Genomic DNA, 72,089 nt, shown 5'->3' with positions numbered 1-72,089 from the left:
TGCACATACTCGGTTGGATTTCCCTTTGATTGACCGTACTTCAACCTTTATGTTACATTTGGTTTCCTTGCGTGACTTTTGAGGTTAAAATGAGGGTCCCGATTGATTCACCTCTATGTAATTTAACCATCACGTGACCTTTTGTGACCATTGTGATCTTCACAGGTGTGATCTAGGGTTTTAAATAAAAATAACAACCCAAAGGTTTTATTGGGTTTCTAGCAATAAATTCAACATTCGACTCAAATGGCTTATGCTATTATTGATGAACACCTCAGTCATTGTGGATGATAACTGATGAACAGTACCATGCCTCAATTCAGGAAACAGGTACATACTCAGAGAAAGAAGGAAAGCTGGGGCCCACCAAAGTGTTCCAAAGCTTTTTCATTGACTAATATTTAAATTATTTTGAGCATTCTTGACAAGTCCGATCTAAATATATGTAATTGCACTTGATTTTCAGTATTTTTCCGGCCATTTTATTAGGGGGATTCGTTTGATATTTAGGGGGTAAAACAAGAATTACGTGGGGGCAAAAATCAATGGGGGTTCATTTCTGCAATTTAGGGGGCAAAAACCTAAACATTAGGGGGGTCGTTAATTACATCCCATATATTAATTGATCTTGACCAACCTTCTTCCTACCTACGGATATTCGGAAAATTTAATTTGGAACCTAACTTTAAATGTTACCTATAAAATAATGTCAAATAGAGGTAATGTTGGGTAGATTTGAGTTGGCGTTTTAACCTTGTAAAATATTTGTATCTAGGAACCCGTGTTCATTAGAATATTTACAATCCGAGCACCTGGTCATAAACAATGTTTTGCAACTATTTCCACGGGGAAGGCTTGTTGATTGAATAACATGAAGTTCTGTGTCACATGATTTTGCGAAATAGAACTTCATGTTATCTAAATTCGTATGAATATGAGGCACGCTATCATGTACCGCCGTTGACAGTTTGACTACGTGTTTTTCCCGTAGTTAGATGTTTGCTTAGATTAAAAATTATTTGGCAAGCTGGTCTCGAAGTTATGATTTTCAACTTACGTCGTCTGTTAGCTTTGTATGGATTCAAACGATTCATTTACAATTTGAAAAAAAACACTACGCATCTGGTTGGACTAGTAAGCGCAGATTCAAATTGATGCTATCGGGCACAGTAGCTTGTATGTAGAAGGAATGCTAAATCTCGCATTTTCGACTGGTCTCAGTTCGACGAGAAAGACTTTTATCGTTACATTTGTACTCGATTGGTCGTCAGGATATTTATTGCATTCCAAATGTTGAACTGTGCTCAGACCACGATAGGTTTGATGAACATGATGAGACACTTTGAGCTTGGGTATTTTGCAGAGCTGATAAGTTACGACATTTTTGAAACAAGAAATTTGAAATAAAACTTCGGTAGAAAAGTTGTTTGACAAGGTGGACATCAAATCCAATTAGATTAATAAATACGACAAGTATTCACAATTGATCATGTGAATAAGAATGCAGAAAGGTAATCAATGATGTGCATAAATATATGTAGCCATCAGTAATATTAGTATAATATTCGTATTAAATTCTCATTTATTGAAGGTAATGAATTCAATTGACATTTATCCAGGATCTTGCCCCAAACTCATTGCACGTTGGCAATTCCGAGTACGAGCTTGTAGCTGGGTAGCAACTGTCGTATCCGTCGTCGCACCGGTCACAGAATTCGCAATTGTTTTGTACGAAGCAAAAATTCCTACATTCCTTGGATCAATTCAGGTCACTTCGGGGTCCAGTTGGACACACTTTATTGTCTATGCTATCTCCTTGGTGTCACAGGCCTTCATACAAACGGTGGTTCCGGTTGCGTTCGCCATGATGGTTGGACCGATATGTTGCGGAACACTAGTAGCAGTGGCGGGATATATGTGCTGCTTGAAAGGGGATGGCTTACATAGTATGGACTTTTGTACATCATAATTGGACCTTATCAATTTAATTTTGTTGCTAAATATTTCATTCGAATATATGTGTTGTATACGTTCCTAGATCCAGGATCTTCAAGGAGTTCAAGTACTCGGATAATTTGACTATCACCATTAATCTGTACAATCAACTCTCGGTTCTGGTTGCCCAGATCAACCTGTTTCCGCCAGATCGTTCTTCCCGCCATACAAATATACTGCATATCGGTAAATATCTTGGGAACATATCTCTCCGTGAAGCTGAATGAAGAACTATTCACAAATGTGGGTAACTTACTCTACCCAGTACTCGCGGTTGAGTCATTCTTGGTCGTCATGGGTCTTGGAACAACAGCGGGGCCTCATCAACAAGACATCTATGCTGATATCGACCAAAATGATCGATATTGGTGGCAATGTTCGACGTGGTAATGCAAAACGGGGCACTCAGACAAGATACGAAATACGTGAGACGACGGATTAATGCGTGCGGGCCAGTGAAGATACGGTTCGGGAGCAACTTTGTCGACATTTTGACCCCACTTGTGATGAAGTGCTTTTGCTTGAGGTTTTTGGTGCGGTTGCTTCTAGTGTTTTAGGAAAAGTGTAATTTGTGCACGTATTTAACTGTTAAATTGTCTACAAATTTCCTCACATAATCGCTTGATTATTAAATATATAAATAAAGAAGTAACATCCACAAAATCAATATATTCAACCCTAAATGTAGAAACCCTACCTAGTCGTGAACTTAAGTTCGTAAAAATATAAATTGTGAAAGATTTTAGTTCAGAATAATAAACTAAGGTTGCAGAAAAAACTTGTAACCATTGGAAAAACCCAATTAAATAAGCACGCATTTACATTGGTACTATTAAAATTCGGTATTACATCCTGTCAAATTTCACGACAGCGACAATTTTCTTATTGTTTGATGAAAGATGTCTAGCTAAACGCAAGAATAAATTACAGAGAATTAATCACTTAATTGATCCCATTTTCTTCGGACGTACCACTTGTACAGGTTTAGTCAGTTTTTCCCAAACCAATACTAACATCTTTATGATGAGTGAATAATTGAATTTCACATATTCGAGCACGACTAAAAATACGCACCCCGCCAGACAGAGGGCGCCCAGAATGAAAATAGTTTGAATACTGTCCCCAATCCGGACCGCCTTGACTGTCCCCTCATATCGGAATTTCTCACTTTTCCCATTTTCCCTTCTAGCCTCTCTTTCTCTCAATAACGTCGCATTACGAGCAACCTGATTATACACACGATTCCAAATTCCTGAATCTATAAAAAACTTAAAATATTTGACCATCCTTGATTCCCGCCAAACTCGAACCGTAAATCCGACCGGACTCTCAAAAATACTTTTCTCTCCACGATACCATCTCTTTGCGGGATAATGTCTCTTCAAATACTCGTAGTAGGCATCCACCTCGCTCGACGGTCCGATATAAGCGGATCTCTCACACTGCAAAATTTCCTTTTCGATAAGTCGATTCACTCCGGCGATGGTAACGTCCTCCAAAAATTTTAATTTCTCCGGGTACCACCGAATCCTCGGATTCATCAAGGAATACAGCAAATGTTTCAAATGCTGCGGAAAATCCTCAGCATAAAATACAATCTCTGTGTAAAAGTAATCCGAAGACTTATAATCGGCAAGATTAAACCTTCGCGCAATATATTGGATAAATTGAGACAAAACTGTGTAACAGAATCCCCCCTTGTCCTTCACGAAAGGGGGAATTGTAAAGTTCGTTATCTGTTCGTCGTCTATAATAACCCTTTCGTAATGTCGATCCTTGATCATACTATAATTCACAACAATTTGGGGTTTCTCTTGACAATAAACTTCCGCATACGTATCGACTCTTTCCCCGGGTAGGGGTGAGTTTAAATTAGTAATAAAGATACTCAGGTAACAATTACTTATCAATAAGCCGACCAACAGCCACGGAATACTTAAGAACTGGAAGGGACGAAAAAGTCTAAGTTTTTCCGGGACGGTGTTAACCTCATCGATCAAACAGCCGATAAAGTAAAGCAACATTTTTATCGGGTAGAATTCCGCGTGCCAAAGATAAACTCCTCCCGATAAGAGGGATACGGATAAGATAAGCAGGATAACTGTAACGATCCACACGGCGGGTTGATAGGGTGCGAAATACAGAGAAAACGTCACCCCCCTCGAAACCAGGTAGCATGAGAAGAACGACATCGCAGAGAAATGTGTGATCACAATTTGTTTCCGATTTACGTTGTAATTGATAAGCCCTTCAAAACTGAAGGATGGGTAGAAACAGGGTTCCGTAGGATAGAAATTGCACGCAAGAATACTTCTGGACGGGTATCGGGTCGCGTTAAGTCTAATTAGGGCGACAATAATTAAAATTTCGGATAATCCGTGTGGATCGTATGACACCTGGACCCAGTTCGATTCCAGGGATGACAGGTAGTTTAATGGAGTGAATAGTTCTCCAGTTAAATTGGTAATTTGGCATGCAAAATTTTGCAGAGTTGGAGCACTCCCTAACCTTCTTTGACATAGTTGCACCTTACTTTTCCTGAGAAATAGCAGAACTGAAAATTTGACGGGTAGTTGTAACAAAAATGTGTAAGACTGTGTGGCAAATGGGGAAATAATGTCCGATAGAAATTGTACACTCGGAATTAAAAGATAGTATAAGTTGTCCGGATAAATTTTCAAATTTACTTTTTCATGTAGTTTTGCATAGTAGCTGCGTTGCGAGATAGTCCAACGGCCTACAGCTATTGCCTCAGATTTTGTAAAATTTTGCGAATTTCTGGACACAAACAGAATTGCTATTTCGCATAGCCATCCTTTGTTACGGAGTGGGTCAAGTTTTGATAAGGACGGGTGGTTGGGTTCATCGTATTCGTCCGTACTAAAATCGTCGGGTAAATCATGTTTAGTTATCGTAAGAGGAATATGACGGGTAGTTGATAGGCTCAAGGTGGAAATTTTAGTGAAAACGAGGTGATATCGACAAGAGGTCTGCGGTGTTAGTAGAGATGCTAAATTTATTGTGAACTATGCTACCGTTGGATCGAGGAGAATTAAAATTACGTAACGTGAGAGTTGCAAAATTGCAAAAATTTGACGGAATTTCGTCATTATCGATGGGTATAAGTTTTTTAAGTATATTGTGCATGTATCTTTTTAAATTAGTACAAAAAGATGCAAATGTACATGGAATATCTTTAAGAAAGAAGAGTTGGTACTGCGCATTTATTTTTTGTCATGACCTACATACAGTATGTCACTTTATTGTAGATGCAAGGCATGCATGAATTATATAAATCACAAATACTTCACAACGGGATAATATTTCAAATTCGTTTTTAGACCAATTATTAGCAATATTTCATACTACATTTGTGCAAAATTTCAAATGAATTGGGCTAAAACTGATGAAGTTATAGATATTTAAATGTCAAAAAGTTGCAAATTGCACGCCACAAAATTGTAGATGCAGCTTAGTTTAATTACGATAACGACCCAGTCTTTCAGTCAATATACAAATTTTGTTCGGGAATGTTTATTTTGGGTAAGAACATTCGTTTATATTGCCAATAGAAAATATTTCGTACAAATTATATTCTAAAATGGTACATAGCAACGAGATCAATCTCGAATTTCGGGCGGAAAATGTCGCGAGTTATAAAAAAGGGTTAAGCTGTGGGAAATTTTTCGGAAAACATGAAATGTCACAAAATATTGTCCAAAAAATGAAAATGGATCGAAACTCTTGTGAACCTTCAGGACCGGGGTCAAAAACGCAGTATATCACCATGTAATGGCACCGAGATTATAAGAACGGTGAGCATGGTCCTCCTCTGTTCACGCCAAAAATTGCGAGACGTGTTCAAAGTGACCTTTGCACTGATGTCCACCTATAATCGATTATAACCAGGCTGATGTTCGCTGAATTATCGGGAGATTTGGTAAAATAAACACCATAGATTTGAATCAGAAGCCCCAAGTAACCCTTAGGTTTGGTAAGGCAGAACTCAGGATGTCCTCTTGTGACAGGAAAAAAATTTTCTTCCTGGATGAGACCGAAATCAGCTCTCTGGTTCAGATGAAGTGACCAGAGTGTGGTGGAAGCAAATCGAAAGTGTGAACAATTAATTTCTGGGGATAATTGTTAAAAATAGGGGTGTCAAAGAATTCTTGGCTGTGGGCACACCTAGTATGTGGTGTGAAACTTTAGAATTCTTGCCAGAATGCAATGGTTTGAGGAAGTTTCCGTTAAATCGCGATAGTAGCATTGAAATGTGTCGTTGACATCATGGCAAACGAGGCTAATCTTGATTTGGTAAAAGTAAATCTTTGTCGTTTTCAAACAAAAGCGGAAGTTGGTCAGCGATTTTTCTTCCAACATGGTGAGTAGTATATAAATATTTAAAAAATCTTTTCAAAATGCTTCGAGGGTAATGGAATAAAGGTGTTGGGTTGGGTTTTTCAATCCCCTGACCTCAATCCGATCTAACATTTATGGGGGACCCTGAAGCTTCCTGCGGCAGAACGGAAACCGACAAATGCAGCTTCCCCGAAAACCATAGTCACGAAAGAGTGGTGTAAGATCGACCAAAGGGTCACTGACTGATAGGTAGATTCGAGGTTAAGACGAATTCAAGCCGGTGTTGCCGCTGAAAGTAGGCCAGCAACATATTGAATGGGCTATTCATCTGCATCTACAATTTTGTGGCGCGCAATTTGCAACTTTTTGACATTTAAATATCTATAACTTCATCAGTTTTAGCCCAATTCATTTGAAATTTTGCACAAATGTAGTATGAAATATTGCTAATAATTGGTCCAAAAACGAATTTGAAATATTAACCCGTTGTGGAGTATTTGTGATTCATGTAATGCATGCATGCCTTGCATGTACAATAAAGTGACATACTGTACATACATATTTCTACATAAATATGTATGCCTATTAAAACGTAAAAGTAATAAGCCCGCTAGAATTATTTTTTTCTATCGCGTTAATAACTTGGATAGTAAACAACAACTCACAATGGAGGTATCCAAGTTTATGCTCTCCAATTCTGACCAAATTGGTGCCAATCGATTGCGAATTTAACTAACAAAATGTGTTAAGAAGGATCAAATCTCCATGCTCAGACTTGGCGTATGCAGATATTTACATCCAAAGAGGAAAAAGTGTGCCTCAAAGCTATTAAATTTTTAATTTTCCGGTTTTATTGAGCTTTTTCTCCGCTTCGGATGTAAATATTTACGTCTACGACCTTTAAGGGATCTTGTCTTTTGCAAATTTCGCGATCGATTGAAATTAATCTGACTTTGCTCATAATCTGAGTCCACAGGCTGAGAGACCTCCAAAAGTCTCTTTTGTTGTTTGAAACGTGCTGCTAAATAAACAGCTAATTTCGATTTTAATGGAGACATATTTTATACGTACTTTCCAACGAAATTGTAATTTTGTCCTTACTTGATAAATTTATTCTAATGAGAAACAAATCTCATTTCCTGTGTGCATAATCGCTTGTTCAGTAATCTACATACATAAATATGCTGAAAATATACATAATTCAGATGGTATATTTTACCATATCAATATTTGTATGTCGTCCATCCTTCACCAATCAAAACAGGGGTAAGTTTTTAGCACGTAAACAAGAACACAATTTTTGTAAAATTCAAGTATGTATGCATGTACATAAATTGACAAAAGCAGTGAAATAATGTAACTCATTCAACTTGTATAAATATAATCGATATTTTTATTTTATTCAAATTGGCTAATTATTTATCTATTAAATTATGATCAGTTAAACATTCCCCTTTAATCGTACATATCAACTTCCCGGAAATTTTATATATGTACACACGATCATTAATTCCAATCATTTCCCCCTATTTCAGTTTTTATGTACGCCGTGACTTCACTTTGGCTTTAATATAGAATGCTATTAAGGAGGAGAGTACGCCAACCTGATAATGACAGATCTTGATGTCCTTTGGATATATGGTAGTACCCCCTCTGAAAGTAAAAAGTGTGAAGCGGTTTGATGCCATGGCCCAATTTACGCCCGTCACACCCCTTTGAAGGCGCGCCCGATGCCAAACTGGCTGCACTAAAAAATTCGCCAAAAATCCAATTTTCTTCGGATTTTCATAATAGTTACATATTTATGATCCCAAATAGTTGCTTTGTCATATCAGATATCAATCTGAACTATTTTGGAATTTTGAATTTTTTCAAGCCATGCCTTTTTCAGGAAATATTCGAAAATATTGAAAATTTCTGAAAAGTTAATTTTGCAACTCAATATGATAAAGGGACTATCTGGGATCACAAATATATAATTATTATGAAAATCCGAACAAAATTGGATTTTTGGCGAATTTTTTAGTGCAGCTAGTTTGGCATCGTGCGCGCCTTCAAAGGGGTGTGACGGACGTAAATTTGGCCATGGCATCAAACCGCTTCACACTTTTTACTTTCAGAGGGGGTACTACCATATATCCAAAGGACATCAAGATCTGTCATTATCAGGTTGGCGTACTCTCCTCCTAAGTACGATATTCAGAGCATTTTAGACATCGTCATGTGCATTTCGAGGTAGTAAATCCAAAAATTAAACCAAAGTATATATGTATCTATGTAAATTTTCGCTTACTCTATTTTAAATGATTTTTTAATATGTGCCTAACGGAAAAAATAAAATACTACTCTACATAAAATTGTTACTTTACATATGTAAACTCTATATAAAATCTACTCTAAATGAAATAAAATACTACTATGTACCTACATATAATAAGTTAAAAATGCATAACAAAGATTTTACTCGTCCACGCGCATATTAAATTAACTTTATTGCTTAATACGGCAAAAGGAAATGCGTTCCATAAATATTCATTTTAATCAGCACCTAAAGTTGCAGTTTCGATTAAATAAATTAAACTGTACTTATAGCTTTTAAAAAAATGATTAAATTCAAGAGTTACGTAAAGGATCCTATGTTTTCTGTTTCTCGTGTCGTCCTTAAAAATATGTAGGGTCCCCTTTTTGCAAAGTATTTACACTCTTAAAAAAATCAATAACCGTTGGTATTGATACGTGACTCTACCGCGTGGTATTGATCTGGTATTAAATTAATACTACGTGGTAAAAAATTTAATACCACTTAGTATTGAAATTATTACTATGAGGTATAATTTCAATACCGGTTCTACACCAATATGGTATAACCGTTTAATACCAAGGCGATAGAGTCACGTATCAATACTGTTAGTTTTTTTTCAATACCAAGTTTCTAAGAGTGTACAGATAAATACACACTAAAATCTAAATTAAGTACAGTAATGGGAAGTCGATCAGTTTGGCGAAAAAATTTCGCTATAAAAATCTCATTTGGCGAAAATGGGCAACGTTGACTTGCTTAAGTGTATACCTTACTCAGGATTTAGGGCATGTAGTTTACTTAATATGAAATTGAGACTGTATTCACTTTACAAAAGGGCGACATTATTTTTAAAAGTGTAATATATATATAGCTAGGATTCGGTTACTTAAATATGTACACTTGTAGCACACGACCAACAAATTTATGCCAAAATTTGTGCGTTCTCAGTTATGTAACAGAGGATAAGGTATGAATAAATTTATTTCCGACACGCTTTGTCATTCGGGTTAATTTATTCGCTAGGTTAACGATAGTCACAAGGAAATTTATACAGTCAGTCTGGTTCAAGTGCCGGGGGCTTGGAACTTAGGACAGGGGAAACGTCACCCAAAAGTTCCGATCCCCTGGACATTTTAGTTATGCAAGTTACAGGGAAACGGAACCCACTTGTCGCAAGATTTAGCGGGCTTCGATTCCCCGGTACCCTCTTACGCGAAAGTTACGATTCCCCGGAACCCAAGATTTTTCTTCGATTTTTCATAAATTGGATATATTTCAGGAAAAAAATTTGATTGTCTCAAATTAACCTCCAATAAATAAGGAACATTGGATAAAAAAATTAGATTTTTTATAGTCGCGCAGGTTCCTAAAATCACAAATATCTGACAAATTTGAGGAGCGGCAAGCTCAAACAGGTACGGGGAATCGTCACCCACCAATTTTTTTAAGGGAAAAATACAATTATTTTACAGTTATTGTTATAATTATTACGTTATTATTATGTTACAATTATTTTTCCCTAAAGATAATTATATTTTTCGCAGAAAATAATTGTTGGGTGACGATTCCCCGTACTTATTTGGGCTTGCCGCTCCTCAAATTTGGCAGAAATTTGTGATTTTAGAAACCTGCGCGACTATAAAAAATTCTAATTTTTTTATTTAATGTTCCTCATTCATTGGGGGTTTATTTGAGACAATAAATTTTTTTCCAGAAATATATCCAATTTATAAAAAATTGAGGAAATATCTTGGGTTCCGGGGAATCGTAACTTTCGCGTAAGAGGGTACCGGGGAATCGAAGCCCGCTAAATCCTGCGACAAGTGGGTTCCGTTTCCCTGTAACTTGCATAACTAAAAAATCCAGGGGATCGGAACTTTTGGGTGACGTTTCCCCAGTCCTATGTTCCAAGCCCCCGGCACTTGAACCAGACTGACAGTAGTATTTGCAGGATGTATGTAATTCCGATGATTTACGTATACACGTGTGTATAATAAAGGAAATGCATGCAGTATTTATACCTCGACGAAGTCGGGTAAGGCATCATACACATCACCAGAAACCAAATATTTTCCCAGTACAGCTAAGGAAAAAAGGTAAATACATTGATGAATAAAAATTATTTGTGGATTTATTTGCCAGTCTATATGTGCATTTGTATAATATGTACATTTTGACGAATATTCATAGATTTTTGATTTTCATTTATGTCGAAATCTACACTCTTAGAGATGGGGTAACGATTATAACCAAAAAGTAAGCGTATGTATGTTACTCTACCGCCGCTACAAAATCCAGAGTAAACTTTGCCCTTTATCAAGGAAAAGATACTGTGGATTTAGTATACTTTACCTAATACATATAGAATTTAGAGTGGATATCTAATGAATTATTTGCTAAGCAGACTTTTTAGAGTTTATTTGTACCTGTACGAGTAGGAAGGAAAAGTTGCCTTAGCGTGACATTTAAGTTCTTAAATGAGTTTTCAATTTCACGACTTTTACTAATTTAGTAAGGTGCTCTATGTAGCTTACTCTGATCGTTTCAAGTACCAAGTCCATGAATAGCGAAATAAACCTTTTTTTCAGTTTTTAGCGAAAAAGAGTTTCGTTTCGAGCAATAGAAGCATATTTTAAGGTTTATTTAAATCCGCACTGTTTTGCGAACACTAAATCCTTTTCCTGCGAATACTTACGAAGTTGCCATGAATTTATCAGCATTAATGTGAAATTCGGACAACACGGAATATTAGATAAAGATAGACCATCCAAGCGTGCCGTGGTTTTAGTTCGATTAATTACGAGTTAATTGTCACGCGCATAAATTATGCATATTCACGATTTACGTATTGGGATAGCCGACCTTCCTGCGCGAGTAAGCTACATATGCAGATACAAATTGTAGATTTGATTGCTTCATTTAAATACCGACTTCCTCTGCTTCCATGAAACAAATAATTTGCACATACTTCCCGAAATGATGGAGACTTTTAAACATTACTTTAAGCACATTATCTGCATTTCTTAGAGATCTTATGATCGTCCATTTGTAAAGCATTCACCGATAAACTTCCACGCTTTAATTGGAAAATAGAAATTTAGCATCGTTCAAAATTCAAACCCGAACCCGTATTTAATTAGAAATCGACATATTTGCATAAATAAAATAAACACAATTATTAATTACATTTTCAATTTTGTGTGTACTAACAATTAGGGTTGCCGCGGGTAGCGAAAATGCTACCCGTTACCCGACCCGTTACCCGCTGCCCAACTACCCGTACCCGTTACCCGCTACCCGTTATAAGAATTAAGTTAAAAACTAACCAACCTTCAGAATATCTCTGATTTAATCAATTATTTCCTCATTTGGGTTGTTCAGTAGTTTGAGATAATGCTGTGCAAGTAATGAATGCGATAATTTGCTAGATGTCATTAGATGTTTCTAAAACCAAACTTTTTGGCTTACAATGGAACCTTTTTCAAGCTACACCTGAATTTCTTATATCAAAATTATATCAAAAAATCAAGCCAAAAATTAGAAATTATCACTTATCTTCCCGTTGAATATCCCGTTTAAAGAAAACTATTGGGTGGCAGAGTTCAAAGTTAGCCTTAGTTTTCGTTAAGTGGAGGAAAAAGAAGCAGAACATTTACTTAAAAATTGAATTTTGCAGACAATATTTTTCTTCAAAGTGGGCACTCAACGGAAAGTATCACGCGATTCCTAATTTTTTGCTGGACTTTCTGATATAAATACTCGCTAGAGAATCTTGGTGTACCTTGAAAAAAGGTCAATGTTTAGTTTGATTTTTTGAAATTTTGACTTCAATGAAGTTTTCATTAAAAAAATTGCTACCAATAAAATTTTTGCTTTCAATCTGATTCAGAATTTTCATCTTCAAAGCATAAATTAAAATCTCGTTGGTCTTACAAAATACATACACACAAACACAAGTCAAATTATTATGACAACTGATATTTTACAGCAGGTAAATTACATATACCTGAGAATTACTGAGAAACAATAATTTATCCGCATTTTCGGAACGTGAAAAGCATTTGAGGCTGCCGTAGGCTTCTGTGGTTTCGAAAAAGACACGCTCGCTATAAACCCTAGTTTATGGCAAATTTTGAAGTGATAAATATTAAATTGAAGCTTTTGTTGGTAAATGCACTAACTTGCTGCTAACTTTCTTTGTGAACTGATTTATGTCGGAAATTAAATAAAAACTGAACTACCCGATACCCGTGCGGATAGTTCTCGCTACCCGCAGATAACGGGTACCCGCAAGAATCGTGCGGGTATGCGGGTAACGGGTACCCGACCCGTTACCCGCGGCAACCCTACTAACAATCTTACCGAATTGCTTCGATTGTCATGCATTCTTATCGTGCTGTAAATATTTGCACATTTGTTTTAGAAAAATTGCGTTAAAATGAATCTGTCATTAATATGCTATCCAAAACTTTCAATTTTTAGCCACACTGCATATGTAATTAGTATGTACATATATACCCTGTTCAAATAGCATAAAGATGAATATTGACTATGCAAAAATTTTAAAATTTCCTGATTCCAATCTTTACTTGCGAAGTACATATTTATTTCTAATAATTGTGAGGTAGTTAAAATTGCATAAAATTCTTGGATTTTCCACAGGTACCACGTCACCTTGGATTATGCATGAATGAACAAGTATTAATTTGTGTATTGTAGTATTACTACCCATCGCTTCTTCGCCACACAGTGTGAAATATTGCATTCTGCGAAATAAATACATACGAGTCAAGCTCAAGATCAGCAAATGTCAACAGTTTCATTACTCAGTTACTGCCCCGTTGTGAGGAAGTATTAGCATTAATTTGCACAAGGTTAGGGGCCTTGCATGAATTTCGTTGGGCAGTAGAGTTAGCAGGGTTACAGTTGTAAGCATATCTGTTCAAAAAATAATATTTATGCATAGAATTAAAAAATATTTGTTCATTATTCATTCAAAAGGTTAAAAATATTTGCCCATTATTAAATAATTTGATATTCATTTTACATCAAATTTTCTCTCCAACATGAAAAACGAATTGAATTATTCATTCATTCATCAAGAATATGAAATGAGTACGTATTCATTAATTCGAAAAAATAGACTCATTACGTATTCATCAATGTGTTAAATAATAAATGAATAATTTATTCACTCTGTATTAAATAAACGAGAACTTTAGGGCGGCCTGCCGTGTTTCGAGCCACTGGAATTTTCCGTACCGAAATTTATGAATGGTCCCTCCCCCGTACTTTATTTCTCGTAGTGGACTCAACTCGTCATAAGAAAGTGTTTCATGTATGTATTTATTTATGTACCTGACTCACTTTCTAAGAGTTGTTAAATTTTATTTGGTCGCACATTTGCATGATAATTTGTTTCCAGGTAAGAAATTTGTGGTCTTCTTGTCTGGACAAAATTTGGGATAAATATGGACGCAGTGGTTGAATTATTGTTCAGTTGAAGATTGCAATCGTGTCAGAAGGATAGTAAAAGCTTGATTTTTTTAAATCGCAAATTGAAACACAAATATTTTCTCAAAAATGTCGACCATGGTTAAATCTTATCTTTGCATCTTGCTTTGCCTCGTGCTCGGATTGAGTTGTATAAATGGAGGTGAGTTCAGCGTATTAATCTAATTGAAATTAAATCTAGTTTCGAGTATTTAAGTTACATGAGGTGTTTAATATAAAATCTGATTAATTGTTATTACGTAGCTCCGCAATGGGGAGGATCGTCGTCCGCCAGTGCGTCTGCGAGTGCTAGTTCGGGCGGATATTACCCAAGTGCGTGTCACTTATCATTTGATTATTCGTTAATCGTTACTTAATTTTACAATTTGAGACTTGTCTTAAATTGTGTTAAATTGTGAACGTAATCCCAGACAATTCTCGCAACATTGTTAAATCCTTAAATTGTGTAACTTACCAACTTTTGCAAAATTTTAAGCAAATTTCTGAAGAAAATGTTCTGCAGAATTGGCTTGCAAATTTTTGCAGACTTACTCAGATCAAGAGCGTCTGTTGATTTTGTAAAAGTTTGTAAACTTATTTTAAAAAACGCACGGATTTTAACACTTATGTGCGTGAATTGACTCATTGCATTGTCATGATTCCATCACTTATCTAAATTGATATGTAATGGTATCTTGATATACCTTTGTTTCAGTTCGTAAAATTTCATTTTTTAATATGCCCTCATCACAAATTAATAAGTTACTAAAGTTACATTTTGATTGCAGGTTACGGAAATTATGGCGGTTATCGGCCAGGAGGATATTATGGAGGAGGGTATCCCGGTTACAGTGGCGGATATGGAGGTAATTTAGTAGATTATTTAATAATTAGTTGGACTTTTTAAATTACTTAATTCATTTACATTTTAACAGGATACGGTGGATATTATGGACGATAAGGAACTCATGTAATACCAAACTGCATATTTACATATGTACATACATCAATCAAACCTACTGCGTACGAAATTTATAACGAAACACTTATGACACCTGAATAAATGAAATAACCAATTTTAAACACGATGGACCTTCAAAATTCCACACAATTTCAATTAAGCATTACTTGTACTAGTACTATTACCTATGTACATATTTACATACATGCCACATGCACTGGGTGCCAGTCTTTCAAGCATATTCACATTTGCTACTCATTTTTAACCTATCACAAATTATTAATTGCGCATATTTAGTCTTATCGGGTGGAATTCAATATACGTTAGGCAATGCTTAGGCAAGAGAAATTTGCCTAAGCAAATTTTATTTGTATTCAATATTTGTTGCTTAGGCAAAATTCTAAGCAAGTGCTGAGCAAAAAATTTATGAATTTCTGTATTCAATATGCACAAATTCCTAAATTTTTTGCCTAAAGTTATTCCAGCTCGGAGGTGGAATAACGACTTGCGTAACTTTAATTTAGTTCAAAAAAATATTTATTTCTTTAAAAATGGCCATTCCATTATTTGTCCTGAACAATGAGCGCAATCGGGTTTATAAACAACGTCGACTCCTTGAAAGTCTCTCCGAATTTGAAATAAGGAAACATACTGGTTTGCCTTGGTGGGGAGCTCGAGAGCTTATTGAGTGGATTGAACCGGAAGTTGAACCACTGGCACGGAGAAACTACGCGACACCGGCGGAGACGAAAATTCTTACAACATTGGGTTTTTTTCGATCTGGGTCATTCCAATGGATGCTAGGAACTGTTTCCGGAACTTCCCAGCCTTCGTGCAGCCGAATAATTGCGGAGGTACGCTTAAAAAATGGTCTTTAATATGTTGCAGTTTGAACTTTATTTCTTGAACTCTATTTATTTCGAACACGGTCAGGTGTCATCTACTCTGCAGGGTCATGCAAATGAAATGATCAGATTCCCAGCAAGTGTGGATGAACGAAATATCGTGTCAAACGCATTTTATCAGGTCGCAGGTCTACCGAACGTGATTGGCATTGTTGACGGAAGCCACGTTCTTATAAAGGCTCCAACTGACCACGGCGGAGTTTACATTAACAGAAAACAGCGTCATTCCATTAACGTACAGATAATATGCAATCACCAGGATAAAATAACTGATATCGTAGCGAAATATCCTGGTAGCAGCCATGATAGCTTCATTATGAGGAACAGTGCGATTTGTCATCGGTTTCAGCGAGGAGAATTCGGTAACAACGTTTTGATAGGTAAATTATATAACAAATACATTTAAAACAATTAATTAATTAAAAATTAAAGGTTGAAAATTAATTAAAAATTAAAATTAAAGGCGACAGTGGTTATTTTCGTGCACCATACTTGGCCATTCCGTTTTCGAGGAGAGCGGCATTATCAGTCGAGCAGCAATTATTTAATACCGCATTGACAAAAACTAGAAGCAAAGTTGAACGATGCATCGGATTGTGGAAATGCAGATTCAGATCAATGCATAAGTTTGTAATTCTTTCATTCATACGTGATCGTATTTTGATTTAATTTTCCGTTAACTAATAGATCGGGAGGCGACTTATGCTACGAGCCAGCAAAAGTTTGCAAATTGATCACTGCCAGCGTCGTTTTGCATAATTACTGTGTAAATTTCGGAATTCCCTTGTTGGATGAAGATGAGCATCAGTTAGAACTTATTATTCACGGTCTGGCTGAAGATGAGTTGGATTAGCCTAATTAGTTTAGTGGTGGTTTTAAGTAAGTTTTATACTAGTGTACACATGTGAAAATTTACGTATTTGTTATTCGTGTATTTAATCTTGGACCAAATTTTAAGTACATACAAAGTAAAACCTGAAAAACAATTTCTCATATTAACGCAAACAAAACTATTGATAAGTCTTCTGCATTTCGAGTTATTTATGTGATGACTCAAATGAGAATGTGAGCGGTGGTGGTTTTGAATTGCAAGTCGGCCAAATCCCTGAAATAACGTCGAACAACAACAGGGTCGTCCAAGAGGAAGTAGTTATCGCCGTGTTGGATAAGATTTTACAGAATATGTCTCGATAAGTTCAATTAATAGTTAAACTAATTAAATTAACAGCTCTTTACTATCCTGACCGGGTGCTGACTTTCCCAATTTACTATTTTATGAATCTATGTGTCGCGCTATTACCGCACTGCAATCCTGCCACCGACTTAAAGGACCCGATCACATCCATCGAATCTCATTGTTCTGGTAGGAATGCAATCACCGGCTCATGGATGGTAGCAGTGAATATTTGCAGAATTTAACCATGTTCAGGATGATGGTTTTGAAATAGAATTCTGTAAAGGAAAGTGTAATTTTGCAATGAATTGTAATTACATACAACGTAAAACTTGAAATACAATTGCTCATATTAACAAAAATAACTGAACACGAAATTAATTGAATAGAAATTTGATGATTAATTCAAATGCAGCTGTTCACATCTGAAGAACGAACACATTGACCATCTGTTAATTGGACCACATAGTTCGGGAATTGGGACGATTCAAATTTCTTGCGCTTGAGTTTCAATTTTTCTTCCTCAATATTGTTTCGTTGCTGCATGAGATCACCAATACGCTTCAGTTCCTTAACTTGAGTTTCCAGTAAGGTAACTTGACGTGTTTGCAGCTGGTACAACGTGGTCTCGGGAAGCTTGCGTTTTGTGGGGCGAGGAGACTCATTTATTGACGGGTCTTGTTCACTTCGAGAAGATGGAGTGCATCGTGGGACGTGATTTCGGGCGGTAGTTGTCTTCATCGTAGGTTTGTCTGTAAAACGAGTCACAAACTTTAGTATACAACTAATCATGTCAGTCAGTTTTAAGCCTCACCACTGGAATCGAATCCTCCAAAAATTCCTTCGACTGATACCGTAGGGAGAGTCGACAAAATTTTTTCCTGTAGGTCGTCGAGTTGGGACAACGCACTTTCACCGCCACCGGTCTCATTCAGCTCTCGTTTATTTGCGGCCCCTTTAGCCTTGACCTCGCTCTTAAGCTGTTGGTACTTCTTCTTAATTTCAGATAGCTTTCTTCCGCCAGGAACCACACCCAATGCGTTGACCTTGAGAAGGACTCGCCCCCATGCTTCTGATTGAATTTCAGGAGTCATTTTCGTGGTGAATTGGCCAAAAAGTAACGAAAGATTTGCAACAATTTCATCAACTAGCACCTCCTTTTCCAGAGAAGTGAAATTTGGACTCCTTTTGGCACCTTCGGTCTCTAAAAAAATTATCAATCACATTAATTAAGACAATTAATGTGACTTTAAATTTATAATTTAGCTAAGTTTATGGAAAAGTGGTCACTTACTTGTGATATTACCCGTTAAAGTGGTAAACGCCATTTCGAAATGCAATGGAATGATCGAAAATGACCATAAAAACTTCAATAATTAGCCAGTCAAAATTATTGTAGGGAATGTGGTGTTGATGGTTTAACCGAGATGAAATAAGATGCAAGCAGCCGACCGTCATAATTTTTCATGATTTTTTTCAGTCCACACGAGGTCACAGATTTTCGTTGCTTAGCCGTTGCTTAGAATTTGCGTAAGTTTAAGCATTCTTAAACTTACGCATGCCTAAGTCGACTGTATATTGAATACCAAATTTTGCTCAGCAAAAACCTTGCTGAGCATGTGCTTATCTACGCAAATGCTTATGATAGCGTATATTGAATTCCACCCATCATAATTTTAAAAAATATTTTCCAACATTTCTAGTAGTTAATCACGCTGTATGTGCGTGCAACACACATTGCATAATGTGTATTCATACATATGTTTCATCGAAAATGTCACTGCATCATTATATAAGTTTATTCAACCACAAACAAAATTTGGTAACATCTAATTTAATACTTTCAGCCAAATGGTTCGCCATTGTAGAAAAAGGTTTTGTTCAATGTTTCTTTGTCCAGCAAGACAAAAATGCATGTATTTGCAACCCCACAATTTTCAGAGCTTTGTATAAATTATATTTATAACCTATTCTTTTCTAGTGACGAAATTATGTATTCAACAAATAAATAATGCCATTTATACAAAAATGTATATACAATTTACGCTAACAAGTCGACTATAAAATTCACATTTTCTAATTTTAACATTCACCAAGGACTCCTAGATTTACTGATAATTTTACCATGACAGGATCAAATTTGCCACTCATTTCTCACATAATTTTAATCCTAGTTTGCAAAAGTGTCCAAGATTTCCCCACCTTTAAACACGATCCGAATTGTCTCCTACAAACGGCTGTAAGTCGTCATGAGGGAACAAATTCCTCAAAAAACAGCTCTACCTCTAAATTCCAAGATCTGCAGGACCACCACTTGGCTTCCGCCCATTCGAGCGGAATAGTTGTTAAGCATTTACTACGGATGCCATACCTGCGAAGAAAAGACGAATTTCCTTCGTGGAGATTAACCTGCGTGGAAATTGTGGTGTTTGATAATTCCGGTGATTTAATTACCGTTTACCGCGAGGAAGTCGTAAATTGGGGGATTCGCAAGAATGTGACTATCTTCCTTGCCCTTTCCCCTACAAGTGTACGAGTTTTGGTCCGTTCGATTTTTTTTCGCCAACTTTACACCTTGCGAATCGCAATCTTTCTAATAAAAATTGGCGAGTTCTTCGTACAAGGCACATTGCTGGCTCCAATTCCTGGATTTCACTTTTCACAAGAGTATCCACCACGGGGGAAAAGCGTGTTCCCGTCTGCACATGAATTAACAAATTTGAGGAGTTTGTTTAATTATAACCAGAAAATGTATAGATTGCCGCTAAATATAGGTTGGATAAGAAATCTTTACCGAGGTGATTGCGAAATTCAGCGAAATTTTATTAGTGTTAATTCTCCCTGTTTTGCCGCCTACGGTCCATTACTCGTGGTCTCGCGAAAGCTCAATTTTACATTTAGCCCGCAAAGGTAACACTAATTGTTCTCTGTAATCTCAAATTTTACCTAACAATATTTTAAGTGTGAATACGCTATTACGTGGAAATCTGGTATAGTCATGAAGATAATAAGTTATCGGTATTAAAGTGTCTACTGGTTGGTTTTAAAATTATTCCGGTCCGTAAAAATTTCCCACCGACATGGTAAAACTTTAATACTGACCAATCATAAGACTGTATTTCTTATTTGTCAATATCACTATGGTACAAATACCACGTGGTCAGATATCAATACCGCGTTGTATTATTGCGTGATTCCTAAGAATGTATTGCTGTCAGTAAGAAATAAAAGAAAATAATCTATTCCCTCCTTGCATACAGGTCCAATCCCTACATTCTGTTCAGGCTGGGATTGCAAGCAAATCAAGTACAGCTTCTTAGGGGGAAAGAATTTTATATCGAAAAAACACTTGATAATTATGTCCTCTACTGTCAGAAAAATCCAACCGTTTCTTCCGTAGTGATCTGGAATTTTTTCACCATCATGGACGTGTACGTTTGGACTACTTGTCTGATACTTTCTGCTATTTTGAGAGTTTTAAAGTTTGGTCAAATTTTCGACTTGGGGATAGCCTTCTGTAGACAGCCTATAACTCGAAGGTACATACATATGAAACAAATTTGGTAGTCACGACTTACCACTATGGAACACAATTACTATCATTTAAAAAAAGTAGTGGTAATCTATGTAATTTTTGGAGATTGCGAATTATGGTTTTCGTTCTCAATTTTTAAGCAAAAAGCTAAATTTGTGAACGATAAACTTACCGCTTAGATATGTACGAATTTAGTTTAACAACCCCTAATTCGCACTCTGCGAAATTCGAGAATTGCAAATTTTACAATGAAGAAATTTTAATTTTGATATAAAATTTAATAATTTAATACGCTGCATAGGAAACTATCCTTCGTTGGGGCGCTCGCGATTTTAGGAATGACCGTCCTCAGCTCGTGGTATGATGCCTGTGTCACGTGCCACATCACAAAACCCCTCGAAAAATATGTGATCCGCACCATTAACGAAGTTTTTGCCGATTTCGGTTTTAAATTCTATCCAAGATATGACTACCGGGATTCGGATATGTTTAGAATGTCCCTCCGACGGATTGATGGCGATAGACATCTCGTCAAAGAAAGTATGTAAGAAATATAAAGGATTGAAATTAAACCAAAATAAACTAACAATAGTGAGATGGCGCCATGGAGTATTTTTCGCGACTATGATTGTAATCTTGACTGTAGTTGCATCACAATAATATATTTACACTAAAAATTTCAGTAGAAAAAATTACTCTCGCGCAATTTCTCTAATATCCTTCTTTTGAACGCGGGACTAATCTTTTGTGACAGTAATTGTACTATTGATTGTACATACATATACCATACATATGTAGGTGGTCCCTCTACAATCCAAATTACAATCACAATCACACAAACATATGCTCAATCTCTCTAATAACTTTCCACTCACATATATTCAGGGCTTCCACAATCCCTCACAAGATTCAACCAACTCTCTGGGGCCGCAATTTTCGCTGATGAAATCGCATTCGAACCGAATTCAGATCATAAACAGGATGTCCTCCACTTTCTCAAGTCAACCTACCCCAACGTCACGTGCAACCTGGTAAAAGAAATCTACCACAAGCAAAACGTCGTCTGGGAGTTCCGCTACTTTGGAGCGGGTCAACTCTCCACAATTTTGCAAAGGCTGAGTTCCAACGGAATATTCATATTTTATGATAAGCTCTGGAAATACGTGGATCAACGGTATGCCCGACTCCACCCGGTAGTCGAGCATTTGAAGATTGGCACGTTTCAGAATCTGATCGTAGCATTTCAACTTTATGTAGTATGCATGCTAGGGACGGGTTTAAGTTTCGTGGTAGAACTTGTCGTACTGGGGCAGAGTAAGATTAGATTTTGTAACCATAATTATGTTATGCCGATTTCAGATAATCTAAATTTTTTAATTGTAATTTAAAGTAGCCTTGGGAAGTTGGGAAGCGCTCTTTTTTTTTACTTATTTATAACAAGCGCCTTACAAAAGTTTTGATCTTATGTAATTAGTGTGCAATTAAATATTTACATATAACTCTGTAATAATATTGAACAAATAAAATCTAAGTAGAATATTAGTAGAAAACAAGAAACTTTTTATTTCGTCCATATTTCGAATGCTATCTAGCATTAAGTATTAAGACATGAGTATACATAAAAGACGAAAAAGATATTCAAAATTATGAAAAATTTCAAGCGACTACATTCAACTAAAGCAGGCCCCGTTTAAGGCATATGCTAGCTAGGCAACACCCTAGGGCGCCAGATATTTGGTTGGCCCCCTTCAATTTTGCGAAATTTTATAGATAATTTGTCGTGGAAAAGACATAAGAAACTAACGTTTACTGAAATCTGTGGTACGAAAATTTATTTGTAAGTACTGTTGCCAAACTTTAACATGAAAATCCTTTCAGATAAACTAGCAATTTTTTCGTAGCACCTATTTACAATGCAGAAATGTGAGGTGGTTGTCTCGAAATTTGGCTGGACCATTGGCTAATTCGTAACGCGCACAAATAAGCTTATATGTATATCTACGTAACACTACCAGATTTTTATCTACCTACAAGAATGCATAGTTATCTTACCTAAATAAATAACCCCTTTCACACATCCAGCCCTGACAGACAAGACACTTTATTCTAAAACTCTCATCACATTCCCCCACCCAATCTCAAAAATCCACAAAACCCCCGCACAAACCCAAAGCGACAAGCAAACCATGAAAACAGCAATCAGTACATCAATCTCAATTGGTTTTGCCTCGTTAAACGTAGAAGCAAATTTTCCCCGGCCGGCCAACGTTTGCGCAAAAACCTTGACTCGCATTGATTTACCAATCAGCCCTGCCGCCAGCAAGGATGCCTTAAACTGTTCCGATTTCTTCCACTTGGTAAAAATTCCAGACCCCACTAATTGCCTCATTCCTACCTTTAAATACCCAGAGAAAACATTTTTCCTCACTTCATTAACCTCCATCAAGGTAAATGGCGTGTCATGCGTTCTCTTTGGTACGAATAGTTGCCCCTTCATTTCAACCGCGTCAGTTATCATGCTCAACCAACCTGGTGTATCAATTACGGCAAATGTTTGATTAACCCCGCGTCCCCCCGAATTCAAGGGATCCCTGCCGGTCAACAATTTCCTGCTGGAAGAACCTAACTTTGTGTAAGACAGGGTCCCATTTATTTTAGCAATTAGAACCGCCAATTTTGAATTTTTACGCAAATTTAACATCATCCCGGGTATTAGGGAGGATTTTAAAATAGACCTTTGTACACGTGTACTTCTCTTATTTTTCGTTAACGTTGAGTAAGACGACGAGGTTAGGATGCTCATTCCAGATTCCGCCAAGTCAGCCAGGTTCGTGGGCAGGGTGGGAAGCTGAGTTACAGTCAGGTACGAAAAAATCTCTCCCCCGTATAAATTACTCATTAAAATGTAGCACGCAAAAAACCACGTGGTCATTAATGGAAACATTTTGATGGAAAAATTTCCCTCAACTTGGTTCAGAAGGAGAGCGCCTACTTTAAAGAGATCTCTGAAAAAAGGTCTCAGATTTACCCTTTGCAGGTATATTGGAACGGTTACTGCAATGGAGGAAAGTAGAATTAAGAACCACGTGATCTCATCAATAGGAGAGACAAACGCGGCATAATTCGTCATTGGTGAGGGCAGCGTGGTAAAAACAGCAAATTTATATGGGGCCATTGCCACGTCGTAAATTTCACTCCGGAATTTCGCCAAGTGATAAATTTCCGAGGTTAGCAACATGTTTGGTGCAAAAGTTAAGATTACTCTTTTCCTCGTCAAACCCTTGAGGAGATGGCTGAGATCTTCATTAATCCCGGTAAAGTTGTGTTTTATTCCTAACGTTTGCAAAATGCAGGATAGAATGCCACCTTTTGTTGGCAGCAGGACTGAGTGACAGCTCTGGATTATGCCGCGATTCTTGAAATCACCGAGAGAATTATGTTCGACAATGTTGTTTTGCATGTTCTTATTATTTGCGTGCCAAATGGAGAGGGATGTAGCGGTTGAAAGGGGGATTTTCTTGGGGGGTGCGTCCACCTGGCAGGGAATGCAGGGCACGTAGATTGACTGAGGTTCATTTTCGTTCCAAAAAAATAATAGGGAGGTTCCCCCAGCTTCATGGTAACGTTTGTGGTGTGCCGGGTCTTGGAGATTTGACACGTGGGCGAATATATATGCTGGATTTAACTGATGTAACAGAATATTAAGGACGGTGTCACTCATAGTGTGACCTTTGGCCATTTTTTGAAGATTAAGGTTTACAAAGAGGGTCACAGGGCGTGATAGGGGGACGAATTTGGGCACTGCGAAGAGATCGGTGACGGTCAAAATTTGAGGGAGGGGACCGATATGTAAAGCCTTGTATGTAATGCTGCTCACTATTCGGGGGGTGTGACTGTTCTGGAGCATAATATCGGTGTAAAGAGAAGAGATAAGGAAGGATTTTTGAATTCCGGTCTGATGTGTGGTAATGAAATGAAAATCACTGTGGTTAAATAATTCGGGAATGTTCCACATTTCCGTGGGGGAAGCAGTAGAAGGAGGGATAAAATACGAAGCTGTGGATACAATTAAGACAAAAATTGTTTTTGTTCCTGTTAGGAAGTGTGGTTGGGAAGATTTTTCTATCCAAACTACAGATTTCATCATTTTTGAAATTGTTTTTGGTAAATCTAAATATATAATTTAACAATTTTTTCCTAGGTTGGCTAAGCGCAACGGTAGAGTAAGGAATGATATGTTGGCAGAAATATAAAATGATGAAGATAAATAGGAATATAGGATATTTCCGCTGGAGTTTGTATTACTAAAAAAGGTAATCAATATCGAGTGAAATTAGTTGCACGTGTGATTACTTATGTATACTCTTACGATGATGAGTTTGGCGAAAGTAAAATTAGCAAAAGCAAATTTCGGCCAATGCATGTGATATACATAAAAATCTCATGAATTTACAAAATGACGAAATTAATGTTACATTATTTTCGCCAAATGTGCCCTTATCTACGCCAATATGTAGGCACGTTTAATGTAAATGTTGAATAAATTTGGAGTATTTGTTTCGCAAAATGGAATTACATATAACAGCAGTAGTTTTCCGCAATAATTGTTTTCGCCAAAGTAACCGACTTCCCTTACGATATATGCGTTCTACCAGAATTCTAATTATTTTCAGGAAATGATCCACAGCTTAAATTATATACAGGGTGGTTTAAATAAATATGTAAAATGTTGTCACTGTAAAAGCTCATATATAAATCTCCTATTGTCATAATTCGAGGATTTAGAATTGGAAATGATTTTATTGATTGCCAATATCAAACCTGATAAAGCATAATGAGTAAATTCTTAAAATGGTGAATTTCCGAAGTAAAACCTCAATATCTAAAGGAAATTTACGGATTGTACGCATTGCAAAATTTTCCTTTGAAGCGAAACTTTTATACCACCCTGTATATCTTCCCAATTTTTATTACTATTTGCAATATTGGTTATTGCAGAAAAACAAGAAAATTTTCAACCGTGGACATATTCTAAATTATTTATTTATATGGCACGGGTCTTGTTATTGGAAAGGAAATCTGTAATTTGTTATTTCCGAAATATTATGCCAAATTTATTTTATTAATTGGATATGAAAATGTTGCGTGTTTGGGAAAGGGCTGGATCTGGAACAAATCCTATTAATCTTTATTTCCGTGAAAGAAATCATTACAAATTTTACCACGATTATCAATTTATTGAAAATTTGAACTAAACAAACTTGTGCCATTTAAAAGTACAACATACATATTTCGCAATAACAAATTGCTATTTACTTGAAATGTTTGCACATTTATGTAGCACATAAGTTTAGCCTATTTGATGTTCCAGATTGAAAGTAAGACTACTGAGAAGGAGGTTTCCTAGTGTATACTCTCCAGTTTCTCCCAAATTAGTGTTATGAAATTAACTTAATTAGATTTTAACTACCTTAACTTAATTTAAATTAATTATGTTATGAAATTACCTAGTAGGGCCAATTGAAATGACCAACGCCTTCCGTGCCCCAATAAGATTAGTAGGAGTTAAGTTAGGCAGTTGTGCTATTTTTCATTGAAATGCCCATGCAATTGTCGGTCAGAATCCATGTTCCGAATTTTTTAGTGACCAAAGGTGCCAAAATGACAGATGGGCCAAACCGGCGTGTTGCAATTTTTCAGCAACATTTTGGTAAAAAAAAATCCGGCATTTTTCAATTGGTCCATAAAAATCGGAACTGATCGCAACACGGTCGACCGTACCAAAAACTGCTCCACTGACACTGGCAGTGTCGACTACCACAAAAGCAGTGGAAGGAGATGGTCAAAAAGGTGACCAAAATTCACCAAGGCGCGAAAAAATGGATTCGACCAAATTCATGCCGAGCGCTAAGAAAATTTCCCTCACAACTGAACGGGTGAAGTAAATGTAAGTCCAAAGCCCTTAAATTGAACCTTGGACTTATGTCTTCAAGATATAAGGAGAAACACTTCCTAACTGCACGCCAAGTAAAAGCAGACCCATCAGAACCCGGGCGCTGATCATGCGGTACGCGCTTGAAAAATGGAAACGAAGATTTTTAATATGTACATGAGCCCACCTTTATGGGTGAGCCCAAATAAAATGGGAAAAGTACCGTTTCTGCATCCCACCGGTCTAGATTATTCGTAAAAATTTCAAAATTGGTCATCGTACCCACCATATTGGTTTTACGATTTTTTGATTGGGCATAAGTTGGATTGGGTCGAAAAAGTGACTTTTCTTCCTTTGGGGGTGAAATTTCGTGTCAAAAAATATTGTTTGAAGTTATCGAGCGATTGGTAGAACCCCTGGACCACACCCAATTAAAAAATATCTACTAGATGTTCGAGCAGGGCTCAGGTCCTCCTCATAAGTCCAAAATAGTAAAAATGGGGTAGAACTCCCAAATTTCTGACTACATTTCGGATAAAGAACAAAATTCACTGTCATCGAACCTCAACCTTCTGGAATATGACATGTGATCCAAACTGAAGCTAGATGCATTTGCTAAACCACATACAAGTTTGGAATCCAAGAAAAAATCTATCGCTTAGAAATGAGCTTAATAATCCTTGGAACGAGTGCGTACCGCGAGTGAGATGTGGATAGCAAGACTTGTGGCTCTTGTGGCTTCGAAAAGAGAAAATTTTTAAAACTGCTTTGTATATTCCGTAGTAAATTTAATGGGCTTTCTCGTGATATAGTCATTTTTTCAAAATTCAATAAACTGAGTCCGCTACATTAATTTGCGTATTGGTCATAACAATTGGCCCTACCAGCTAGTGTCATTATTATTTTCATAATCGATGAAATATGCAAATACTTACATAAATACATATATTGTGAATCCTTTACGCTCGAATAAATAAACACAGATTCTTATTATGTTTATATTTATATTATCAATTTATTTATATTAGAAATCAATTTCTTAAAAATTAAGAAATTCAGGTATCGGGTTGATGAATTAAATTAATGTAGCGGATGAGAAACACCGCTTGTCGAATAAAGTCGTTGGAAGGTTGCAGCTAATTTATGAAGTGAAGAGACGTCTTTTTTTAGGTAATTTCTTACCCGACCATTATTCCACAAAAATCACTATTTGATTATGATTAAGTGTGGCAGATATATATGTCTAACAATATTGTCCAAAGCCGCATCCCCCGGTCACATTGAATAGTCCGCCGATGGATTGGACAATTTGAGCGACGAACGGATCCAAAAAGGAGTTCACACCGCCGAGCACATCTGAGGAGGAGAGCGTCACCACCTGCCCTTCACAGATCTCGATGCCCTTTGGATATGTGGTAGGGTCCTATGAGTGTACTAAAACCCTGAAGTGGTTTGACTCCATGGCCACATTTGCGCCCGCCACACCCACTCAAAGGGATGAAAACCACAAAAGTTACCAACTTCAAAAATCCACCAAAAATCCAATTTTGCACGGATTTTGATAAAATTTGCATTTTTGTGATCCCAGATACTTGCCTGATAATATTCAATAGCAATCTCAACTTTTTTGAAATTTTCGAAATTTTCGAGCTGATGAACTATTCGAAAAAATTCAAAATTTCAAAAAAGTTGGGATATCTACTGGATATGATCACACAAGTATCTGGGATCACAAAAATGCAAATTTTATCAAAATCCGTGCAAAATTGGATTTTTGGTGACATTTAAAGTACATGAAAACAGGGCTTTTTTCGTGTTTTTGGCGCCTTTGAGTGGGTGTGGCGGGCGCAAATGTGGCCATGGAGTCAAACCACTTCAGGGTTTTAGTACACTCATGGGACCCTGCCACATATCCAAAGGGCATCGAGATCTGTGAAGGGCAGGTGGTGAAGCTCCCCTCCTGAGTCGGAAAATAATTTCACAATTTATTGCCATTTTATTGATACGATTTGTTTTTAACATTATAACCAAGGCAATAAGGGGACTTTTAATTTTTGTTAAATTTTAAACGAAATCATTTCAATGTAATTTTGAAATATAATAATAATAATATAATAGTATTTATTCAATGAATAATTCTTACAAGGCTCATGGCCCATAAGTGAACTCAGCGTAATTTTGAAATATTTGAAAGCGTAAATTTTTAAAAATTTTCGTAGAGAGGGTTTAATATTTGCATTATATGTATGTAAAGGGTTTCCTTACCATTAGGATTAAAAAATCCTGGACGAGAAGGTGCGTATTGTGGAAATCGGCTAGTATATGGATAACGTGGAGGAGGTGAGCTACATCCATATGTACACAAAGAACGTTACGCACAATTTAGAAAGGTCCTTTAAGCCGGTGTTAAATGTTAAAGCAGGATATTATGTATATTTTAAAAATTAACTCATCAACATACAATGCGATGACGCCAGCGGTCTCGCTCCGATTTTGACGAAACCATGAAAATTACACAGCCTTTGATAAATAATTAAGCAAATCTTTCCAGATTTTTCATAATGCTAAGTTTCAACAAAATTATAGTGGTATCCGGGACCCAGAATATACATTTTGACTGATAAAATTTTCTCGCGAGGTAGAAAAATTAAAATTCTCGCTTACAGCATTATGAAAAATCCTGCCGCACCTGCTTAATTATTTATGCAAGGCTATGTACATAATTATCTTGGTTTCGTTCAAATCTGAGCGTGAGCACTGGCGTCACGGCATCGTTCGTACCATCCGCCATAAATTATGAAGGGAGATCTCGACTGGCGTGACGTTCTGTTGGTTGCCAAGCTAATTTCAGGCTATCACAGATAATCAAGATGACCCCAATGTATTAAATTTAAACGACTCAAAAACATATTAAATTTCTATAAAAACTAATCACATGCTCGGTTCTTTGTTTGAATTAATGGGAATGATAAAAATAATGAATGTTTGTGTTGTTACCTGCTCGATGTGAGTATAGTTTAAGGCTGTATTTTTAATTGGAGATGTCCAGCTCAATGATAAAAGAGAGATGAGCAGGATCTAAAATTATTTATAATATGTAAGAGATTATTGATCAAATTGTGAAAGATGAAGTAATTTTGATACAAAAAACGAGTAAAATTTATAACAAGGATTTGTCTCAAGGTTGGGTAAAAAAGAGAATGACACAATCAAAAGGTAAAAATTTACCAAAGTTGCGCAAATTTTGTATAAAAATTTGAACACATTTTGCACAACGTTGGACAAATTTTACATTTTGGTTGTGTCATCCTCATTTTTATTTAGAGTGTAGCACACCAAACTCAAACATGCTCTCAATATGTCGACCTCCAGGCTTAATATTTTGGCCATAATGCTTCCGATTTTGAGTCTTTCGGAGGAAGGAAATTTATGTGTCACAGTAAGATCTGAGGAAACGACTGGTTAGAAAGTTAGTGGTGGTTCCTTCTTTTATATCGTGTATTTATTGGTAAGAACTGGTTTCCACATGTGATTAGATTATTTAAATATGTATGTCAGTGAGGTGACTGATCCTGGTTTTTTGGATCTCAATTCAGCTACATTTGCATAAGAACTTGTAGTTCCTGCATGGGCTCCAGGTTTTTAATTATAAATCAATAAATCTAGGGTTTTTATTAATTGTGTATGTATGTATGTATGTATCTTGGTCGGTATAAACTTATATCCATTGAGGAAGATGAGAGGAAATCTCATTGTATTTTTGGAAAGCCAATTGAACCAAGAATGAGAAAAAAGTTGCGAGCTGGCCGGAACCGAACCGGAACCTTTCGTTCTGATCACTAATCAGTTACCACTTTCCCCACAAAGCCCTGTAAATGGCTGATGCTTATTTCTCACACTTTTCATTTTTAACATACATAAAAAATTCGTAGAAAGTAAAAATGTGGCAGCATCATTAAAGCTGAGCATCTTGTACGATTTGGTAAAAATTACAGTTTAAGATTCGTGCAGAGCTCACTAGTTCGATTTTATTATGAGCACTCAACAATGCGTTTGATTTCGCGAAATTATTGGCCTTATTAAGTATTTCAAATGTAGCAATTTATTATAGTTTTTTTTCAAAATTTATGATATTCACCTACATACATAGATCCGTATATTGTGAAATTTATATACACAGGTTATAAATGATGAAGTTACGTTAAAAATCAATTTCTTCAAAACCATCGGACGGGAAACTGCTTGTCGAATAAGGTCTTCAGAATGTTTTTGGAATGTCGTAGCTAATGCCGTGTTTTTTTCTGTTTGTTACTTTCCAGAGAGTTTCTGACGCGATCACGATTCCACAAAAGTCGCTATTTGATGAAGATTAGTTTCGGTAAATATATATGTTTAGCAATAAATATTGTACAAAGCCGTTTACGTTATTGCCGAATAGTCCGCCGATGGAATGTGCAATTTCAACGCCGAACTATAAGATCAACAAGGATGTCCACACCGTCCAGCAAAGCTGTATCGTAATATACCTAATTTCATGCTCAAAACCATCTTAGGGGTTCATTTTTTGCTTAACTTTGCGCATAACCAAAGCAATTTGGGGAATTTAATTTTTATAAAATTTGAAATGAAGTTATTTTAAAGTAATGTTGAAATAATGGATAACGTAAATTTTGATAAAATTCGAAAAATGGGTTCAATTTTTGCTTATTATGTATGTATTTATACTGTGATCTTACTAGCAGGATTAAAAATGCCTATGGGATGAGACGGTGCATTTTGTGATAAACCAAATCGGCCAGGATATTGGTAAGGTGGAGGAGGTGAGCTACATACATATAGAAAGCACGTGTCGGATAATTAAAAAAAATTAATTACAAATTAAAAGTGGATTTTGAATTTTGATAATCAATTAATTTAATTGATCAACTTACCACCCGCCATAAATTATGAAGGGGTATTTCTGCTGGCGTGACGTTCTGTTCGTTACCGAGCTGATTTCAGGCTGTTAAAAAATTTAAAAAATTCCAATTTATTAAAGAGTTCTTTTTTCCTATTTTTAAATCGAAAGGATTCACAATACAGAAATATTATTTGGAAATTCCACACACAAGGTTATTAAATTTCTATGGATTTATTTAAAAATCAGTCGAACGCTTTTTTCTTTGTTTAAATTATGCGATGTAATAACAACAATTTAGGCCCCCATGTGTTGTTACCTGTCCCATTCTGGTATGAATTAAGGCTGCATTTTTTACTGGGGATGTCCAACCATATGATAAAAAAAAGATGATCAGCACCTAAAAATTACTGATAAGGTGACATTATCGATAAAATTGTGAAAGATGAAGTATCTAATTTTGATTACTAACCAAAGTCAAAGTTGAGCTCGGTATGAATTTCATGTTGAATATTTTGGCCAGGATGTTTCAAATTCGAAATCTTTAGGAAGATTATCTTGAGGATAACTTGAAGAAGGAAATATATTTGTTACCGTAAGGTCTGAGGATGAGTACCGACTGGTTGTAAAAATTAATGACACTTGCTTCTTTTAGCTTTAGTATAAAGTAGTATTAAATATGTAACTGGTTTCCACATGTCGGGTAATTAGATTATGTAAAGATTGCAGTGAGGTGACTGGTCGTGCCTTTTTAGGTCTCATTTAAGCCGGATTCACATAATGACTTGATGTACCCCCTTGGCCTCCAGGATTTTTATTAATTCTGTATGCATCTTGGTCAGGATAAAATCACATGAACAGGTTTAAACCTGTATTATTATGTGAAGATGTTTATCAGAAATTCGTATAAAGTAAAAATGTGAGTGCATCATTGAAGACGACCATATCATCCGATTCGGTAAAAATTGCAGTTTAACACTAGTGTAAAGCTCACTAGTTGTTTTTTAGTCCAAAAAAATACATACATATAATTGACTTGATATTGGCGTAAGAAAACCTGGTGCGCGTCTGTGTTTTACATATTTCAAAATTGCGACGAATTCTCTCAAATCTCCGTACTGGAATTGCACAATCTTTCCATGTGTATATATGCTATTGTATCTACCTACATACACTCTTAATAATCCGGTAAAGGCACGCAGGTAATAATTTCTCGGTAACAAATTTGGTAACAATATTTTACCAGGTAGTAGAAATTCGTTACCATTATGGTAAAACTTTATTACCACAGGGTAAAACTTATCATTACCACTTTGGCAGAGTCATATGCTTGTGCTTTTCGGTAATGTTTATTACCAGATTATTTACTGTGTACGTATGTTTACACAAATATTCATCTCATAAGTACATACTCTTTAACGATATGAATTGATGCACTAAATGGCTACATATGTGTATTGCAACAAAATTTTAGGCTTGAATCTTATCTAAATTGCATATATATCATAAGTATAAATGTTCACATTTTATGAGGTCTTTAACCTCACGAATAAATAAACACATCTTAGGATTGATCAGTTTTTATCATAAATCATTTATTCTAAATTTATCTGATGGAAAAGCCATTGGCCACCAATTTGTGGAGTCACATCGTTCTCTCTTTGCTATTTTGGCTTCCCAGAGGTTTGTCACCCGACACCTGTTGCACAAAAATTGTCATGGCTATTTGCAAATGTTTAGCTGACAATGCGATGGTGTGCAGTGTAATCCTCGGATATGGTTGAAATTTTCAAATTATGTGGTCCATGGCAATACAACCAACGTTTCTTCAAGCAGTTTGGTCGATGGTCAGAATTTGTCAAAATGTTCCAAGTCCAAGTTACAAAATTTTGCGATTTTTACCAGGCGGAAGAAGCAAACTCAACTTCCATTTTCTTCCCGTGCTAAAAATTGCACATTTTTCGACTTTAATCTCAAATATTTTGCAAATTCTGACTATCGCACAAATTGCCTGAAGAAACGTTGGTTGTATTGACATGGACCACATAATTTCAAAATTTCAACCAAATCCGAGGGTTACACTTCACACCATCGCATTGTTAGTTGGACGTACATTATGGATAACCATGCTGTCCTAAGCCGCATCCGGAGCTTATGTACATGTTAGTGGCCACCAGACCCGCCAAACTCGACCTGGTTACCATCAGCTATAATCTCGGGCAGAAGTTCCTCCAGAGTATCTTCTACATCTGCATCATGAGAACATAATTTGAATACTCATTATGAATGATTTGCATACAAAACCTTCAAATATAAATGAAAAACTTCCGTAAAAATCCCTAAAATATGATCATAAACATGACCTATTTTGTTATTTTTGGCTTGTGTGAGACTCTATTTTTATCAATGAAATAAGATCTTCTAGCGTTATAGTAATGATTGTAATTCATATCCCAAATTCTAATACCATTTATGTAAGTTAAACCCAATTTTTGCTCAAAACTAAATATGTATTTCCATGAAAATATAAAAATTCATTTAAACCTGTATTATACCTATATTACATGAAAATTTTCATTCGAAATTTGTGTGTATGAACTACAAATGTAAACTAAAACGTAAAAAAAACAAGTATCATTAAAGATTGGTGTTTATTTTATGTGCGATTCGATAAAAATTAGGTTTAAACCGCGCCTAAAAACTTCATTAAAAGGTTACCAGTTAATTTTTCGACAAAATTACACTCTTACAAAGCTGGCGTTAAATCATTACTGGGTGGGGTACATCTGTGTATTCCAACAAAATTTGATTGCTTGCACCTTCCGCAAATTACGCATATGTAATCAAACAAAACGCCAAATTTTAAACCACCCAAAAAAATATCGAAAAAATCCTCCGACGATAAAGGCTGATTTAACACATGCGATTTAACATTTCAGCTAGGGACCACTATGGTCGTTTCCAGTTTCTTCGACAATAACATTTATAGCTCCAATTAACGGATTGTCCAAAGCGAACCCATGATCCTCCACATATGCATCGGAATTAGTATAATTTAGTAATTAATTAATATTTAAGTAGGACAATTTTTTTTATCCTTGTATCAAAAGGATGAAGGGATCTCTAATTTTTTGCCAAATTTAACTTGGAAATTATTTTAAAGTGATTTTGACCTTAAATTTTTAAAACCAGTTGGGGAACTTCAAATTGTTTTCCGTACCATGATCCTCTTGCTCGCCTACTGTATTTGTGCTCGTGCTACCACCAGGACGTCCAATGTTCGCCAGTAAACCCACCAAACCTGTAGAAAAATTTAATTTGGTCACTTATTTAAAATCATAGCTCGTAATGGACCATGGTCCACGGGACGAAAATGGTCTATGATGGACCGTGAAACACAAAAAATTGGACATGGCCCATTAAAGGGGAAAAAAATTGCGTTATGGTTCCTAATTTTTGTTTGTTCCTTGTTTTTCTATATATCTCGCTATTTTTAACTTTATAATCAAAGTAAGTATTGTGAGATGTTTAATTTTGTCAAATTTAATGCACAATCATTTTAAATTATTTTGACAACTTAATAACATCGAACTTTCAAACAAGTTGGAACAATGGGTTCGTTTCTTACATAGATATCTACGTTATTTTATTCACTTACTAGTAAGCAATCCCCGATTTGAGGGTGGTGGCAGGGCGAACCCTGTGTTTTGTGGAAACCCAAATTGGCCAAGATATGGATAACGTGGAGAAGGTGAGCTAAATATATAAAGCACGTGTCGCAAAATTATGAAAATTCATTATATACGAAGGCTGGAGTTTTTATTTTGATAAGTAATTAGGTAATTAAATTGATTAATTTAGTGCATACCACCCGCCATAAATCATGAAGGGATATCTCTGCTGGCGTGACACCCTGTTAGTTCCCGGCATGATTTCAGGCTATTTCAGATAAATAATCAAAACGAAAACTATAAATTTATTAAAAACAAATCATGACATGTAGTCGATTTATTTATATATGATGGATACGCAAGTGTTCAAATTTTTAAATAATTCTTTTGAGTAATTAATCAATTCCTTGTTATTTGTTCAAACTTATGGCAATCGCAAAAATGTAAATCCGCTCTTCGTCTTACCTGCTTCAAGTCGAGATTTGTAACTGGAAGTGTCCAACCAAGTGACAAAATGGAGCTCATCACGACCTAAATTTTGACATGATCACGAAATTATGAAAGATACGCATTGAGATTACCGAAATAATTTCGATTACCCACCAAACATAAGGTTGATCTGAAAATGTTGATCTCCACGTTAGATAGTCTTGTCATGGCGTTTCAAATTTTTGAATCTTTTGGATGGAAACTAATCACGGCAAGGTCAGAGTAACGACTGATTGTCAAGTTAGTAGAGCTTCATAATTTAGATACGTACATATGCAAATAAGTATATTGTGATTATATTGAAGAACTAGTTTTCACGTCGGTGATAGAAATTACCTATATCGAACATTATAAAAATTTGCTAGTGAGGTGACTGGTCGTGCCTTTTTAGATCTCATCTAAGCCGGATTCGCATAATAACTTGATGTATGTATGCATGTAATTGGCCTCCAGGCCTTTTTATTAAATGTGTATGCATCTTACAAGGGAAACCTCCAAGGTGCCGGTTGAATCCAGGGTTCCCACCTATACCAAAATGCCCCCAATATGCGATTTATGACCAGAGTCCGGTTAAATATGTTCTTAAAAACCCCCAAATATTTATGTAAAATGTTCAATCAAATCGCCAAAATATGTATATAAAACATATTTTTTATTCGCTTTAAGTTGCCCCAAATTTAGCTTATTTGACTGCAGAAATGCTAAAAAATGCTTTTACATTTCAAAGTGACAAACTAAAAACCTTTCAACATGCTCTGGTATTATTTCTACGATGATCGGAATTTTATATGAATGGTGAATTTCTTAGGTGTCTCTAAAAGAATATATTTTTTTCGAAAAAATCGCTAAAATATGTAAAAACATATTTATGTGTATTGAAAATAATATATATTTTTGAAAAAATCGCCGAAATATGGAAAAACATATTTATATGTACCAAAACCTGGAAATATCTAAAATATGTGAAAACATTTTTTTTGACCGTGTGACCTATGCCTGACCAGGAACTATATCCCAAGGTTTCAACCCGATCGGGTTATTATTGAAAAAGTTAAAAATACATACATATCCGGACTCTGTTTATGACGTAAAGCTAAAGAATTTACGTGCAAAAATCATTTTTCGTCAATCTGTGACGATATTTGTGACGAGCGTGTGACCATGGTTGCGAGTGGATTCAAGCGACGATGTGTGCGACTCGGAGATTGCAATGTGCTCTCGTGTAAAATTCAAATTCTTAATTAACGTAATTAATTTTACTTTATCCAGAACCCTGAACAAAATCATGTCAATGTGAATTGGTGTCGTCATTAGTTAGTGGGTGGTGGTGGTGGTATATTTTAAAAAGTGGTCGAAACAGAGATGCAATTTAAATAAAAATTGCAATAACATGATGGAACTTTCCATCGGGAATAAATTCATTTCGCACATTTCATGTGTTGATGAGAAAAAAAATTCAGGAAACTTTTGAAATGTACATAGTCTCAACTTAAAAAGTGATAGTAGAGTAGACGGCTATATTAGGTTAGTTTTAAGGAATTTCAAATTTATTTTTATTCCATTGAAAAACCAGTTAAATTTCAAGTAGAAAACATGTATTAAACTTGAAAATATATTCCTCCTGTGACCACGAAGAATTGTTCACGAAAGAGAAAGCTCCATCAAAAATACGCACGAAATTAATTGACAAACTGTATCATTCCCGGGTCAGAAATTTTTTTGTGACCCTGACATTTACATGGGGCTCAGAGCAGACCTTTTCCTCAATTTTAATCAGTATTTGGTGGTGAAGTTGACTGCGGTTCGAAAATACCAATGTCAAACCCAAAGTGGAAATGAAGTCGGAAACATGGATTTTAATCCAGTTTTTCACGAATTTCGCTGTATATGTTAATGTGGAGCCCTTCACAAAGGTCGGTGACTTTTGATCCAATATGGACTAGTTGAGGGGGTGTTCCTTCTTCACCAGAACATTTATCAAATATTTTTGTAAACTATCTCCTCTTCTTAATTAAGGAAATTGGGTGGTTTTTGCTCAATTCCGCCGATTCTCGCCAAACCTATGAATGGAGCCTGATCAGATGATATTTTGACCTGTATTTTGTAATCAGCTAACCCTTAGGATATTTGACATAAAATGTGCTTGTTTCTTTGTTGAATTAGGCTTCTGTTGTAAAGAAATTCTCATGGGTAAATGGGATAATTTTCTTGTTTTTTTTTCGTACCGCTTGGGAAGGGAGGTCGATTTTTTTACCGTAGCTATCGTCTGGGAAATCTTTAGTATGTGACGTTTTCTAATCTAAAAGACCTACATCTTAGGGTCATTTTTCAGTGCTCATCTGATTTGTAAAGTTGAAAGGTCATTTGTGTGGCCAAAGTCTCCAGCATCCGACAGACATTTTGTGCTATTCTGGTCTTTAAAGCTTCGCACATCACTGCAGTCCTCCTTGACCTTAGACCATCGAAACCTTTATACCAAAGATAGACACTGTCTCTAGGGTTAGTTTAATAGTTTTGGTAACCAGATCGTAGTGGCACGTGGACTGCTACACTACATCAAACATCGTGCATTTTTTTCTCGTGCAAAAAGTGAAAAATTATTGCCGCGCGCATGTGGGTAAGCTCCTCTTACTTTTGACCTAGTCACGTCATGTAAAAACGGTCAACACCAATGATAGGCACTGAATGTATGCACAAACCGCAACTGACCTTTTAATTGTATGTTGACCGGTTCAAAAACTATACTCTACTATCACTTCTTATGGTAAGACTATGTATTTATATGAACATATTTATATCTATTTAATTACCCTTTCATGTCACTGATGTAACATTCTAATGTGTTTATCGTTTCAAAATCAGTCAAAGAATTTTGACAATTTCTTCCACAAATGAGAGCACTCTTTTTGCATATATTTAAATTTAGGATGATTTTTTTGTTATTGTTGGTGTATGTATCGTTGATTCCAAATTTACCTTTTGACAATTCCAACACAGTCCCACAAATTATAACTTAGTTTGCCATTATGAATAAGGATTTTACAAATCAAATGAAAATTGTGGTTTGTAATGAAGTTGAAATACCATCATGTGTTCAGCCAGCATCTAAGGCATCGGCCGCCTGACGTCTCACGATGAAACTCTGCCATCCATGCTCGTACGCTCGTCACAAATATCGTCACAGATTGACAAAAAATGATTTCTGCACGTAAATTCTTTAACTTTACGTCATAAATCGCATATTGTGGTCATTTTGGTATATATAGTTCGGAACCCTGGATTCAACCGGCACCTCGGAGGTTTCCCTTGTTAGTCAGGATAAAACCTTACATGTATGCAGTTTTAAACCTGTATTAGATATGTATGTATGTATAACATTAAGATGTTCATCAGAAATTCGTAAGTAGAAAGTAAAAATGTGACAGTACCATTAAAGCTGACCAACTTGTACCATTCGGTAAAAATTGCGGGTTCATGAGTTGGTTTTTTGAGTTTTTACTTATTACAGAAGCGTATTAGGGACTTGAAGTTGGCTCTGTGACAGTTTGTGCTTTACATTTAAAAATCGCGTCGAATTCTGTCAAATCTCGGCATTAGAATTTAACTATCTTCCATGAATACATGTGTAAAAGAAGTCCAAGAATTATTCAAATATATTGTAACCAGTCTTTAACAATGGGCGTACTCATGACTTACATATTTCACTTGGCAACTCATTTAGCAAACTTATCAAGGTCAAAATATTTGTCTCGTGAGGGACATGAACGCAACATGACCTCGCAAATCTAGCAAATCTACTAAAAACCTATTTTTATTTTGTTGCCATGGATTCCGTAAGTTCTCTTGCTGGTGATGGTGAGGATTAGCTGGCGAAATAAGAATGCCCAATTGCTGAGTAAATATCATGGTTTTCCAGCAAAATTTTTATGAAATTTCACAAATTTTACAAGACTTCGCAAGTTATGTTGCTATGCTTAAATTACGAAGATTGACGTGACCACGTTAAAAATGAATGTGTGCACTAATTGACGTATTTTGCATGTACTTGGTTTCATGAAATTAATAACCTTATTGTTGGGAATAAATTAAAGACCATATTTATCATAGATTTTTTTTTCTAAATTTATGATACATACTATTCGTTTCAGACTTTCCATCCACCCAAAAGAGCTTTGGATCAAGCAAGTCCGACGTCGAAAAAGGCGTCCAGGCACGACGTCCAAAAATTATATTAGCCGAATTATCCTATTATTTAACACTAGTTTATTTTATTTTGGCGTTCAAATTATTCAATTCATGGCAAGAGTTTGGGTAATTGAGTGACTTCTACGCCAAAATAAAATAAATTGGTGTTAAATAATAGGATAATTCGGCTTCTCGGCTAATATAATTCTTAGACGTCGTGTCTGGATGCCTTTTTTCAACGTTGGACTTGCTTGATCCGAAGCTCTTTTGGGTGGATGGAAAGTCTAAAACGAATAATACCTACATAAATATTTTGTGAAATTTGAAAGCATGAATAAATATGCACAACATAATCATAAACATATATTTGGATTAGTTAATTTCACTTGCATATCAGCTATTTAATGTTTATCGAGTGGCGATCGAGGTAGTCAGATTTAAATCTGTATTATGTATTACATGAAAATGTTCATTAGAAATTTGTTTGTATGAATTACAAGGGTAAAGTAAAAAATAAAAACAAACAAGTATATATAATTTGGAAGATTGGTGTTTATTTTATGTTCGATTCGATAAAAATTATGTTTTAGAACTCACCCAAAAACTGCACTAAAAGGTTACCAGTTAAATTTTCTACAAAATTACCTGGCGTTAAATCATTACTAGGCGGGGTACATTCCAACAAAATTTGATTGCTTCTACCTTATGCAAATTGCGCATATGTAATTAAACAAAATGCCGAATTTTAAACCACCCAAAAAAATATGGAAAAAAAATCTTCCTACGATAAAGGCGCTATTGCTGATTCACATGCGATTTATTTTGTTTTACATTTGAGCTAGGGGCCACTATGGGTAGTTGCTAGTGTCTTCGACATTAACATCTACGAGTCCTATTTGAGGATCGATCCCATTTACCCCATGATCATCCACCTCTGCATCTGCATCGGAATATGTGTAATTTAGTAATTTATTAATATTTAGTTGGTACAATTCTTTTATGTATAAAAAGGATGAGGGGATATCTAATTTTTGCCAAGTATAACTTGGAAATTATTTTAAAGTGATTTTGTAAAACCAGTTGGGGAACTTCAAATTGTTTTCCGTACCATAATCCTCTTGTCCGCCTACTGGATTTGTGCTCGTGCTACCACCAGGACGTACAACGTTCGCCAATAAACCCACCAAACCTGTGGAAAAATTTAATTTGATCACTTATTTAAAATCGGAGCTCGTAATGGACAATTGTCCACGGGATGAAAATGGTCCTTGATGGACCATGAACAACGAAAAATACATAAGTCCATCAATGGACTGGACGAATGTATTTCCAGCTAAGGTAAGGTCACCGTAGTGACCTTTGCTTAGCTATACATCCGCTTTGAGGAGCGAGTTAGGCAAAAAATCAGGAAAAGATAAGAAACCACGTGACAATTATGTTTCCTCTGGAGAAAAATATTGGCGGCAAAGTTTAATTTTCGAGGTAATTTTCTCTCACCTTTCGCGTGACTTTTGCCCCCCAAATATTTCTCTCCAAAGGGTGGAACATAGATGATTTTAATTTAACCTAATTTTTCTAAGGCGAGACCAAACGTAACCATGCACACAAAAAAATACGTGCATGGTTACGGCGAAGCCATAGTATTCAGTTAAGTGCCCACCTCAAAACAGTCAGACAAGATTGTGAGAGAACCATACGTCGTAGAGACATGCGGTTTCGACTGATGGGTAGTAAATTCTTTGTAGTATTGCGGATTTATCTCTGGGTTTAATCGGTTCATACCTTCATGGTGTATTTCTCGTTTTAGTGACTTTTTTTTCTGTATCTCAAAATATTCCGCTGAAAGTAAAAAATCGGCAAAGGGGAATCGAAAGGGATTACAAAAATATTACGATCATTCTTTAGGGTCATGAAAATCGGATGCAAAATGACGAAGTTATGGAGGTTTGAAATTTTAAAAATTCAGTTACATCCATGGCAACTTTTGTTTATTCTTTATATGCGTAAATGATGACCCGAACCTGGGCTTATGTAATCGTCATATCCGTCTGTCTTTCGATAACTCCCTAAAGCGTTGATCGATTTAGACAAACTTTAGTACAAACATTTATCGAGTTCGACGATAGGCGGGGGCAAATAAGTGGGGTGGGGTACATTATACACCAATATTTAAAAATTGTGGCAGAAAGCCGAAATTTGACATGAAGCTTGATAATGGATTCTAATGAAAGCATATGAAGGGAAATTGTAAAATTTTTCAACGCGAGGGGTGGTATATGGGGTGACGGGTGAGGGTGACCCCTACGTATTTTTCAAAATCGTCCAATCGATCTGAAATTTTTTACAGAGGTTCATAATGGCTCCATTTGGACGAATATGAATTAAAATTAGAAAAATTTCAACTGAAGGGTGATTTGGATTTTTTATGACGGAGTTAAAAAATTGTTCACTTAAAAACGACAAAATAAATAAGTTTAAAAAATAAAACTAAGGCGAAAGGCACTATTACAAACATGAAACAAGCCCTTCCACCAACACCCCCGTCTCGCCGTGGCCCCATTAATATTTTTATACCTGGGGGGTGTAACCACAATTTATGATTTAAACTTTTAACTATTAATACTAATGTAAACTGCATTTAATTTGATAAATAATTAAATTCTATATTGCATTTCATTTTTAAAAATCACTTGCAAATTAGTGCAAGATAATAGATAATAGACTAAAATCTATTATCTGCAGTTCTTGCATTCATTTCAATATGTAGCACTAGCATTCATTAACAAAGTCTGGATAAATATATTCTTAAAAGCCCCGAAATATTTATGTAAAACGTTTAATCAAATCGACAAACTATGTATGAAAAAATTTTTTAATTTGTTAAAAGATCCATACCAGAAGCAAGATCCCAAAGTTTCAATTCAATCGGTTGTTATTGAAAAAGTTTAAAACAGCCGGACTCTTTCTTTCAACAGTCGTGCAAAAAGTTAAATATTTACTTCTTAAAACCAATTAGTTTTTAACATAGGCAATCATGCTGTTAAATACATTCTAAATCTGCATTCAGAAATTTCAGAATTGAGCTAGCTGCACTGGTAAACGATAAATCAACTTTTGCAGTTTGATTTCAGACATTGGTGCGACGACACACAGGAGAATGAAATGCACCCATGTTGGAATATATACCTCACGTGCTTTTTGAAATTGTTGCATATGATACAGGAAAGAATTACAAAAAATAAAATTGTGGTTACACCCCCCAGATATAAAAATATTAATGGGGCCACGGCGAGACGGGGGTGTTGGTGGGAGGGCTTGTTGGTTTGGTTTTTTGATATAACCCGTTCGAAAATCCAGGCGTAGCTTGAAAACAAGGTTCCTTACCAGTAAGGTTTTAACAGTAAAATAGTTTTAGCTTTGGAAGCCAAGAATTGTAAGATATTCAATTGACTAATTGATAACATCAAAATTTCAAACAAGTTCGAAAAAAGGGGTAAGTTATTTTGTCCCCTTACTAGTAAGCAATCAACGATTTGACGGTGGAGGCAGTGCGAACGCTGGATTTGGTGGGAAACCAAATTGGTCAAGGTATGGATAACGTGGAAGAGGTGAGCGGAATAAAGCACGTGACCAGTAATTAAGAAAATTCATGATGGTATATTTTATTTTGATTAGTACTTAATTAAATTAATAAATTAATTTATTACATACCACCCCCCATAAATTATGAAGGGATATCTCTGCTGGCGTGGCACCCTATTCGCTACCGGCTTTATTTCTGGCTGTTTCAGATAAATAATCAAAACGAAAACTTCAATTTACAAATATTAAATAAATATAATCGATTTATGATGAATAGGCACGACAAGTTTTCAAATTTTTACATAATTCTTTTTCAATTAAGTAATCAATTCTATATTTATTTAAATTCACCGCAATGACAAAATTGTACGTACTCCGCGTTACCTGCGGAACATGCTTTGACTCGACATTTGTAACTGGAAGTGTCAAACCGTGTGATAAAATGGAGCTCACCACGGCCTAAAAATTTTACATGATTACGAAATTATGAAATACATATTAACTTTAATTAAATAATTTTGATTACCCAAGCAAACTTAAGGTTGATCTCAAAATGTTAAACATTTTGGCAATGACGTTTCCAATTTTTGAATCTTTTGGAAGGAAACGAATCACGCCAAGGTCAGAGTATCGACTGGTTATAAAGTTTGTGGAGCTTCATTCTTTGTGTATTGTCTTTGTAAAAACTAGTTTTCACCATTACACAGTGGGCCAGATTTAATAAATTTTGGCCAAAAATATATATGAGCCGAATTAGAAGAAATAAAAATTAGATTTTGGTGTGCAACAATAACCTAAAGCATATATTATATGAGGAAATTTTTAATAGTCACCTGCCACACCCCCAGTGGGTGTGGCCCTCGGAGACTCTTCGATTCTAACAAAACCATATCATATGATATATCATTTTTCTCAGCTCGACGAGGGGATCTCCACAGAATTATTAAAATTTTGAAACCACACCCCCAGTGGGTGTGTCTCTAACCAAATTGTCGATTTTAATGAAACCATGTCATGTGATATATTATTTTTCTCAGCTCGACAAGGGGGTTTCGACGGTATACCTAAAATTAGCTTTCAGCGACTTTTCGATTTTAATTAAACCATGTCATGTCGTTTAATACATCCTTTCTCTTAACTAAATGAGGGGACTTTGACAAAATAATTAGAATTACATTACGTAAATTAAGAAAAACACACTTTCAAAAAATTTAGTTTTTCACAATTCCTTGTTGCATTTTTCAAAATTCCGAAATAGCATACAAAGTTTTAAATTTGTAGAAGGGTATTTTTATGATTTTATTTTTAGTAATTCTTGGGAAAAAATATTTTAGTTCTTTCGTGTTTGATATACGTTAAAATTACAAAACATACAACTTCTTGACAAATTCAAATTTGAGCTAAAAATGCACTCAAAACCGCCACAACCGGAAACTCGAGTCTTCATGGAAACGCAAAAATACAGGTGGTGCTATTTCGGTATGGGAGAGGTTTAAAATCTGAGAAAACAACTTCAACTCGCTGATCGCCACACCCACTGGGGGCGTGGTTTCAAAACCCTAATAATTCTGTCAAGATCCCTTAGTACAGCTGACAAAATTCTATATAGCGTGACATGGCTTCTTTAAAATTGAAAAATCGCAGAGGGTCACACCCACTGGGGGTGTGGTTATTAAATTTTAATTATTCTGTCGAGATCCTCTCATCGAGCTGAGAAACATAGCATAACACATCGCATGGTTTTATTAAAATCGAAAATTTTCTGAGAACCACACCCACTAGGGGAGCGATTTCCCAATTTTAGGTATTCCGTTGAAACCCCCTTGTCGAGCTGAGAAAAATGATATATCACATGAGATGGTTTCGTTAAAATCGACAATTTGCTCAGAGCCACACCCACTGGGGGTGTGGTGTAAACATTTTAATGATTCTGTCGAGATCCGCTCGTCGAGCGGAGAAAAATGATATACCATATGATATGGTTTCGTTAAAATCGAAAAGTCGCCGAGGGCCACACCCACTGGGGGTGTAGAATATGACCATTTGAACACTGCTAGTAGTGCCCAGGGTGTCGAGGTATTTTTTCGGTCTACAGCTCGATTTTAAGTATTTGAAATTTGGCGGTATTCATTAATTATATTTTACAATTTCATTGACCTTGTAACCCTAATCTCGAGGGGGTGTGGTCGAATTTAAACAATCTGGAAAGACATATTTCGCCCATTGACCTAAGGTTTCCAAAACAGTCAAAAAATTGAAAATCGGTCAACAATTTGAAAAGTAATTCGAATTTCAATTGTCAATGTTGTTAAGCATGACAAGACCAGCCATTAAGCCTCTCAGCAGGAAATGTTTTTAATTTAAATTCCTCTACTATAGAGGGTGTGGTTTTTAAAGCCAAGATACTTTCCTGCTACCACCTCAGTTTGCTGATCAAGTCCAATGATTGAGTATACGTAAAGCATACTTGAGTAAAAATAATTCAACTTAAATTTGACTTTTTTAACTTTAATGACTAAAAGTGGGTGTGGTTGGAATAAAGCTTGATGGTCGCAGCTGGTCGCAGCAGTGTATCATCCCACTACTATTACCTAACTAATGGCGCCAGTAGTTACTCATACGTGCACGGGAATGGGCGGGAATGTAAGAAGATATAAAATTCCTATCTCCCAACGTATTATGTAAATTTTAACCGCTTCGTTTACCCGATTGGCTTGAACCTGTGCCTTAATATTTTACACCAAGGTCAAGTTGGTTACAAAGGTTAAGATGGTATATTAGTTAAGCCAAACAGCGGCACTGCCTGTGAGGTGACTGGTATTGGTTTTTTAGATCTCATTTCAGCCGGATATGCATAATGACTTGATGTACATACATACCTCTTTAGCCTCCAGGTTTTTTCTTAATTGTGAATGCATCTTGGTCAGGATAGAATTTTTTGTGCCGGTTTAAACCTGTATTATTACTTTAATGTTAAGTAAAAATAGGATAAATTAAAAAAAATTGTGCATGCCGTTTCATTCAAGATATGAATCTAAATAAATTCATTTCTAATCTAAATAAATTTTGATTTATGATTTTGAGAATATTTTGTATGAAATTTCAAATTAATACAATTACGATTTATTTTTAAAGAGTAGTGATTTGGCATTGTATTTTGCACGCATCATTTGCTATTGGTATTTATGTAAATGTATACTTTTATGTAGATTTTTATTTTTATTTTTTGTTACATTAAACACTACATATTTTATCCCAGTTTACAATACAAAATTTGAGACATGATAAATTAAACTAAGATAAACATGTTGAAATTTATTTTTTTTAAACATGATGAGAAGAGTATTTCTAAATATGGCCTATAAAAACAATTACAACTCGAAGGAAAAAAGTTTATTTTCCTACATTTTTAACTCGTTTTTACATTTTTTATATTTCTGGGAACCTCGTACAGCAGAAGATTTCAGGTATCGAACAACCAAATCCGGGTAGAGGGAGAATGTCGAGACAATCTCGGGGATCAGATAGGCAAGCGCCCGAACCACCCAGAATTGCTGTGCATCTTACTCCCCCATATCGCTGACCTGCAAAATTATTATTTAATAGACAGGGTGGTTTATTTAAATGTCACACTTTAAATAACTTTCAGACAAATCGTCATATTGCCATATTTTGGGGTAATGATTATGGAGATGATTCGTCACCATTGGGAGATAAGTCAAAAAGTCGTGTACCAACACACGTGACGTCGTTATTTTAAAAATTGAACATTTTTATCTCAATACAGGACTTTGTATAAATAAAATTATTTTATTTTTGAAATGTCGACGTCACATGTGTGTGGTACATACAGGAGTTTTCTGACTTATTTCCCGATGGTGACGAATCATTACCAAAAAATAGAGCACCCTAGTACATCCACAGGGTAACGATTTGTCTCCAAATTATTTAGGGTGCACGCTACGTACAATGGAAAATTTTGCAAATGGCTAATTTTCTGCCTTATTCCCTTACCATGAGCAAATCCCCGATTAGACAGTGGTTGAGCCGGGATGAACCCTGCATTTTGTGTAAAATCAGACTGGCAAGGATATGGATAACTTGCAGGAGGTGAGCTACAAAAAATACGTATGTACGTAAAGGATAATTAATTAAGGAAGTGGATTTTTTAAATGTTTTAATTAATTAATTAATTTAAAAAATTAAGAAAAGTTATTACATACTTAAATATGAAAAGTTGGAGTTTTAAGTATTTTTGTGCATAATTACTCAATTGAATAGATTAATTTAGTACATACCACCCGCCATAAATTATGAAGGGATATCTCTGCTGGCGGGAAGTTCTACTCATTCTCGGGCTGATTGCGGACTATTTAAAACAAAATCAAAATCATCTAAATGTATTCACCTTATATGGAACTACTATCGATTTATGTAAATACTTGGCGGATAAGCGACAACTTATCAAATCTCTACCGTGTTACCTGTGTATAATTTAAGGAGATATTACCAACTGGGGACGTCCACCCGTGTGATAAAAGGGTGACGATGACAACCTAAAAATTTTACGAGATTCGAAAATTATGAAAGATAACTAAATCATTTTGATTACACACCAAAATTAAAGTTGAGCTCAATATGGTTTCCATGACGATTCCAATTTCGAAACTTTAATATATCACCGTAAGTTCTGCGTAACGACTGGTGAAAAAGTTTATAGTTCTTTCTTCTTTTATTCATATTGCGTTTGTTTAAGAACTGGTTTCCACATGGCGGAATTATACACTCAATTTGGAGACAAATCCTCACCCCCGGTCTATTCTGCAGCAGTCAATTTTTGGATAATGGTCACGGAAACGTTTTCTTCGGGAAATATGTAAGCCAAGCACTCGTGTACCACGCAGGCGTGGCGTCGTTCCTAAGAAATTTTGAAACTTTGATGGTAAAAAAACTTATTTCGGATTTTTTTGTTAATAACGCATATCGCATGGGTTTGGTATATGAGTTTTCGAGTTATTTCCCGTTGATGAAAAAAACGTCTCCGTAATCATTACGCTCAAAATATGTAGGAAACTACAATATTTTAATGGGTATTTCCAAATTATTCAATTAGAGTGTACTGATCATTATGCTAGTGAGGTGACGGGTCGAGGCTTTTTGGATCCCATTTCGGTCTCATTTACATAATGAATTTTAAGGTACTTGGGTTCCAGTTTTCTTTTAAAAATTTTGCATACTTCTTGATCAGGATAAAATCTTAAACATGTCAAGTTTTAAAGCTGCACTATGTATTACATACGTAAATATATGCATGCATCAGAAATTCATAGAAAGTAAAAACGTGACAAACTACCTGCATTATCATTAAAGGTAACTACACCTTTATGTTTGCATGTATGCACTATGTGATAATAATTGTCTATAGTTTAAACTTCGTGCAAAAATTGCACTAAAAGTTCACCACTTCGTTTTCTTCCTAATATTAATTACAAACTAAATATAGTTTGCTACGTTGAAGGGTACCCAATATCGTATCATAATGAATACTTAATAGTGATTAAAGCTAAAAATGAAATAATTAGATGAATGACCGGACAAGTGCGATTTTTATTTGCACAACTTGGCGGACTGGTTTGAATTCAGATAATTTTCAAGCTGGTTAATTAAATCTAGTAATATTTTTTATATATATATTGAGCTGCATATCTGCATGCACATTTAGAAATTTATTTCGTTTATTCGATGAAAATCAGGTAATATTTGAATAATATTTAACATTTATTAACCTCATTTTATAAAACTTGTGATTATAAAACCCGGTTTTACTTATGTGAATATTTAAATTATTCCTGCAAAATAGTCTTCTTTTATCTTTCCAGAAATTTGTCCAGATCAAGGTCATCCATTTAAACATTTCGTCTACGTGGCAATTGTAACAAGGTTGTTTAAAAAATTAGCGCCCGATTGGCAGCCCCCGGAAATCCATTCCTGGCAGCCCACGTGGTGACGCGATTTGGTGGACGAGATCGGCCCCCATATTCCCTAAAAGGACGTCTAAAACAGATCGCTGGGCGGCACCGCTTTTAAACCTGGAAAATCCGGAGTAAGGTGAGCTACAAAAATGGACAAAAATGAAGTCAAAATGAAGTAATTATATTCGGATCTATATATTCATACTTCAAAATGAACCCGTTTTCTTCTGTAATGAATACACTCTCAGAAATCCAGTTTAAAAAAACACCTCGTGGTATTCATATATGTATAAGCCTTTACCAAAATGGTATTGGCAAGTATGCCATATAGTAACTGCCAGTAACTGGTCAGTATTAAAATTTTGCAATTTCGGTAGCAAATTTTTACCGACCGGTGTACATACATAATTTAACTATCACGTGGAAGAAACTTTAGTACCAAAAATTAAAAATCTGGTTGACATATATCAGATTTCTAACAGCGTATTTTACCACTTTATATAATTATGCAGGGGCATTTTGAGATTACTCACCATCCCCCATAAATCATGAACGGGTAGTTACTATTGTACTGGCGGGAAGTTCTATTTTTTCCGGTTTTGATAGAAGACTCAAATTTTGGGATGTTGAACTCCTGCCAGAAATTAACGAAGTAAGCTAAATGTAACAAGTAGAATTTATAGGTATGTTAATATTTTCTAACAATTACCAATTTGTTTGCGACCGGAGAATCCTTCTGGTGGTCGGGTTGTACCGGTGATGATAAACAGGCTGACACCGATATGATCAAAATTAGCTAAAATTTAAAAGTTCAGAACTTTCTTACTTTATTACTTAAAAATTGATTTCTGGGAAAAATGTAAATTTACTTAGATTAACTTACATATAATAAAATGCTCATTCTGCCCCAGAAATATTTTTTAATGCTTACGACGAAACTATTGCAGATCAATGGTTGATATTTAACTTTGGCTATATTAGGGCGAATCTACGCTTTTATACAAACTCCGATCTTTCTCGAGCTGTTTTACATATTCAAAAATTCGCACTAATGGTTTTTACAACTCATTTAAAACACGTTAATTCTTTTTCACAGTTGCATAGCTACAAGCCTCAATCTTTTTCATTATGTATGCATGTAAATATGTTTTATTTATTAATTAAAAAATTCGCGCTGTCACTGACGAGATCAATAATGGTTTTTATACCTCATTTGAAGTACGTTAATTTCCACAACTTTCTTTCGCTCTGGTAAACTTGACATGAGATTAAAGCTGGTTCTTCATATTTTTATTAAGCAATTTGACATGCATCAGGATCAAATAAGTGGTCGCGTTATCAGATGAAATGTAATCTTAAGTGGGCAAGTAAAGATTGCAAGGTCAGTGTCACGAAAAATTTTATCCTGCGGTAAAAATTTGGAGAACATACCCCACGGAATATTTAGAAATACCGGTACTTGCCATGTTTGAAGAAAGTAATGGCCCACGCCTATTTCATGTTGCACTTATTACTTAAGATTAATACTTACGGTGAACCAGTTTCATGATGTGTAACAATAAATGAACATATTATTGGAGACATGTTTACTTAGAAAATTTGATAATCCTTCAAATACTTCATATAATAAAATGAGTAAACGTTTACAAATTCGATGAAGAGCGTACATACTTAAAACGTAGTCAAATAAGTATTCTTCACTTATCAAGAAATACATCTACATATGGTACAAAATAAGTTCAATTCGCTTCAAGTGCATCGATAAGGAAACAAGTTTTGTCATCCAATTTCTTTAAGCAAAATAATTTCGCTTCAAATCTTTAAATGTATATGTAACAAGGGTAATGTCGTTGCAATGAAAAATGCACCACTTAAATATTGGCACTTATGTATGTACATATGTACAATGGAACCTTTTTTTAAGTTAGCGATTTATGTTACAAATTCAAGCCAAAATTTAAGAATCACGTGACGCCTATGTATTTTTCCATTTAATGGTCTTCTTCGAAGGAAGAAAAATATTGAGGGGGGGGGCAAAGTTCACGCGCCCGCATTATTTTTCGCCCCGTGGAGAAAAAATTAAGTCGAAAATTTAACAAACATTTTTGGGCTTCTAGATAAATTTTGGACGCATTCTGGCCTGGGATTTTGTAATTATTGAAGTCAATTTTCTTAATCTACTCAATAATATCAGTTATTCTTAACGTGGTATTTCAGTTTTATCATACACAAATATTCGTCGACCCGATCCAAATCTTTACACAAGTGCTTATTTATGTACTAGATCGATGTAAAGAAACAGGGTCTTGTTTAATTTTTCCAAGAACTGAGGTACAAAATCTATCTAAACTAAACTATGTTAGAAACTTACCTTTTTTGAGTCATTCTTGCCTCCACCCTAAAAAAATGGATATGACCCTTTTAAAAAATAAACCGTAGTAACGTTAGAAGTAGCTCACCCTGTAATAATGATTTGGTTATAACTTGCCCCAAAGGTGCAGAAAAATGCAACAAAATAGATACATAATTTTTTGGCAATTATGCACCAATGGTGCAGAAAAATGCAACAAAGTAGATCAATAATGTTTATGCAATATTGCACCAATGGTGCAGAGAAATTAAACAAAATAGATCAATAATTATTATGCATCGAGCAAAGTCCAAAAATTGTGCATCACTGGTGCAGAATTACCTACCAACGAACAACGATAATTTTGAAAAATTTATGTCAGAATTGTCAAATAAAATCCGCCGAGTGCTATGCATTATTGGTGCGTTATGCATCAAAGCCCCCAATTCTTTCGCATCATTTGGTGTTTCCGATTGTTAGATACCAACGGTGCTATTAATTTATGAAAAAATGGACCTGATCCATTCTAGTGAGTATCAATTGATGTTCATCCAATTGTTTCGCATCAGCTTGGATATCCAACTGTTCAATACGAACGGTGCTACTTATTCCAAAATTGTAGTGCTTTCTCGATCCATTTGCACAATTAATTCGCACCATTTGCGCCACGGATTGTTCGATACCAATGGTGCGCCTAATTTATTCTATAATGGTCAAGGGGATTATTAATTAGCATCAATTGATGCCAAAAACTCGTGAACACACAGACAGACGGACGGACGGACAAGAGGAATTCAATAGCTCTCATGCTTCGCAGGGTGAGCTAATAAGTAAACGCAGTCTCAATTCTATATTAAGTATTCTGCACTAAATCCAAACCAACGTTACCTTGTAAATGGTAGGTAAAGTTTACTTTGGATTTAGTACTTAATATTGAATTTCGACTGGATGTCCTGCTCTAAAGGGTAACACTATTTTTAAGAGTGAACCCAAAGAAAGACAGGCTTGGACCTCTCCCTTCTTCTACACCCTTCTCAGTCGTCATTCTTGTCTCACCGCACCACACTAAACATTTTAGCTGAATAAAACAACATTAGAGAAATTATAAAATCCAGGATTAAATAAATTATACATATTTGGATTTCTTTTCTGCGTAAGCACACTTGGAAACATGGGCAGAGAAAACAATGTCGTACTATTTGGAGAATCTGGTAACAATTTATATAAATATACATATTCAAGTTGGCAATATCTTACTTGTTTTTATTGTAAAAATGAATTTAAAAATAGCCTTTTAATTATTCAGGAAGTGGTAAAAGTTCCACTGTTAATCTACTCCTTGGCCAAGAAGCTGCCAAAGTTTCGGATCGTGCAGTGGGATGCACATTTAAGTTTGAGAAGTATGCAACAGAGAATTATAATCTATTCGACACTGTTGGCCTTTCAGAAGGAAGTAAGTATATATTTACTGTAGATACATATTTCGCATATTTGCAAATTTTTTGAGTTAGTGGTTTGGCTCCATTGAAATGTACACTGCCAAAAATCTGGTTGAGTTACATACATGTATGAGACTTTCTGCCATCGCCGCCAGGGTATGGTACCCGGGGTTTTTAGGGTTTTGCGGGTTTTCCTGGGTTTTTGGGTAGCAAATATTAGCAATACCCACGGGTAGTCGGGGTAATTAGTCGAGGTTTTCAAATTTAATAAAGCTTTACTAACAATTCTACAAATGAAATAGATATTACAATTAAATTAATAAGCAACGTTTGTGTGAAATCACTGAAAAAGCGGATTGTTTTCATAACTGAATACATGAGAAACTTCCTCAGTTTACCCCCAAAACCCCGACTACCCCCAAATCATTGCAGTGATGAATCTCTCGTGAGAATCAATCCTAATCATAATTAAGGATTAATAATTTGGGCACACTTCGTCGCGATTAAGCATTAAGGATTAATGGAGTGAAAATGTTTGTCGGGATTAAGGATTATTAATCCCAATCGTTAATCCTTTAATCACGATTAATTAATCACGCATCTCTGGCGTAAAGTCATATGCATCAGTAACGATTTATTTCTAATTTTCTAAAATCCCATCTATTTCCACAGGCAGGGGAACAATGAGCCAAACCTCTGCGGTCAAGCAGCTGATCACCTTGCTAAAATCCTTGGAGGGTGGAGTCTCACTTTTGGTCTTTGTCATGGAAAATGGAAAAATTACAAAGAGTCTTGACGAAAATTACAAACTATTTGTGGAGGCAATCTGCATGAAAAAAGTGCCAAGTCTTCTTCTCGAGAAGAAGACTTTGAAGAAGACAATGCGTTACGAGAATTCTCGTAACGCATTGCGAGATGGACGCCGAGCCTGGAAAGTGGTGGGACGTGAACAAACAACATTTTGACAAATATGGGTATGTACTTCTTTGATTTGTAAAAACCACTATTCGTTCATAGAAAATATGTAGACAAAAGTCTTTAGATTTGGTAAATCAAATTTTTCTGTAAGGGAACGTTAAAATATTATTTTATCAAAAAACGGCAATTTTTAACCCACCCACCTTGGGCTCGATTTTTAAACCACCCACCTTGGGTTCGAGTATTGGCAGGAAATTTTCTAAAATTTTGAACGGTGATTTTGAACGGGATTTTCTCACCCGAATAAAGCAGACAAATAACCCAACGGCCATATAACCTCTCAGATTTATTGTCTCAATTTTCTGGAACGAATAGTATGAGTTAATTAATTAATTATTTATCGCCTTCCATTCTAATTTTCCACTTTTCATCCGCAGAATGGAGTTCTCCTCAGTTATCAGCGGATGTTCCATGAATCCAGCCACGGCTCCGGGGATCATGCAACTCATAATCAAATCACTAAATGAACAAACGGTGGCACAGCTGCATGACGCCATAATTTCGAAAATGCTTATTCCAGGATGGAAAGTGGAAGGTGGTTGGGGAACTTGGTTTCAGAATATTTTCATGAAAGTTATAGGAATAATTTGTTCCTTTTTTTGGCTTCAATTTCTTTTTTGGTAGAGAACCCTGTTTTGAGGTAAGGCTATTTGAGTACTTCCAACGACTCGGGTATGATGACCTTGTCTCGGGGCAAATGGCTAAGGAAATTTCAAATGCAATGTGATGGAATATTTGAAATATAAATATTCGAAATATGTAATTTACGCTTTGTCTCAAATGTAAGAGATGAAAATTGAAAATGCTCTTATTTTGTGACGTACGTGTCCTCAGTCTTGAGGGTTGGGTATATTATAGATAATTTATTGTCACATGTCTCCACAAAGTTTCATTCAAATTCGGCTTCAACTTTCTGTGATTTTAATATTTTTCCAAAATTAGTCAAATTTTACTGTCTCAAAACTAAGAGATAGGGCGTTTTTTAATTAATTTAATATTAATTCCTAATTGAATCCTGACCAATAAGCTGTTTTTAATATTTGGTGAAACCTCCCTGGATTAAAATTAACTCAAATATCCGTCGTTTCATTGAATCATTCAAATTCTGCAGAGTTTCCAATGGGATGTTTGCCCATTCTTCGTGAATTTGGCGTTCCAGTTCTTGTTTGGTCCGATACTGACGTCCGTGTGAATATACTCCACGCGAAAGTTCGGCCCACAGATTCTCCTTTGGATTGAGATCGGGACTTCTTGCTGGCCAGGGCAAAGTCCGAACGTTTTTCCTCGCTAGAAAGTCCATTGTGGAGCGAGAAGCGTGAATTGAAGCATTGTCTTGCTGGAAAATCCACCCTCTCCCTCCAATTTTTGGACCTTCTCGAATGAGATTTGCCTTGAGGACTTCTTGGTAGCCTAGGGAATCTGTTCTTGGTGGAATGGACGCAAGTTCAGTCTTTCCATTGTACCCAAATCCTCCCCAAAGCATTACAGACCCACCCCCTATTAATAAGCCAATCAAAGATTTTTATACTTAATGATGAAGTAGTTTATTGTAAAAATAACTGGTCTAAAATGGTTTCTGACATACCTGCTTGTCGTTTGGAAAAGATTTCTGGTTCCTTCTTGAGATGGTGCCAGTAATACGAGTAACCATCCGGTCCGTCCAGATTAAACTTTTTTTCGTCCGTGAAAATGACCTTTTGCCACTCTTTGTCCCATGACATGTGTTTCCTGGCGAATTCCAGCCTTGCGCCCTTGTGGCGTTGGGTCAGGGGAGGCTGCGTAAGCTTTTTCCTCCACTCCAAGCCGGTATTATTGGTCAGGGATCTATGCACGGTGTGTTTTGAGACGGTAAACGGCAGTTCCCTTTGAATTTCTCTGATAGAGTACTGCCCTGTTGCGGCAAGTTTGCTAATTTGTCGCTCGTCCCGAGGTGTCAAAATCTTAGGGCGACCATAGGAAGTGGTTTCAAGGCCTTGGTGGGTCTTTGAATTAAGATAATTCGAGATTGCACTTTGCGAACACCCGAGAAATTGAGAAATTCTCGATTGAGACGCCCCTTGCTTATGCAGAAGGTCGATCTGCCCCAACTGGTAGTCGGAAAGAGGTTTCCCGGTTGGCATCTTGACCAATACTCATTTCAAGTCGAGAACTGGCCAGGTGGCTAAGTGATTAATTGATTAAATTTCCCAAAAACGCCCTATCTCTTACTTTTGAGACAGTCCAATTTGACTAATTTTGGGAAAATGTTAAAATCTCGGAAAGTTGTAGCCTAGTTTGAATGAAACTTTGTGGAGCCATGTGGCACTAAATTACCTATAATATTACAAAATATCATGACCCACGAGTAACATATCACAGAATGAGAGCATTTTCAATTTCTATCTCTTACATTTGAGACAGAGTATAATATTTGAAGTATTTTTGGCAATACAAATTTGATATTTTCCGCTTCAAAATCCGTCCTAAACATTCTTGCCATTTGTAAGAATATTTCTACATGTATAATCTCTTATCAACTCGTTAAGATTAAATATATAACATAATTATCCGTACCAATTAAATACATACATATGTACACAAATATGTGTTCCTACATTAAATGGCAAAACTAAATTGTACTTGACCCTTGTGCGAGGTAAAACAGGGGTCACCATTACTGGATTGTACATACAGATATTTTTTGCCAGTTAATAAATTCGGGTTAATTCTGAATAAATCATAAGTACTCAAATTTCTTAAAATTCGCCAAAAATAAATGGATTTGGAGTAAAGCTCCAACATACATACATGGATACAATCTGACAATTTGTCACCTTGGGGGAAAGATTATCACCACGTGGTGAAAACTTTATTACCCTTAGGTGAAGTTATTACATACATACATATGCATACGGTTCGGTGACGATTAACACCCGGGTTTTTAAGAGTATACCAAGCCAAAAGTGGTAAATGGAAATATGAATCTGCGTAGATATGCAGGCACGCACAGAACAGAGAAAGGGGAACAGAGCAGAAAATCGATCCGTTTTCCCCTCTCTCATCCTCCGTTAGTGGAAACAACCTGCGTAGCAACCACTATTAGCAACACAGTACTTTCTCCTATTCCCTTTGGGAAAGTGAATGTACTCGCAATATCAGGGCTTTCACTTTTTTTTAAAATATCACAGAATTTTGTAGAAACCGGTTGAATAATTAAAATCATTTGGAAATTGACACCAATTTTATTTCGCAAGGAAACTACGCACAGTTGGAATGCAAATAATCATAATACAGATAATGGCGAGATCTCTAAAGTAAAAAGTAAAGAAATACATGCAGATCGACGATAATTTCATTCTATTTAAGGCAAGATTTAGATTTTTAAAATAAATAAAAATCCCAAATAATAATAAAATTCTTGTCCTCTAATTTCAGACTGGTCGGGCAATTCGTTATCTCCAATACGTCAAACAATTGTTGGTTGTCGAGCAGTTTATGATTAAAATTCGGTACTATAAGTTTGCCTATTGAACTACAAGAAAATAAGTGACTGGACAAATGACTAAAAACAATGCGAGAGGTTAGTACATGAAAACTTATTATAAATCGAACCCCAGCTCGCAAATGATTCACGAATATTAAAGCTGTTAATTTTTCTAACAATGTATTTAGGCTTATCTTGGACACGAGTGAAAATTCGACTACAAAATTCACCAGGATATTGATACATTTTCGTCACCACATCGTGGATATTGTTCACTCCCTCCTACAGTTTGTTACACTTCGCAATCCAAGGAATTAATAAAACCCTGGCAAAATTATGCTTAAAGTCGCCATAATTACGCGAATTATTATATAGATATTTATACTAAGGAGTTAGTTAGTCCTAAGTTATTAAGCACTAAAAGCATAATATTATTACACACGAGCGCAATTTACGCAGACATCTTGAAAAATCAGTGCGTTCGGTACAATAATTTAAAAACTTTTACAAAATACCGGGACGCCCTTAATCTAACCATACATAAGTAATTTTACACTACATAATTTTTTACGGGAACTTTCCTTCAAAATATTTGCAAAAATTTGTGAAACTTTATAAACTCATGGATTATACAATATTACCAAGGTTTACCGGGACGGTTGTTTGGAGGGTTTATTTACTTAAATATGTATTATAATTGTTAATATTGGATCTCTTGGTATAATTTTCCTACATTCTCAGAATATTCTTGTTAATACCGGCCTCAGTATGTTTTTAGATTTTGATTATTATTGTTATGATTATGAAGATGAGGATTGTGATTATGAGGATGATGATGAAGATGACGACGATTATTATGATTTTTATTATTATGATCATTACGATTATGACGACGACGATTATTACGATTTTGATTATGTTCTATGTTACTTCGGTGAGTAAGAAATGATTCGGAAAAAGCCAGGGTTTTTATGAAAAAATTACTGACCCAAGGATTTCAATATATTGTAGGTTTTATATATTTTACTAGGGTCATATGGGCTAAATAAATATGGCATCGTTCAAATTTCATTTAATTTAATAATTAAATAAGAAAATTATTTATGTACTCATTGTTCATTTATGCAACATTTTAAAATAAATATTTCAATAATTGTTCATACATTGATCATTACGTAATTTGAAATTTTTCTATAATTATTATTTATTTCAAATCAGGTTCGCCGGGCAACTCGCCTCTTTTACTAAAAAGGTGTTGCATTCCTGCTGCCAACCAAAAATGCAAATTTATGTTTTCTAAATTAGAACGTTACTACAAAACGCGTAAACAAATAATTTTATGCAGCTATGGTATAAGCCATATGTGCTTAACTCTGTTTACTCTTTGTGTTCTCTGCTTTCTTCGACAAATTCCATTCAAAGGTATCAAATTTCTAGTATAGCGTATAAATGTATTGTGCAAATTTTGCTTCAGTAACCCTACCGCCAAGATAGCATATAAAGGTACGTTTCTCCATTTATTTTTTTTGCCAGAATAATAAAGTTTTTCAAAAACAAGCACAAGCATGGTAGAAACCAAAATTTGAAAGAATATAATCACAATTTGGGCTATATTTCCTACTAAAGTGAGAGGCTTTGGCATTTTGGTTTTTACATCGAATCTAACTCTCAACTTTGTCACCATGTCATCATACCATAACCACTTCTTCGCAATGCCGGATTCAAACAGGGCCATAAATCTGACTGGAATTCGCGGGTCCACATTATTTTGTATTATCCATCCGGTCGGAACCAGGCCAACGTATTCTTTTCCTACGCTATATTCTGGACCAGGACGATGCTTCTCCAGTAAAGCTTTTGTCTCCTTTAATTGTTTAAACCAACCAAGGTATGCTATCTTCTCCTTTGCACACGTAAATCCACTACCGTTTTGAGTAATTTGTGTCGGATAACGATACCAAATATTGGTTACTTTTTTATGAACTACTTGAAAAAGACTAGCATTTTTTAAATGGTTCAAAATTCTTGGCGAAATAACATCCCAGGACGTTTCAATCGTCGATAGTGCACGCATTGTGGTTAAAACATGCCCCGAACCTACTCCTCTCCTTCCTTCATTATCCCTCATGTGAACAATTTGGTCCACAAAAGTAAACCGATTGTCGATCAATTGACTAAAATTTTCATATGGGCGGACTCTCACTGGAGAAATTGTATTTTGCACATTGTCGCCTCGGATCAAGTTGGTGATTACGATTGACATTAGAATCCATGGGGCAGACACGAAGTAAATGTGTGTTTCTTTCTTTAAATTCGCAGCAATTGATGAGTTTTGTTCAAGCAAAATGGAATACCCTGTAGTTAAGATTTCCACTTTAGACGCACCTGCTTTCGAAGTAAGCAACAAAAATAGGCCAAGAAACATTGAAGAAACTATCACAGAAATCCATACATTCAATGAAAACACGTGGATTAAATTTTCCAACGTGGTTTGTGGGAAACGTCGCATTGAACAACTCAGAAAACCATAAGGACGTAAGTTCGTCACTAGTTGGATGCCTACTTCGGCTTTCATGCTAATTTTCGGCCTAATCATGGGGTCACGTGAACACTGATCGAATGAAAGCGTGCTGCCTTCAGGGAGCTGGGATGGGGCACCTGTTAAAAATCGCGGGCAATCATACATCGAAAACTGTAAGGAAGAGTTGCTACCGAGAACCAAGTTTATCAGTATGCCGTCAATATTTACGTCATTCTTTGATATTTCGGAAAAGTGAATATTTCTGAGATTTACGGGCTTAGGGTAACCTACTACACACCAGGGTGTTTTATCTCCAATTTTATTTAAACGACTTGCAACTTCCTCCATTTCTACTGAATTAGTTACATCTTTACCAATGTCTTCACAGACTTGAAAGCAGCCGTGGCAATACTTACAACAAAACTGAAATTTTGTTATAAAGTTATCCTTCGTAAACATGAGAAGCATATTCAGCCCAGAATTTTCATCGAGACTATCTCTCATTTCACTCGCCCAACTTTTTACATCGTCAAAGATACGTTGCACCAGAATGTGATAACCCGTTCGATAGTAACGTTGCATTTGTCTGTTTAAACCAAAATGTTCTTCGTACATCAGTGGGGGCAAAATTCCTCTCCATTTACCGTCGGGTGGGTAAATATAGAATCGGGTCAAGCACTTCCAGCCACGTGGATGGGCAACGTTTTTTCGAAGAGGTATTGGATATGAGCCGAAAGGAACGCATTTGGGCAAAGTCTGGTTAGTAAGTTGATCAAGGAGAACTACTTGATACTGCAATTTTAACCGTTGGTTGGGTACTAACTGAAAATTGCAGAACCTAATAGTGGCGAATCTTGTTGTCCAAATGGGTGTTGATATTGTGGATGGAATATTTATATTTTGGTAATTGATTAGATTTATAACACATCCAGAAAATATGTGGACATACTTGGCTAAATTGTAGATCTCCATAATTTTAGATGGGTCGTACGTATACAGGACGTGGTAATACTGCTGGTGCATAAAATGATAAGAACTTGGCCTTACTGCTGTAAAATATACTACCCAGAGATATACTTTGATCAAACTACATTGGCTTTAATACAGAGATCGACGACGCCGATTGAACGCCAGAGAAAGCAGTTTTCGTGTCAACACGGCCCATAAATGTGATGTCCTATTCAATATCGGCGCCCACAGGCGCCGATATTGACTGCCGATATTGAGTGCCGATCGCCGATATTACGTGCCCCCGACCACTTTGAACGATGCCAAAACCGCCGCTAAATCTTTCGACGTCGACCTATGATTGAATAAATATTTAGTGTTGCACTGGGCGTTTCAATGTACCTACATATTAAAGAATAAAACTCAGATAAATGTATGGTCAAACTCTAAATCAATTGATAAGCATGCTACCTGGTGTATTTAAAACTGACCAACAAATTTAATATTGATGAGTAAATATGTTGTATTATATATGTATATTGCAATATATCTACCAATCCCAAAAAAGGTTATCGCAACATAATTAATAATTTATCAGTTTGCATGACCAAATGCTTATGTACGTAGCTGCGGCACCTTAGATGTCAAACTGCGCTGGCTACTAAATTTATATAAAAGTATCCAACAAAGATGACGCGATATTGATATAACAATCCGAAAAAATTTGGATTTCTCCGCATTCTGACAAAGTATTTGTGCCTAAGTAGGAAAATATTTCTATTTATGTAAGTCAGCCGGGGTCGATGGGCAGAATCGTTAAGTTTGCATACCAGAGGATTTTATGTTCTGGTTAAAAATATATGTTATAAATACATACACACGCAAAATCCCTCCAACCAACAAGGCAAATACGTTACTAGTATGTATGTTCTGCACCGATCATGGAACACTGTTAAAAATCAGGTAGAGTCACATAGATCCTCCGTGCTGGTATTGATTTGCAAATAATTTTCTACCGGATTGGTAGTAAATTGTTCCTGAGTGGTAAATTTTTCATTACCACGACATTACTGAACGGTAATTCCCGTTAATACCAGTGCCGGTAGAGTCACAAATGTACTCCGGTCTGTAATGATTTACTACCAGTTTTCTAAGAGTGTTGCTGAACAAAAAATTCTTAGCCACATTTGACTCTAAACTCCGGTACAACATACATGCACACATATCAGAATAAACGCACCTTCATTACTTATTTCATGGGTTAATTTTTATTAGCATAATAAATACATCAAATATGTTCCATTATAGAGTGTTTAATTGGCAGACCTCAATTACCACTTCAAGTACAAAACTACATATGTACTTGAAAGGATAAAATTCAAATATCCGGATACTAAAACTACCCGAATGTACAAATCTTGAACGTACCACAATTTATTAAACAATATGTACCACATGAGAGAAGAACTTGCATTTTCACAAACCAATATACTCGAATTATATGAATGACGTCGTTTCAAAAACGGTATAAAACCCGGACAGATTCGACATTACAACCAAAATTTTCCCAGACTTTCATTATGACATCGATTTTACTCTCTGTCGCCTTTCTGGCCTTGGTGGGATGGAGTGGCGCCACAACACCGTTCATTTTGGATGCCTGCAGCGGTGCAAAGCCCGGCATTCCTGCGGACATTGCCGCCCAACGAGGAGCAGCTTTAGCCTATGGGAACGAATATCGAAGGCGACATGGTGCCAAACCACTCACCGTGGACCCCACTGTAAGATAGAAATTGATCTTAATCTCAAATTGGCCAAAATTCTTTTCAGACAATCTCCTTTAAGTTTGCACGATGTTGAATTCGTAATTAAATACATAAATACATTTGATAGTAACCAATTAAAATTTTAATGCTTGGTGAAAACGAAGAATATTTTTTAACAAATTTCCAGCATTGGAGTTTTTTTAGAAATACTACTTTTTAACATTGGTTAGTATAGGGAAAATTCAAAAATTTTAGATGGAAAATGTATTGCAAAAATCAGCTTTTTACCATGACGTTGTTTTTCCACACAATATCAAACAAAGGCTCATATTTTGAGCAATCATTTACCGATATATGTATTACTCAATGGGAGTTGTCTATTAGCGACAAGGGTGTTTTTAAATGTGTCACGTGACGAATTTGGTTTGCATGAGGGTAAAACCTACACACACAATTAAGAGATGTACATATCCAGTTGTTCAACACAGCTTGAAGCGGAAGCCCAAAAAAGGGCGGAGTACATGGCGTCGACCCGGATATTCTCACATGGCGCGTATTCTGGCGACAATTGGGCTAGGATTCCGTGCGATAACGGAGTCAAACAAGTGTTCCCAACAGAACCCACGATTCCAGGGGCTGTATACCGGTGGACTCTCGAAGTACCGTTCCGCTGCCGAAATCCTGCCGAGAATCAGTCCATTTTCGTGGGAGATTCAATCCCGGGTTTTTCCAGAATGGTATGGAAGGCTTCTGAGAAAGTGGGATACGGCGCTTCGGTCACCACCGATGGACATATCATCGTTGTGGCCAGGTATTCTCCACTGGCTGATAAAGATCCGGCTGCAGCTATGGAAAATATGCAATGTGAAAGAATCCCATAATTTGGTTCGTGGGGAGGAAAGCGACTTGTGTTTTGCGTCAAAATTTAATTGATGTTTGCTTAAGTATTAATGCATAGGTAAATAAGGAAAATAAAAATCTATGAGCGTGTTTATGTAGCATTTGAAATCTCGTTACAAAAATAACTTATGTAAGTATCTATTTACAGATAAAACATATTTCTTACTGCATAAGGAGATACCTACTCTCCACTTATACACAGTTGGGCTCTTACAGAAAATGAGGATTCTGTGAAAGTACCTAACTCCCTGTCTCATACATAGTAACCGTAATCGTAATTAAAGGAACTTGGGACTTGGAACGATATTGTAAAAGGAATTATGATTTTTAAGCAATATTGAAACCTTGTTCAGCCATAAAAATTTGGAACAAATAGCTCTAACACTTTTGTGATTTATCAAACCGAAATGCTTGTACTTATGTCCGACTATGTATGTATACATCGATACGTACATATGCAAGCTTACTCAAATCAACAAAATAAATACGGTACTGATATCCTGCGCAGATTTTGGAAACCACGGACTTGTTCACCTTTGAGCCAAACAGTGGAATTTAGCTTTACAATATAAACTTACATAGATAGATAAATACATTATATCGTCAATTGGTTATATACCATAACAAATTTACCTTTATAATTGATTTTAACGGTGAATTTGTATACGTACGTATGTAAATATGTACAAATATCAAGTGTGTTCCATATACTATACGGCATTTGCCGCTAGTAAAAAAAAAAATAATTCAATTCAAGTACAAAACCACACAAAAGGACAAAATTCAAATATCTGAACAACACTTTGGTCTGAATGCACAAACCATGAATGCACCTGGACCATGTTGACCACATTTTATTAAACAATACATATTTACCTCAGAACAGACGAAAAACATTCATATACATTCTTCCACACAAATCAGTGCAACTTATTTGAATTTTATCAATGACGTCGTCCAAAAACGGTATAAAACTCGAGCAAATTCACAATACTTGCATAATTACACAAAATTATCCAGACTGCCATCATGTCATCAACTTTACTCTCTTTTGCCTTACTGGCTTTGATTGGATGCAGTTGTTCCACAACCCCATTCATTTTGGAAGCCTGTAGCGGTGCAAAGCCCGGAATTCCGGCGGACATTGTGGCCCAACGAGGGGCTGCCTTATTCTATGGGAACGAGTACAGAAGGAGACATGGTGCCCAGCCACTCACCGTGGACCCCGCTGTAAGACAAAATTTCTTTTTTACCGCATGGTGACCAATATTCTTTTAAAAAAAATATCTCCTTAAGAACAATATTCAGTTCGTAATTACACCAGATAGTAGTAAAAACTCTGATAGTACCCAATTACAATTGTCATGATTTCCTGTAAAAGACGAATATGTTTACAACTTAAAAAATTCTTGTATCTGATATTGGTCGGATACATTAATATGAAAAAATTAATATTTTACAATTGAATTTTCCTAAAATTCCTAGTATTTTGAGAAATTATATTGCTTTAATTGGTAATATGAAGTATTTGCTCTCCAACGGAATAAATACATCCTATAACGATTTTGGTCTGTATGAGGTTAACATGAAATTAAGAAATGTCCACTTGTTCAACACAGCTAGAAACAGAAGCTCAAAAACAGGCAGAGTACATGGCGTTAACCGGAACATTCCTGCATGGTGCGTATTCCGCCGATAATTTGGCTAGGATTCCATGCGATTCCGAAATCAAACAACGATTCCCAACAGAACCCACGATTCCAGGGGCTGTTTTCCGGTGGACTTTTGAATTGCCGTTCCGCTGTAAAAATCTAGCCGTTAATCAGTCCGTTTTAGTGGGGGATTCAATCGCCAGTTTTTCCAGAATGGTATGGAAGGCCACAGAGCAGGTGGGATTTGGCGCCTCGGTCACAGCAGATGGATACATCATCGTTGTGGCCAAGTATTTTCCACCGGCCGGAAAAGGTCCCGATGTCACCGTAAGAAACGTCCATTGTGAGATTGTCGAGTAATTTTATTAATGTTTATGCATGTTTAGAAAACTGTCTCGGGTAATGTTTGATGCCAAAATTTACATATGTAGTTGCAATTAATTAAGTATGTATATATGAATATAAATAAGAAGTAAAAGAAATATGTGTCTGTGAATATATTTATATGTACATAAGTAGTATCTGACTGGAAATAATCTCATCTCCGACGTCTCATATTGCTAACACTTGAATACCTCCATATGTATTAAGTCCTATGCAGTAATGCAAAATCATATGTAATTAAAGTTAAAATTCTGATAATTATGTACTATTTACAAAATTTGTAATGAATGTACTTTGATATATAAGGGTTCACATAGGTAGCTGGAGGATTGCTGAACCCTGAGATGGTTCAAACTTGCATATTTGAGCTGACTTCCATATAAGAATGCAAAGATGATCCTAAGCGTCTACATACATAGTGTCGAATTTTTATAACCTGTCACCTCATTTGCATATTTTGACACATTCGCAAGTTTACCCAAAATGCCCGCATCGCCGAAAATGGACATAGTGAGATTTATGCAAATGAGGTGCCAAGCCTAAATACGCGGATAGTACATATTAGATAATATGAAAACGTAAAAAATTTAAAATTAAAATTGTTACGAATTTTGATTAAGTATTTCCTGTAAAATGCCTGTATGCAGTGCAGCCGGGGTCGCTGGGCAGAATTTTTAAGTCTGCAAGAGAATTTTATGTCAATTAAATAAGTTAGCAAACAAACAATATATGCTGTTCATTCGCAAACTTACTCCAATCAATTAAATAAATATGTTACTATGTACATGTGTACGTCCTGCACAGATTGTGTGAAACCACAACCTTGTTTACCATTGTGTTATCTTAACAAAAAAATTATTAGCCACATTTTACTGTAAATTATTTACATATTCAAGTACAACATATGTGCATACATAGGTACCACAACAAACGTAGCTTCATTATTGATTTTAGGGTGAATTTTTACGTATACAGATATTACCTGTGTTCATTTAGTGGGTACAGAGATACTTCTTTTACAATTAAAAAAATCAAACTCCATATACGTACAACGCCACATACGAAAAAGCTCACAATTCAAATATCCAGACACAACATCTGCCAGAATGTACAACTCACGAATGTACCTTTACCACCCTGATTTCATTCTAGTAAACAATTCTAGTTCATCACAAACCAATACATTTAATTGAATTTAATGAATGACATCTATCCAAAAACAGTATAAAACTCGGGCAAATTCAATATACGGGCATAATTACACACAAAATTGTCCAGAACGTCATCATGTCAACAATTTTACTCTCTGTCGCCTTACTCGCCTTGATTGGATGCAGTTGTGCCACGACACCACTCATTTTGGAACCCTGCAGCGGTGCAAAGCCCGGAATTCCTGCGGACATTGTTGCCCAACGAGGGGCTGCCTTATTCTATGGGAACGAGTACAGAAGGAGACATGGCGCAAAACCACTCACTGTGGACCCCACCGTAAGACTAAAATTGTATTTAACCTCATTGTGACCAAGGTTTTTAAAAAATCTCAGTTCGTAATTAAATACACCTGAGAGGAACGACTGAAAATTTTCATGATTTCGTGTAAAACACGAATTTTTATTTAAACCAAATATGTATCCCATTTTTGAGTTGTTTTTACGAGAAACACAATTTTATGAAATTACTTGATATAGGAAAAATTCAATAATGTGAGAAGGAACATATAAATAACTAGGACAATTTATTAAATTTTCCTACACAATTCCAAAGAAATACTGGTACATATTTTGACCAATTATTCATATTGTTTCGATTGGAAGTGTATTGAAATACGTACATACATTGCAAATTTAGCCAAAATATGGTTAACAAGTACACAAGAAATTTTAAAAATTGTGCTTATCCATGCATGTATTCACCACAGCTTAAAGCGGAAGCTCAAAAAGAGGCGGAGTACATGGCTCGGACAGGAATAATGAGGTTTAGTGCGTATTCTACCGGAAACTTGGCCCGTTTTCCTTGCGATTCCGGAATCAAAACAATGTACCCAATAGAACCCACAATTCCAGGGGCTGTTTTCTGGTGGACTTTCGAATTGCCGTTCCACTGTAGAAATCTAGCCGTTAATGAGTCCATTATTGTGGTGGATTCAATCGCTAGTTTTTCCAGAATGGTATGGAAGGGCTCAGAGAAGGTGGGATACGGCGCTGCGGTCAGTGCCGATGGTTATATCTACGTCGTGGCAAAGTATTCTCCACCAGCCAGTAAAGATCCAGATGCAACTCTGAAAAACGTCCAGTGTGTCCCATAATTGGATACTCCGGAAAGAAAAGGACTTCAATATGTTTTACCACAGAAGAAAAATTTAATAACTTAATAACCAACAACATAAGTAAATAAGTACATACGTAGTATCTGATTGGGAATAAAGCTTTTTGCAAAATAAATGTGGTTGATTACATAATATGTATGAGAAATATAATTTCTCATTGCATGACTCCCTTCTCCCGATTCACACAGAGTTGAACGTTTTGCGGATCTTTGCCCTCCATTAAAAGCTACCCATGAAATGCTACCCATTATATGCTGCCCGTGATGATCTGCTACCCATGAAATGCTACCCATTATATGCTACCCGAGATGATCTGCCCCCCATTATATCCTACCCGACCCATTTTCACTTTCTTCTTGCAAATTAAACCAAAATGGGTACCCCGTTTTGCGTCGTAGTGCAACATAAGAGTTACTGTTTATTTATGCAAAGTTAGTCAAATAATAAATTCTCAAAAAACTAATCAATATATAAAATCTCTTAAAATCAGTGGAACAACGAATTTATTATTTGACTGATTTTACGAGATTTTACATAGTCTCAACTTAAAAAGTGATAGTAGAGCAGACGACTATATTAGGTTAGTTTTTAGGAATACGTCAGAAATTAATTGACAAACTGTATCATTCCCGAGTCAGAAATTTATAAGATGACATTTTGAACAGGTTCCAATTGAGCTGAAATTTGGTACAGAGGTTGTTAATGGGTCCTAATGGAAGAATATGAATTGAAATTCAACATATTTTCACCTGAACAGACACTATAGGGTGACCCATACCAATTTTTCAAATTCGTCAAATCGAGCTGAAATTTGATAGACAAGTTGGTAACAGCTCTCAATGAAACAATATGAAGTAAAATAAGAAAAAAATTCATCTGAAGGACCTTAATGGGCGACCCATACCGATTTTTTGAAATTCTCTTATCGAGCTGAATTTGTTAAATAGCCTGGCAATCATTATAAATAAGTCGGATTGAGTGAAAATATGTGTGTACCAACAAAAGTATAACCTAGCCACCCGCGTGGTTGGAATTTATTACTTATGTTACGTCGAATATTAGTAGGATAATATTCTGAGAGTTTTAGGAAAATCTATTCGCTTGTTAAAAAGTTATGGTCATGGTCAATACTGGTGACCAGTGGATATCACTATATCTTTTAATATGTTCATGTGCATTTACGATAAAATTTCATGCAAAAAAGTCGAATGAGAGTGATAATCACAACTAGGCCTGACTCGGGCTATATCAAGTCGATTTGCAAGAAGAAAGTGAAAATGGGTCGGGTAGGATATAATGGGGGGCAGATCATCTCGGGTAGCATATAATGGGTAGCATTTCATGGGTAGCAGATCATCACGGGTAGCACATAATGGGTAGCATATAATGGGTAGCTTTTAATAGGGGGCAAAGATCCGCACAATTGGTGTGCGGATCTTTGCCCCCATTTACAAAACGTGAGACTTCTACGGCACTGCCAGTCTAAAAGTCTATAGTTTTTTTATTATTCTTCATTTCTGTAATAGTTCAACACTCTGTGGCTGGAAACTATGTATGAAAATACTTATGTGTGGTCCTTTATTACTCAGCATTAAATTAGATATACCTGTCCATAAAAACTTTTAAAACAATAATACCAAGCTATTGCTACTACAAACATATATTCACGGTATTACTGATCGATACCACTTTTATTAGAGTCATGCATACATACATACATACGTGCAACCATCTTGGTGTTACTTTAATTCCGGTTTTTTAAGCGTGCACAAACACATCAGATTACAAGGAAGTTTTATACATCAGGGGCCTGTTGCATAAACATGTCACAATGACAGTTGACAGGGCGACAATTACAGGGCGACAGTGACAATTACAATTTATAGCTGTTGCATATAAAATTCATTGACAATTTGACAAGTGCTGGACCTCTGTCAAAGTTTGACAGGTGCCTGTCATCATCTCCCATAACAACTTAAAAAATTTGTGAATATTTCAACCATAAATTATGGTCCATAATAATTACAAGTAACTTCCCACCGTCGGGTCCACTACATTTTCGTACACCTTTGGCGATAATTGTCTTACTTTTTCACCAAGCTACCACCGGTAACTGTTGTGCATGTATGTAGAGTATTCCGACCCAGGCTTTTATTGGGTTGCGTTTGTGGGTTTTAATGAGTAAATCCCATTGAGTTTGACCATGTTCAATGGGTTTTATTAGGGCTTAACTGGGTTTTACGTTAAAACTATATCCTAAAAGTTTAAAACATCTCTCCTACGTTAAACAAAATTATTTCACGGCAGCTAAGCAGTTTATTTCGTTAATGTTATAACCTTTGAAAACCCGAAATAAATAAGACAATGCATCATCTTGTTAGGTATATGTATGCCTACGTAGATATGTATATGTAATTAGTTATGAATCTGTACATCACTCCAGCTTTAACTCTCTTCCAATAAATACTCTCCTCTGTCTCCTCTCACTGTGTACCACTTATTTATGTATAATCATATATACATAACATTGGTGGACCGTCGAGTACTTTCTTTCTCTCCTCCCACTCAAAATGGATTTTAAAATTTTCAAAATTCTTCCGACGACTAAGCAGCTTGACCAACGCCCCTTAGAGCATTGTCATTTTGCTTCCGATAGGGAAACTTCCCAAATCTCTCTTCTCAAAACCTTGTGTAAACTGTGTGATTTTCCTGTGAAACTTTTTTGTGAATTTTCGTCATCTGGTCTGTAAATTGGATTATCCTCCCGGATGCTATCAGGTCTGTAAATTGGTTCTAAACCACCCTGAAAATCTTCCCCCATTCTTAAAATTTCCAAATCTCCAGTCCAAAATTTACATTTCATAATTCGAGCAAATATGCAAAATTTAAAATTCCGTTATTTGTTTTAAACAAGTCAAAAAAATATATGCAAAATTGTCCTTCAAAATTGTTAAAAAATCGTAAAAATATTGTTAAAAAATTCCGTTTAAATTCTGAAAAATTGTCATCAAAATTCGTTCAAAATTTGTCAAAATTTCTGCATATTATATGAAAAAACAGTCATTTTTATTCATTTCGTCTGGAAAATTGTCCCAATTTTTTATCAAATGTTGTTGCAAAAATGTAATCTGATTCACTTTGTCTCAAAATTCTGCTGAACTTTTGTGCTCGATCTGCGTTGTCACTACTTTCCCAGGCTCAGAATGAAATATAACGCCTTGAGATTAATGTTTGTAATGAGCAACGTCTACATATTATTTGCGTGTTCAAGTATGGAAATCCACATTGTACATAGTTCCCCTTTTTTAACGAGTCACGGTTATGGGTCACCCAGACAAAACCCTGCGTCTTCGAGTTGTCCGGTTATGGGTCACCCCGACAAAACCCTTACAAGTCTGCGTATTTATGTATCTCCGATGTCCCGATGGACCACATACCACGACCACAAAAATGTATTTTTCTTTGTTCATCGTTTTGTCCCAATCTGCAAGTTTTATATGAGTCAACCACCACCACAACGCCTGAGATGACACAATTCCACCACCGATTGCGAGCCATACCATCTTCTCAAGTTCCAGCCCTGCAAAATTACTGCGTTATTCGATATGTGTATTACATTGTTCAATGTTATTCATGCAAAATCTTTGTTCATGTTTGTTTTCCGGAGTCATTTCATATTTCATTTTTCCATGAATTTTTCCTATGTATGTCCCAAACCATCTAAATTTCTACTTCAAATTGTGACTACTGAAATTTTTAGTTTGCAAACCTACACACTCTTTCAGACTATTTTTCAGGAGAAAAATTTTTTCGTGAGAGGGTAGTGTTAGGTATATGTATGCCTACGTAGATATGTATATGTAATTAGTTATGAATCTGTACATCACTCCATCTTTAACTCTCCACTAAT

The 72,089-nt window shown here is 35.8% G+C and overlaps 6 protein-coding genes and 1 long non-coding RNA gene across 10 annotated transcripts; 6 read left to right on the top strand and 1 right to left on the bottom strand.

The window, feature by feature from the left end:
* Positions 1–14,123: 14,123 nt before the first annotated feature.
* Positions 14,124–15,237, top strand: LOC110855045 (shematrin-like protein 2). The gene is made up of 4 exons (XM_022103478.2): positions 14,124–14,312; positions 14,414–14,482; positions 14,938–15,015; positions 15,085–15,237. Exons 1-4 carry the CDS (start codon positions 14,240–14,242, stop codon positions 15,108–15,110), a joined length of 246 nt encoding a protein of 81 aa, XP_021959170.1. The 5' UTR covers positions 14,124–14,239; the 3' UTR covers positions 15,111–15,237.
* A 185-nt stretch (positions 15,238–15,422) lies between these two features.
* Positions 15,423–17,025, top strand: LOC110854908 (putative nuclease HARBI1). 2 transcript variants are annotated; one of them, XM_022103339.2, is made up of 4 exons: positions 15,423–15,964; positions 16,044–16,395; positions 16,479–16,641; positions 16,703–17,025. In XM_022103339.2, exons 1-4 carry the CDS (start codon positions 15,662–15,664, stop codon positions 16,866–16,868), a joined length of 984 nt encoding a protein of 327 aa, XP_021959031.2. In that variant the 5' UTR covers positions 15,423–15,661; the 3' UTR covers positions 16,869–17,025. The 2 variants fall into 2 exon arrangements, with proteins under 2 accessions (XP_021959031.2, XP_035711684.1); XM_035855791.1 differs by having other exon boundaries at positions 16,479–16,645.
* A 569-nt stretch (positions 17,026–17,594) lies between these two features.
* LOC110854907 lies at positions 17,595–18,517 on the bottom strand. Its single transcript, XM_022103338.1, has 3 exons — positions 18,484–18,517; positions 18,004–18,393; positions 17,595–17,941 (listed from the first exon to the last, which is right to left on the bottom strand). Exons 1-3 carry the CDS (start codon positions 18,515–18,517, stop codon positions 17,595–17,597), a joined length of 771 nt encoding a protein of 256 aa, XP_021959030.1.
* A 34,335-nt stretch (positions 18,518–52,852) lies between these two features.
* Positions 52,853–57,010, top strand: LOC118437030 (immune-associated nucleotide-binding protein 3-like). Of its 3 annotated transcripts, XR_004835850.1 has the most exons (5): positions 52,853–53,013; positions 53,109–53,255; positions 53,914–54,215; positions 54,597–54,978; positions 56,636–57,010. XR_004835850.1 is itself a non-coding variant. In XM_035855793.1 (4 exons), exons 1-3 carry the CDS (start codon positions 52,974–52,976, stop codon positions 54,204–54,206), a joined length of 480 nt encoding a protein of 159 aa, XP_035711686.1. In that variant the 5' UTR covers positions 52,853–52,973; the 3' UTR covers positions 54,207–54,215; positions 54,597–57,010. The 3 variants fall into 3 exon arrangements, 2 of the variants coding, with proteins under 2 accessions (XP_035711686.1, XP_035711687.1); XM_035855793.1 differs by having other exon boundaries at positions 54,597–57,010; XM_035855794.1 differs by having other exon boundaries at positions 53,093–53,255; positions 54,597–57,010.
* A 623-nt stretch (positions 57,011–57,633) lies between these two features.
* LOC110855096 lies at positions 57,634–58,758 on the top strand. Its single transcript, XR_002548423.2, has 2 exons — positions 57,634–57,778; positions 57,871–58,758. It is a non-coding gene; the product is annotated as an uncharacterized LOC110855096 (long non-coding RNA).
* A 6,075-nt stretch (positions 58,759–64,833) lies between these two features.
* Positions 64,834–66,668, top strand: LOC118437089 (Golgi-associated plant pathogenesis-related protein 1-like). The gene is made up of 2 exons (XM_035855878.1): positions 64,834–65,047; positions 65,437–66,668. Exons 1-2 carry the CDS (start codon positions 64,847–64,849, stop codon positions 65,827–65,829), a joined length of 594 nt encoding a protein of 197 aa, XP_035711771.1. The 5' UTR covers positions 64,834–64,846; the 3' UTR covers positions 65,830–66,668.
* Positions 66,669–67,091: 423 nt separating this feature from the next.
* Positions 67,092–68,288, top strand: LOC118437004. Its single transcript, XM_035855742.1, has 2 exons — positions 67,092–67,341; positions 67,772–68,288. Exons 1-2 carry the CDS (start codon positions 67,141–67,143, stop codon positions 68,156–68,158), a joined length of 588 nt encoding a protein of 195 aa, XP_035711635.1. The 5' UTR covers positions 67,092–67,140; the 3' UTR covers positions 68,159–68,288.
* The last annotated feature ends 3,801 nt before the right edge of the window (positions 68,289–72,089 follow it).

Source organism: Folsomia candida, unplaced genomic scaffold (assembly GCF_002217175.1).
Source record: "Folsomia candida strain VU population unplaced genomic scaffold, ASM221717v1 Fcan01_Sc011, whole genome shotgun sequence".
NCBI lineage: Eukaryota > Metazoa > Arthropoda > Collembola > Entomobryomorpha > Isotomidae > Folsomia > Folsomia candida.
This window is presented reverse-complemented; position numbering and strand designations above follow the sequence as displayed.

Bases quoted from the DNA above. Each gene is read 5' to 3' on its own strand.
- LOC110855045 (XM_022103478.2), top strand. From the start codon at position 14,240: ATGTCGACCATGGTTAAATCTTATCTTTGCATCTTGCTTTGCCTCGTG. The intron at 14,313-14,413 runs GTGAGTTCAGCG...GTTATTACGTAG, and splicing joins ATTGAGTTGTATAAATGGAG to CTCCGCAATGGGGAGGATCG. The intron at 14,483-14,937 runs GTGCGTGTCACT...TTTTGATTGCAG, and splicing joins TTCGGGCGGATATTACCCAA to GTTACGGAAATTATGGCGGT.
- LOC110854908 (XM_022103339.2), top strand. From the start codon at position 15,662: ATGGCCATTCCATTATTTGTCCTGAACAATGAGCGCAATCGGGTTTAT. The intron at 16,396-16,478 runs GTAAATTATATA...TTAAAATTAAAG, and splicing joins CGGTAACAACGTTTTGATAG to GCGACAGTGGTTATTTTCGT. The intron at 16,642-16,702 runs GTTTGTAATTCT...GTTAACTAATAG, and splicing joins AGATTCAGATCAATGCATAA to ATCGGGAGGCGACTTATGCT.
- LOC110854907 (XM_022103338.1), bottom strand. From the start codon at position 18,517: ATGGCGTTTACCACTTTAACGGGTAATATCACAA. The intron at 18,394-18,483 runs GTAAGTGACCAC...TAATTTTTTTAG, and splicing joins TTTAACGGGTAATATCACAA to AGACCGAAGGTGCCAAAAGG. The intron at 17,942-18,003 runs GTGAGGCTTAAA...CTCGTTTTACAG, and splicing joins TGGAGGATTCGATTCCAGTG to ACAAACCTACGATGAAGACA.
- LOC118437030 (XM_035855793.1), top strand. From the start codon at position 52,974: ATGGGCAGAGAAAACAATGTCGTACTATTTGGAGAATCTG. The intron at 53,014-53,108 runs GTAACAATTTAT...TTAATTATTCAG, and splicing joins CGTACTATTTGGAGAATCTG to GAAGTGGTAAAAGTTCCACT. The intron at 53,256-53,913 runs GTAAGTATATAT...CTATTTCCACAG, and splicing joins TGTTGGCCTTTCAGAAGGAA to GCAGGGGAACAATGAGCCAA.
- LOC118437089 (XM_035855878.1), top strand. From the start codon at position 64,847: ATGTCATCAACTTTACTCTCTTTTGCCTTACTGGCTTTGATTGGATGC. The intron at 65,048-65,436 runs GTAAGACAAAAT...TGTTCAACACAG, and splicing joins CACTCACCGTGGACCCCGCT to CTAGAAACAGAAGCTCAAAA.
- LOC118437004 (XM_035855742.1), top strand. From the start codon at position 67,141: ATGTCAACAATTTTACTCTCTGTCGCCTTACTCGCCTTGATTGGATGC. The intron at 67,342-67,771 runs GTAAGACTAAAA...TATTCACCACAG, and splicing joins CACTCACTGTGGACCCCACC to CTTAAAGCGGAAGCTCAAAA.